At 38.3% G+C, this 52,014-nt stretch overlaps 1 protein-coding gene across 1 annotated transcript; it reads left to right on the top strand.

The window, feature by feature from the left end:
- Nucleotides 1-7,718: 7,718 nt before the first annotated feature.
- WASF3 (WAS protein family, member 3) lies at nucleotides 7,719-49,746 on the top strand. The gene is made up of 9 exons (XM_009077308.1): nucleotides 7,719-7,809; nucleotides 27,588-27,730; nucleotides 32,745-32,879; nucleotides 36,328-36,481; nucleotides 37,332-37,449; nucleotides 43,449-43,624; nucleotides 46,242-46,505; nucleotides 48,133-48,500; nucleotides 49,234-49,746. The coding sequence occupies exons 2-9, from the start codon at nucleotides 27,598-27,600 to the stop codon at nucleotides 49,389-49,391; spliced, it is 1,506 nt and encodes a 501-aa protein (XP_009075556.1). The 5' UTR covers nucleotides 7,719-7,809; nucleotides 27,588-27,597; the 3' UTR covers nucleotides 49,392-49,746.
- Nucleotides 49,747-52,014: the final 2,268 nt, after the last annotated feature.

The raw sequence follows: 52,014 nt of genomic DNA, 5'->3' as shown, positions 1-52,014 counted from the left end.
GTGTTCTACTGGTAAAACATACTGGGTTTATGTGTATAGAGAGACCTGTACCTATAGATATGAAAGGCTCTATAAATAGTGAAAACTAAACTGCAGTATTAGCTACATGCTACATACCCAAGTATGTACACAGAACTGTTTAGAAGAATAGAATATTTCAGTTGGAAGGGACCTGCAATTATCATGTAGTCCACCAGCCTCATGGCAAGTTAAAGCATGGTATTAAGGGCATTGTCCAAATGTCTCTTAAACACCGACAGGCTTGAGGCATCAACCGCCTCTCTAGGAAGCCTGTTCCAGTGTTTGCACGCACTCTCAGCAAAGAAATGCTTCCTAATGTCCACTCTGAAGCTCCCAACATGCAGCTTTGAACCATTCCCATGCATCCTGTCACTGGATCCTAGGGAGAAGAATTCAGTTTCTCCCTCTCCACATCCCCTCCTCAGCAAACGGTGGAGAGCAAGGAGGTCACCTCTGAGCCTCCTTTTCCCCAAATTTGACAAACCCAAAGTCATTTGCTGCTCCTCACAGGACTTTCGTTCCAGCCCTTTCTCCAGCTTTATTGCCCTCCTCTGGATGTATTTGAGTACTTTCACCACCTTCTTAAATTGTGGGGGCCAGAGCTGCACACAGTGCTCAAGGTGAGGCTGCGCCAACCCTGAATGCAGCAGGACAGTCTCCTCTTTTGCCCAGCTGGTCATGCTGTGTTTGACACACCCTGGGATGGGTTTTGCTCTCCTGGCTGTCTGTGCTCACTGCTGACTAGCACTGAGCTGCTGCCCACCAGCACCCCCAGCTCCCTCTCTGCAGCCACTCCTCTCCCAGTTTATACTTGTGCCTTGTTATTCTATCCAGGGTGCAGAATCTGGCATTTGGGCTTGCTAAATTTTGTCCCATTAATCACTGCTCTGTGCTCCAGTATGTGTAGGTTGCTCTGCAAGGCCTCCTGTTCTTCATGATAGCAGAAAGCACCTCTCAGTTTGCTATCACCAGCAAACTTGCTAATGGTGCATTGAACTCCTGCATCCAGATCATTGATAAGTATATTGAAGAGGACTGACCCTGAGGAGCTCTGCTGCGAGCTGGTCACCAGATGGATGTAGCCCCATTCCCTGCAGTCCTTTGAGCTCTGCTCTTCAGCACGTTCTTCACCCAGCACACTGTGAATCTGCTCATCCCATAGCTGGACAATTTGTCCAGAAGGATGGTACAAGAGACAATATCAAAAGCCTTATGAAAAATCCTGAAAAATTGTGTCCTCTGCCTTTCCTTCATCCATTAGACATGTGACCTTATCATAAAAGGTTACAAAATTAGTTAATTAACTAGGACTTTCCCTTTGTGGACCCATATTGACCATTCCTGGTGAAAGGCATTTAAAAAATAATGCTATTAATATTACCCATATAATCTTCTCCATAAGCTTTCCAGGAACTGAGGTTACATGAATAGGTCTGTAGTTTCCTGGGTGTTCCCTCCTGCCCTTGTAACCTGGAATAGAACTATCTAGCTCCCAGTCAGCAGGGACCTCTCTAGACTCTAAAGGCCTTTTGGTAAATGATTGAAAGAGGGGGTGCTGCCAAAGCATCCATTAGCTCTTTTAGAAGTCTGGAATGAATCCCATCAGGCCCCACGAACTTGTGAGCATTTAACTGATACAGCTGGTCACTTACAATTTCAGTGTCCACAAATGGAAAGTCACTGTTCCTGTGCTCATGGTCCTCCAGCTAAGGGGACTGGGAAGTCTATCAGTGTTATTAAAGACTGAGGCAACCTGACCAGCAGGTTTAGGGAGGTGATTCTCCCCTTCTACTCTGCTCTTGTGAGACCCCACCTGCAGCGCTGCATCCAACTCTGGGGGCCCCAACATAAGGATGTGGATCTGTTGGAGCATGTCCAGAGCAGGAACATGAAATTAATCTGAGGGCTGGAGCACCTCTCATATGAAGAAAGTCTGAGAGAGTTGAGGTGGTTCAGCCTGGAGATGAGAAGGCTTTCTGTGCTAGAACAAGGGGTAATGGCTTTATACTGAAAGAGGGTAGATTTAGATTGAATATAAAGAAGAAATGCTTTACTGGGAGGGTGGTGAGGCACTGGAACAGGCTGCCCAGGGAAGTTTTGGATGCCCCGTTCTTGGAAGTGTTCAAGGCTGGGCTGGATAGGGCTCTGAGCAGCCTGGTCTAGTGGAAGGTGTCCCTGCTGATGGCAGGGAGGTTGGAACTAGATCGTCATTAAAGTCTCTTTCAACCTAAGTCATTCTATGAAAAAAAAGCTCTGAGTGCCTTTGGATTTAATTCACCCCTATTAGTCACATGACCATCTTCAACTAACATTTGTCCTCTTGGTATTTATGTATTTAAAAAACCTTTTAAGGGATCATAAAGCAGTTCACAAAGGAAGCAAGCTTCATATCTCAGATGGGGTTTTGAACAAAGGATGTGGCATTTGGATGGAGGACATAATTACAGGGAAGGTGAAATTTTTTTACGTGCACCCAGCTCTATACCACAAAGCATCATTCTGCTTGCTATGGTGAAGGATGTGCCTCCTGTTCTCCAAACATTGAATCTGAATGCTCTTCCATTTTTTTAATTTCTCTTTCACCACCAAGCTACAGGGGAATTAGCCATGGAGTGATGTGAGTGGTTGCTTTCAGCTAGATCCAGATGTAAAAATATGTCTTGCCCCTGAATGGGGTGTGCTAGAGAGAGCAGCTGCTAGCTTGATCCAGCCTGTGACCATCTGCATAATTCTGATTCCATGGAATTGAAGCTGGCTGTCAGCTATGGCAGTGCTGAGTTGTTCAGTATGACCTTGTTGCTGCCTCCTTCCCTGGTGCACTTCTTTATAGATGTGGTATTTCCCCTCCGTTTTAATAATTACATCAGTTCTATTTAATTTGGTTTTTTTTTCCTTAGGCATTCTGAAGCCTCCTAAATTACATTTATCAATCTTAATAGTTAGGTGTCTCATTTCAGGGGTTTATATGTCTATATGTGATGTTTTATACTAACACTTTGCAGTGGGGTGCTGTGCTGATTCATGCTTCCCTTATTGTGCCACTTCTCTCCAATGTTATGAAACAGTAGGGAACAAACTGTGTGACCCTCTACTATTTATGGAGAGAAGTACAAGTTAATGAAAATCTAAAGTTTTGTTCTGGACATGGTGAAATCTGCTATTTGCTTTGAATGTTGACTGTCGACTATCTAACAATATTTTTATATTGCTCATGTCACTACATTCAGTGTTTTTAGTGAAGCATTTAACTTGAAAAACTTTACCTCTGTCTTTCCCATCACCTAGCCTTGGACTAATCCCTTTAACGAGCCCACACAGGTTATCTGTCTTATACACTTAGTTATACAAAGCATCTGTCTAGATGTTCATGCTTTTTTAGCAGTGTCTGCTGACCACGAGAAATGAGATTGAGTGCTCCAGAAAGCAGAATTTAAGGGACCTTTTTATTTTAAGAAACATATGCTTGAATCCAAGTAACTGAAAAGCCATGCTTGGGTGGGTAACATCTGAAATTACAGAGGCTCTGTCTGCTGAGGGTGATCCATTTTTAGTGTAGTTACAGCAAAGTGAAGACCCATTTGAGTAAAGCCATCAGGATTCCTTTATGTAAAGCATTGGGGAAACATCTCTGGCCACTGGGAGTGGAGCTAAGAGGGAGCTCTTTGCCTTTTTGTAAAGATGTATACACTGAACTTCTGGAAAATAGTGCAGGGCTATATTGGAAGAAAGAGTAGGGTGATAGTACAGAACACTAAGATTAGGAGATTAGGATTGCTGCCTGTGAAAATTTAGGGATGATAAATGCTGCCAACAAGCCTTTTCAGGAGTTTGAAAACATTTAATATTGACATCCTATCTGAAATTTGTTTCTTCTCAGAGATATTAGGCTTCCTTCTTTGTTGGTGATGGGAGAACTGTTTCTTTTTGGATCAAAGATGAGAGCTACTTCCTGTCTGTTGTGGTTGGCACTAGTAATTTGCAGTATAATCTTTACATTTGGCTTCATTTTCAGTAAAGAGTCAGTGCTGACCGTTAAGGAAGGAAGAGTAGTCCTGGGCAAGCCTCTTGCTGTTGAGGTACTAAAAGAGGTGATAGGTGTGGGGGCAGGTCAATGCTGGTATGCTTCATATCAGCCAAGAATGTCTGACAAACGAGTGCTGTTACTGGCTGGTTTATTGGCTTGATGAGGTGTCTTTTGTAGATTGCAAAATCTTGGAAGATCAAGTGTTTAACCTCAGATAAATACATAATATGTTTAGGATTTTGCAAGACTGCAGTTTAGATGGATCTTCTCTGTCCAATACTGAAGGACTACTATACTCAGTCAAGCAGTGAATATTTGTACCATAAATCAGTGAGTGAAAATGAGTAAAAGAGATACCAGGTACTCCACACAGGTTGGATAATTTTAGTTTATCTGCTTGTGCTGTAAAGAAACTTCATGAGCTTGAACTTGTTTGGAAGGAATTGGTGGCAAAGAACACACTGAATACTATGACCAAGTCTGTTCATCAGAGTAATTCTCAGAAAGATGTGGAGTAGGAAATTGTCCCTTGAGGGCTTGTCAGACAGTAGATTGCTCTCCACACTCCAGGTACAGTGTATGTCCCAACTAATTCTGTTTTTCTGGATGTCTGCAGGGACTCGGAGTTTGGGCTAGACAGCACCAAGGAATGTTAAATTAAAGACCACGTGGAAAACATGAGCTGCTGTGTCTATGCTGCTCCTGTTATGTGCCCAAATGTAAGACTGGGATCTGGATCGAGCTTAGTTTAAAGATAAGAAACTTTGAGTTGCCTTGATCAATCTCATGAAAACTGTTTAGGATGGGCCACTGAGAGGCCCCTTGGTTCTGAGTAATTGATTCTGTATCTCTTTGACAGAGAAGCTCACACCCCTGCTGTGGATCAGGTGGGACCTAACCACTAACTGATGTATGATTCTACTCCTTGAAGACTTCAGAACCTGTCTGGGTTTTCAAAATGTCTTCTGTGGAGTTACAGTAGTTTCCATGATTTAAGTTTTATGCTTCTAGGATTGAATACATACAGGAAGTTAACAGAGCAAATCAGTATTGAAGATTTAAACCAGTTTTCTTTGTGTGTGTGCATTGTAAAGCAGTTACTGTAATTCAAACCACAGTAGTAAGCTTTGAATCTCCATCTATAGAAGCATGTTTTAAACCCCCTCCCCCCATCCTAGAAAGCAGACTTTAAAATAAAATCCTTTTTTCACCATTTTGATGATGACCTGCCATTTGGATACTTTTAATCCTCAGTCTGTGGAAAAGTTGTGTCTTGCTTTAAATCCTTTGTTTTTTCCTGTGGATTTCTGAAGTAATCCTCTGTGTGTTATATAGCTTGTTCTTCAAATTCCTTGCCTCAACAGGAGTCCTGTTAAGAAAGCTTTAAAACATTGATTTTAAACATAATTCAGCTGACCAGCAAAATTTCTGTCCAGAAGTCAGTGTTATACATCCTGCATCTCTAAATTCTTACCCTGTTGGAACTGTTCAGTACTTTCTGTAATGTAGTCAGTGAATGAGTCAAATGGGGCACTTGGCAGAGGAGTCAGTGATGTACTTGGTAATGAGTAACGATCTTTTTATAATGGCCTTTGCTGTTTTTTTTTCCTCTTGAGGGTTTTATGGGAAAGAAAGAATCCATTCAAAAGGGAGTGTTTGTATATTCGCTGTTATGGCAGTAGATAGATATTGCTGAACTGTTTGTGGTATACCACAATGTATTTTCTTTATTTCATGTTGCATATGCATCTGAAACATAATGTAATGTGTAAATACACTCTCAGCCACCCTGATAGTACCAGAGGGTTTAAGTTCTGTATAAAGTTCAAGTCACCTTGTACTACAAGTGTTCTACGATGTCCATTCTGTAGTGTTTTTCAGTCTAGTGCTAATTGCTCTTAAGTGGATTTGCTGTTTCCTGAGCCACAGGTATACTTGAATGAATCACTGTTGGTTGAAGTCACTTAGAGAATCACAGAATGGTCTGGGTTGGAAGGGACCTTAAAGAACATCTAGTTCCAACGAGATGCCATGGGCAAGGACACCTTCCACTAGACCAGGCTGTTCAAAACCCCATCCAACTTGGCCTTGAACACTTTCTGTTACTTCTCTGGGCAGCCTGTTTCAATGTCTCACTACTATCACAGTCAAGAATTTCTTTCTAATATATAATCTAAACTTACCCTCTTTCAGTCTAAAGCCATTGCCCCTTGTTCTATCAGTGCATTCCCTTGTAAAAAGTTCCTCTCCAACTTTCATGTAGGCCCCCTTTAGGTACTAGTAGGTGCTGTAAGATCTCTCCAGAGCCTTCTCTTCTCCAGGCTTCTGTCTTCATAGGAGAGGTGATCCAGCCTCTCTGACAACCATCATGGCCCTCCTCTGGACTCCTCGCAGGAGGTCCACGTCCATCTTATGTTAACTTTGGTTCTTAGGATCCTGTCTGCCATAATTTTATTCGGGATCGTGAAGCTGTGTTTGGAAGGCACCTTTTCCCCATATAGTACACACATCCTGGTATTGAGGATGTGAATGAATTCTATGTGCCTGAGCATTTTATAATGTGTAACTTCAGAACGGTTCTTTCTCTAAGCACATAAACATTTAAATGAGGATCAAGACCCTTGGCCAACTGGTAGATTCTTGTAGCAGGTTAACTAGAGGGCAATATTATATCTGGAATGGGTGGTTGCTGCACCAGTGCTTACTGGAATTGAGGTGGGGGCACCATGATGTTAAATCTGTAATATTTTGATGGGGGATGAAAGAAAGTGAGCAAGGAAGGTGGTGGCAGTGAGCAAGTGGAACACTGATGTCTCACCTTTGAGAAATCTGTGTGTTAAGTGGAACACTGATGTCTCACCTTTGATGAGAAATCTGTGTGTGGTGACTTTTAACAATGTCATGCTCTTCTACATGCTTTTGCCTTCTTATAAATTTTGTTTTATGATTGTGTCTTTGAAATAGATAATTTTTTTCTTTTGTAAACTTTTATTGTCTAAAATATTGAAGCAGGTTCTTAAAGAAATGCATAGCAGCAGCCTTTTAAAACATGGTTGTAATATTAGTCTCCTGTGAGCAAGTGATTTAGTTTACAGATTATCCTTGCACAGTTCTTGCAGAAAGGGCAGTTACATTTTAACCTCAAAAAATTGATTCATAAAAATTTAGTGTATGACTAAATGTTCATTGTAAGTCAGAATATTCTCTTGATGCTAGGATCTGTAATATTTTCATGGAAGCATGTCAATTTTTGCAAGAGATTCTTGTTGCTTTTTAGTCTGTTTGCTTTAGTGGGTTTGTGTTTAGTAATATTTAAGTTTGCTGTGAAGTATCTCAGAGGGACTCAAACCTGCTGTTTTATTGTGCTTTACTATAGACCATTGTCTCTTTTTTCTATCCCCACAGTCTTCAAGTGGGTAAATGTTACCTTCTCAGCAGATAATTCTGGTTAAAAAAGGGCATTGATTATAAAATAACACAAGATATTTTCTTATCTAGAAAAAAATTAAGCTGTAACATGAAATGTTTAGCACAAAGTTAAAACTGTGTAGATTCTGCTCATGCATGTTTTACTAAGGGTTTTATAGCTGATCACTGAACCTGACACCCGTTTCTAATGTGTATCTTTATTCTATTATTGAAAGACTAAGTTGAAATTTGTCTTTGCTTGCAGAGAAAGCCACCTGGGTGTGCTAGCAAGTTCCAGAACAGCTGTCTGACCTAACAAGTAAACAGGAAAGATATTCTCTACTCCTTTTTAAATGGTGAGTTGTTCAATGGAGCTCTTACTGAGCACACCTTGTCAATTACTTTGCATTTGTGTGAATCTTTTGCAAATAGCTTTGAAGACTGTGATAAGTGCCTTTGACTGAAGACCAGTGATAAATTTTGGAAACTGTCCAAAAGGTTTTAAGTTAGCCTTGGGAAGGAGGTTTATATTTTTGTGATGTTGAAGATGTGCTGTATTAGGCCCTGAAACAAATGTCAGAAGCATTGCTAGCCCAGGAGAGTAGTTGCATTTAAATACTAATCTTATTGTGTAGAAAATAGAAATAAATTTACTTTATTCATGGTTGTTCATGAGATATTGGATTTATAAATTTGCATCTGTTAATTACTTTTACCCTGTATAATCTGTACTTTGCTGATGTATTGTCTTAGAGATTTAAACTAAATCTGCTGAGGTTAAATGTTTGTTTGCCTCAAAGTGCAACGGATAATAAAAGATTTATATTTATTGATATTAAACTAGCTTTGTGGGGAAATATCCTCCCACCCCCAATCTGTCTTGGCTGCCACGTTCAACAGCATACAGAGACTTTTAGATGAGGAATGTCTGCTGTGTTGGTGGAAGAGTATCACTTCCCCTGCTGTGTGAAATGAAATTGTGGGCCACACTGGGGAGTGTGAAGGAAGGACTGCCAAAATGCAATTTGGTTAGAATAAGTAAAGCCCATAAGAGTGTAAGTATATATATATTTAGGGGACTGCAGCTTGTTGGCTTCTGCAGTGGGAATGAAAAACCTTTTGAGCAGGGGGAGAAGCTGGAGAGCAGGTTTGTTCTTCCTTGAAGAGGGTGAGGTTTAAAGTAGTATTAGATACTTGCAGGAAAGACAGTTTTCTTCCTGCATTGCAGACCACAGCACTCCATTGGCAGAACCCACAGCCAGCCTTGCTTCAAGGTCTCTGCAAAGCAGCAACGTATGCAGAAGTGCGTTAGGATACTGTTGGCTTTGCCTATGTCCTAGAGCTCACTCTCCCTATAATCCTGGCTGTGATCCTTTGCCACACTTCGTCCCCTCAGCTGAAATTTGCTTATCTTAATTTTGAGTTCTATTTATATGCTTGATGATATTAAAGATGCTTATCAGCATATATGTTCTGAAAGACCTTGTACTTTAAGTCAGGAAGAAGAGGAATTTTGGAAAATGCATGTTTTCAGTGTCAGGTAGGAAACCTTGTTTTCAGGAATAAAGGGATCATGAAGCAATAACGTGGATGTTACATACTCCTATGGAGGCAGCAACCTTTGAAGGAGGAGGATGAAAGAAAACCCGTTCTTTCCCCCTTGACCCATTTTGTATTCCTGGTTAAATGTAAGGTAACTTGATGCTTATATATTGAAGTTGTTTGGTGAAAAGATCACTTGCTGTAAACTTCAAAGGCGAGAAAGGGTGTCAGGGAAAGTAAGTCTGCAAAAAAATCAGTGAACTGAATGGACATATCAGACTGAAAATAAGCTTCACTACTAAATTAGTAGATTAGCATATTGATTATTATTTAATGAAGCAGTGAATATTAGAGCACTTATATTTCAGTTGGATTTCATGCTGCATGGAAACATCGTTGCTTTTATTAATGGGAAATTGTAGAGATTTGTAATTACTGGAATAAGAACTTAGGTTTTGATATATTTTACCTAGGTTGTATTTATTCATAAAATTTCAAAATTATCTTGAGATATTTGCATTTCATACTCAGTGTAGTATTATCAAATATTTTCTGTTTCTTTGTGCAGGTCAAGCACAACTTTTATATAGAACTGAAGTGTGTGTAGTGTTTAATAGCCTGGAGTTTAATGTAGCTGAAGGGTATTTAAAGACAATGCTGCACATCCTTGATAATAATCAGCCTTTAATTTGTTAAAAAAAATACAAAAAGCTAATTTTAGAAAACACTAGAATTTTTGATTGAACAATGATCATTTATGTATCAGAAACATTCTAGTCAGACATACAATTTGAAAACTCTACCTGGTCCATAAAAGGAGAAAGTTGTACTTAAAATAATGGTTGATTTCTACAAAAATGTATTTTTTCTTTTTACCAGTCATAATTAAAAATTTAAATGGCTTAATTCACCTGTTCTGCATGCATAGGAAAGCATTTCAATTTTAAATCAAGTTAATAATTTTGTCGCTTGGATTTTAATTGTGCCTTGTCTTTTCTTGCTTCTCTGGATTTCCCAGTGTGATCTGCTAATATAAACACCCCCAAAAGTTGTCAAGTTGCTAAAAATACACCTATTAAATGTTTGTGAAAGTTGCTGATTGCTTAACATGCCATCCTGTGTGAGTAGCATGCCCTGGCTTTTCTAAACTTCCATTACAAACCGGCAGCACTAAAGTGTCTCCCCCAAAGACAGCGTGTAGTCAGGAAGGAATTACCAGATGCAGGGCTTGAAAACGGGCCCTGATGCTTACCAGCCACAGTTGTCAGTTCACTAGACTAGTGGAAGACTTTTTGTCATCACATCCAAGCAGTTCTAATAAATATACCTTTCTAGTTAGCTTGGGAGATAAAAATGGTGCATGTTCAGTTATATGTTTTGAAGAAAGATATTTAAATGATGTTTTTGATTGCTGAGTGGATAAGACTGTTCAGCCTTTAGAAATACTTTTTCTGGGAAAGCAACTGAAATAGTTTTAGTCAGGGCTAAACCAAATTTATTTACAAAGTCTTTTTCCGGTACCATCTAACTCTTCAGTCAGCTGTAGCCTTTGTGGCTGGTAAATTAAAGAATGATTTAGTATCTTAAATACTTGATTTGAAACAAACTATTAGGGAAAGTTTCTTATGAATTTTCCTCAGAAACTACAGTTTGCATTTTTCCTGAAGGAAAGAAGCTTTTACAATAGGGAAGGGTGTGTGTGAAAACTAGGTTGGGCAGGAGAGAGAAATAGTCTCTGGAGAGCGGTGAAAAGTTTTTGGACTACTTGGCCAATCAAAAGCTGAAGTTCACTGGTCGAATAGCAGTGGATGGGGGAGCAGTAGGACAATATTTTCCAAATAGTCTCTTGGGGAGACAAAAGGCCTTTGAGAGAGGAGAAAGTATCTCAGAATTCTTCCATTACAAACTGTAAAGCCAAAATGAGGTGGAACTGGTTTGAGAGGGACAGACTTAAAACATGATAGAGAAGTGACCAGAGATTCTGCCCTTGGGGTGCATGCATTTTCTGTCTGATTTTGATATTAGAAGAGGCTGAATATTGGGGCTTAACTCTTGCCTGTCTCGGGTTAAACTCTATTCAGTATGCACTTACATTTTGGACTTGACTGCATGGAGCTGAGGGGCTTTATATTTTTAAATTGCAGCCTGGCAAAATGGTTTTGATGTTACTAAATTTCTTCTCTTTGAGTATTAAAGCTGGTGTCTGTGCTGTGAGAGCACACTCATGTTTTCAAGACAATGATGTGAACACATACAGAAATGTTCTTCGTTATCACTGTCTGAGACTGGGAAATTCAGTGCTACTTCATTACAGCAAATAATGCAGTCATTGGCCTCTTCTCTGAACTTATTCTATGACTGGCATCATAATAACTTCCCTTTTGAATTATGCAGCTAGTGCATAAGGATCTGCTTGAAGATGAGGTTTAAATCTTGGTTGCCTGTGCAATGATTAAATCAGTTTCTAAATTTAACTGATGTAGTTAAATTGCTTCTTGAACTATGTGTAGATGAGTCTCTAATGGCTAATTTTTTCTGTACATGCAGTTTGTAGTCTATCTAGATTACACTGACTATTTTAAAGTGTAGTTAAGATACTGATAGGTTTGTTACATAATTTTCTGGGGTGTATGGAAGATCCATGTAATCATAGATAACTTCTAATGACAGTCTTTGAGAGCTGGAGTCAATGCATTTGTGCCCACCAGCACCAACTAGAAGAGCCTTTAGGATTAAACAGACTGCCCTTAAATAATCTGGTTGCAGCTACAGTGCAGCTTCAGCTGTGTATTAAACTAGTTTAAAAATAGGTATTAATGGCTCCTTATATTTAAAAAACCAAAAGCACTGAGTCTTTGTAGATAGCTGCCTGGTCTGTAGCCTGTCAGCATTTAGTTAGGTAGATACATTTTCCCCATTGTTTGGGGAGAAGCTGCATTTAGTTCTGAGGTTTGAGGAAAGAGCTGATCTGTCAGAGGAGTTTCCATATTCAAAAATCTCAAGAGCTCTGAGCTCTTTGGTGTCATAGGTTTGTGTTCCTACCAATAAGATGGACTAGGACTAGAGGACATGTGACTTGCAAGTTGCAGCTGAAGGTAACTGGGTTTAAGCTTGGAGAAGAGGATACTGAGGGGTGATCTTACTGCTGTCTACAACTGCCTTGTGAGGGAGTTGGAGAAAGGGAGGTGCTGATCTTGTTTGTATCTGGTGTCCAGTGACCAGATGCAAGGGAATGACTTTAAGCTGCATCAGGGACGTTCAGATTGGATATTAGGAAAAAGTTGTTCACTGAGAGTGGTGGTCAAGCACTGGAACAACCTCTGCAGGGAAGTGGTCGTTACCCCAAACCTGTTAGAGTTCAAGAAGTATTTGGAGAACACACTTAAGTATCTGGTTTAACTTTTGGGTTTCCCTGTGTGGAGTCAGGAGTTGGACTTCATTATCCTCATCGGTCCCTTCCAACTCAGGATATTCTCTGAATAGGCTAAATCCTTTTAATATGCCATTTCTTGTAGGAAGCAGTTACTAATCTTTCAGGTGTAGTTGTCTAGTCACTTGTGCTTAGCTTGCTCTTCACCTATGCAACTAAGCACCGTAACCGCTTGCTCTTCACCTATGCAACTAAGCACTGTAACTGGTGTTTTGAATGCCTGTGTCGTGTTTCATGATGAAATGGGAAGTTAGCTTGAATCGCTTTGTTTGTTGGGTATTTTCTTTTTTTCTTGGTGCTGAAGCAGATTGAGTGCTCTCACTATCCCTTGCGTGGTCTCAACTCTAAGGGCAGTAATTCCATAAACTGCTTTGACTTCTTTCCTCTGGATTAAGTTTCTGCTGACTTTCAATCTGATTCCAGCACAAGAAGCAGTTCAGCCAGGAGCAGCAGCTATAATAGTGCAATTGTTGAAATGGGGAATGGGGAAAGGAATCCATTTAATTAAATCAAGGACTGGTTGGCTTACAGCTGTCATCAAAAGCACAGTTTTAAGTGGAGCAGATCCTCAGGCAATGACTGGGTTTTGCTGCTGAGAAGGAAACATAACTCATCTTGTGGTTGAAGCATTTGTTGCTAAGTATTGGTGTGAACTAGGTCCAGTTTCTAGTCCTTCTACGGGCCTTGTGTTGGTCAGCATCATCGAGTGGCTTTGTGCTTCTCAATTGCGATACTGCTTCTTGAAGGAATTGTAGGATGTTGTAGGCACACAGGTGTTAGGACTGTGATAGGCTTTCTGATGCTACTTGGCAGTTACAGCCTTGCTAGGTTTAGGCAGTCTGTTCTTCTGTGGATTTTAGTTGGCTGTATTGCCAGGAATTTGATATGTGTTTGGCTGCCAGACAGTGAGGAAGATGAAATCCTTTCCTAAGTGTTGGGTGGTTGAGTGTATTATAGGGAGAGAGAGGATCAATGAAACTAAGGCTCTTGTACATAGTTTTTTATTCCATCCTTTCCCACTGAGCCTTTATTTGTAAATACTGGAGGGAGCCATAATTAAACATTACTGTGTGACAGGTTTTCAACCTGATTTTTTTAACCAATATTTGCCTCTTTTCTTCTACCTTGTCCTCATAAAATTAAAACATTGACTAGAAGAGAATTATGGACATAGATATAAATCATTATGATGCTTTCAAATATTCTTTATTAAGGTTCTGAAATTTCAGAGACTCTTAAAAAGCTAAGTTTACATTTTCAAGACATATATACATATATGTATATGTCTTTTGTGAATATATGTACATACATGTTTACAAAAGGTTCCCCAAAGAGTATTTAAATACACTGATTTAAATGCTGGAATAAAGCAGACTTAAAGAAGTTATCTAGTATTATCATTGGTAACCTCTGCATCCTCAGTAATCTTGGCTAAGATTTGATGATTTTAGCTAGGAAAAGTTGTTTAAGCCTCTTATTAGTGATTGTTTATACATAGTAAGAATGCTTTTTATTCCCTTGAAACTGGTTTCTGGAGCACTTCTACCCAGCCAGCTCCATGGAGATGTGTTGATAGAATGCCAGATTTCATGGAACACAACTCTTCAGCCTTCAGCTCTTGAAAGGGGATTTTTGCTGAAGACTAACTGCTGAATTCTGTCTGAGACTCACTATGATTTTATAGTAGCTTATTTGTCTCACAATGGGAGTTACTGTATGTCTAACGAGGAAAGCTCTTTAATGCTGCAAGTAAGGTTTTGTAAGCCAATGTTACTGTATCAAAGCATGTTACTTATACTGCTGCCTGACATTGATTTTCACTTTATTTAAATCCCCACCCCCCAACAACAACAACAGAAAGAAACAAAAAAACCCCCAACCCATAACACTACCGAAACCCCAAACCAAAACAACAGCAAAAAGAAAAATCTGAGACTAGGATTATATGTTGAATTATTAGGAAGTTAATGGTGGACAGAACTTTGACATGTGAACTTGGGATGCTAATAAAAGGCAAGATCTGTCACAAAAGAGCCAGAAACACCAGGAAAAAGTAATGTTTTGCATTTTTGGGGAGTTGTAATTTAGTTTTTAAATATGTCTTCAGCATAGATAAGGACAAAAAAAGGAGTGCCTACTTGATGTCTGCTGGTCCCTGTGTTACTTGCTTGTGATTCAGTTGTTGGGTTATAGGGAGTTCCTGGACTTCTGATAACTGAATGTTCTGCTACGCCATCTATAACTGTTACTATTTTATGAAGTGAAAAATTACGAATTTCTAGTTTCTTGTGTGTTAAACAGGAATGGTGTCTGGGATTAACTTGATGTTAACCAGCAGAGATGATTACCTGGAAAAGGGAAATAGCATCATAAATCAATTTACCATGCACAGGCAGATAACATGGAGGAAAGGTGGAAAATGTATCCCCACACTGGGAAAACCTCTGCCCAGAGCTCCGCCTTCCTTTAGGCACCAGAGCCAAATACCCACAATGCAAAAGCTGCGTTAGTGGGGGACCTCAGTAAGCCTCCTTGTGCTCTAAGGTGACTTTTTGCGTAGTGGGTTGGGGGTTTTGTGGTGTTTTGTTTTTACTACTCTTTTGGCTGTTACACTCTATCACTCATAGTATCTTGCTTGATTTATACACCAGTCGTTGATCGTGTGGCACTTTGTGATAACGCTGCAGCACTATAGCTGCTGGAAGATGGGAACAGATGGCACACTTGGCTCAGGATGAAGATAGTTGGGAATTTCTATGTTGGTTGACTTAGACTCGGTTATGGTATCCAAACACAAAATATTTAGTTCAGTTTTTCCATAAAAGCATCCAAAATAAATCTGTTTTTTTTCCTCCCACGTAGACCAGTAGCCATTTCCAGTTTTCTAATGTATAAGGAAAATGAAATGTTGGTAGTAGTGTCATAATCAGGAAAATCTGGGAAATCCTGAGTTTCCTACTGAAATTCTATTGTGTGGGTGGGTGTGTAGCTTCACCTTGAGGAAATGCAGGGATGTTGCTTCATTTTGTAATAATTTACATCTTAAGGGGCTGTCTGTGTGTTTCCTGACACATGCTCGGAAATTTGTGCTGCAGTCTCCAAGAACCTGGTTGTTCAGGTGGACATTGAAGTTGCTTGACTGCAAGGTATTTTAAGGATTGATTTAAGGATTGTGGTTCCCCAGTGGGAGAGTCTCTCCTGCCTGGTGAGAACTGGGAGTGGAGGAGGCACGTTAGGAGTTGAGGCAGAGAGAGATTAATGTTGAGTTGTCATGATACAGAGTGCTTGTTCTTCTGCTGTTTGACCTATGTTATTGCTCTCTTCCATCATCTCAGTGTCATATGTATAATAAATATGTATAAATCGTGTGTGGATGTGGATATATAAAACACATATGTACACAAACTGTACTTGTGTGTATATGCAATACGACATCTGGAGGATTTCTGTGAAGCAAAGAACTATAAGAAAACTTGACAGAGTGCTTGTTCTTCTGCTGTTTGACCTATGTTATTGCTCTCTTCCATCATCTCAGTGTCATATGTATAATAAATATGTATAAATCGTGTGTGGATGTGGATATATAAAACACATATGTACACAAACTGTACTTGTGTGTATATGCAATACGACATCTGGAGGATTTCTGTGAAGCAAAGAACTATAAGAAAACTTGACAATGCCCTCAATACGACATCTGGAGGATTTCTGTGATTGCAAAGAACTATAAGAAAACTTGCCAATGCCCTACATTTTAGATTTTGGATTAACTGAACTATGTGAAAACTTAGCACTTCCCTGTGGCATTTTACATAAACTGCTGTGGGGTAAAAGAGTTTAAGAACAGTTTAATTTGTTTTCTGAAAAATGCTATTCTGAAAGGATTTTAATGGTAAATATTAGATATGAGAAATAGGGAACACTGTATTGCCATAAAATGAATATTATTGAACATGAAGAGAATCCTTCATCCCTTTTGTACTTTCCCCTCTACTTTAGGGTTAATTGAATTTCTGAAAAACAAATTACTGAATTTGCTTCTGGTTTAGCTTGAGGTTGTTTGAGGACCTGAATGGCATGTTCTCACTGCAGGCAGGCTCCTGAGGCCTTACCGGGTGGCCTTTGTCACAGGGACTGTGACCCAGACAGTTATTTCAAGCACTTTAAATCCAGTAAGGCTCTCTTAAGTGGGATCAACGTAACTCAGCATGGCCGAGCGGCAACTTAGATTTTCTTTATATAATCAAGGCATTTGCTTCCGATAACACTTAGTGTTTGTGAAGGAGGAAGGCTGGAACAAATGCCCTGTAAATGGTCTGCCAGAGCTGTTTGTGTATTATCGTAATTTAAATGATTAAGAAAAGACTTGTTTATAGTTGCAGACTTTCAGTGTTCTGTTACAAGTTGTTCCAGCATCAAATTGCCTGAAGTGGTGTAAAAATTATACAGTAATGATTCTTAGGTTACAGCACTTTTCCATTTCTGTAATGTAGATAAAAATGACTTCCCATAACTCAAACTAGACTCTTAAAAGATCATGCATCAGATAGCCGAAATAGGTTTAGAATGAGCACTGCAAGATGCTTAACACAATCGTTCAAGAGACTATATTGAAAGATTAGCAATTAAAATAGTTTCTCAATGGTTTATAGTAAATTAGGAAATTAAAAGTCACTCTTTGCCTCTTATTTAATTGTCAGATGGATGAAGAAGGAATTTGTGTTTGTAATGATGCGTTTTGGACTGCAGTTCAACAAGATCCTGGAATACGTGTGTAGCAAACAAGAAAGAAATTTCCTTCAGGTGGGAAGTGTCCTGGTGTGGTTGGTTGTGAGTTAAGTAACAGTATTAAATAGCAGTTCTCTTGGATTTGTAATTTATTTTTTTTAATTTATTGCCCTGTGGTATTACTTCATTAGAAAAATTAAGAGGACCTGAATATGTGAGAATCACTAGTGTCAAAGTGCACAGCAAGATCATAGAATCAACTAGGTTGGAAGAGACCTCAAAGATCGAGTTCAACCCTATAGGTGCTTTGAACCATAATTTAAGGCAAGATTCATCTTAGCTATTTCATGGGAATACTTCTGGTTTTTGAGAGAGTGGCCTGTAGACATTTTCTCAGCTATCTGGCTGCTGAGTTTTGCTGTGGAGAGTGAGAACTGTGTGGCTCTGACTGCGTAACAAACTCTGCTCACATCTGATTAGGATCCAAGCCTGATGACATCTGGAAACATTTTGACCTGCTAGTGGAGGGCTGTTCCTGACCTAATTAGCTTGGCTTTGTAACTAGCTCTCTGCAGCTTCATGATTTTGTTTCTTTTGATCTCATCTAGTTTTATACTCCTCACTGAATGTTGCCATTTAGGGTCCTAAAGGTTAAAACAAAATTAGATTTTACAATCTGCTGCTTTTCCAACTGGCGTTTCAGTGCTTCTGAATTTTCATACACATAATCATTGGTTATTCAAAGTACAAAGAGCTGAATAATTCAGCAGGCGTATGGTTTGCACATGTCAAGATGATACAAAAGGGGAGGATGATCAATCTAAGCCTTTTTTTTTCCTGTGCTGTAGGACAAAGCGCTGCTTCCTCCTTTTTCTTAACTCTGTGCTGAGTTTCTTCTAGTTCTGGCAGAGTGCTGCCTTTTTAGAAATGGCTTTTTTAAAGGGTAAAATGTTACTTGAGAGGTAGACTGTATACTCTGCTAAGACATTTATATTTTCATTTCTTTAAACTCAACTTTAAAAAACAAAAGGCTGCCACTGTTTCTTTATATGTATGCACAAGGAAAATATTTTTAAGCTGCTGTGCAAAACTGGTCAATTACTATTTAAACAAGCTCTAACAAATGCATAGCATGTATCTTTTCAGTAAAGACAAATAATAAAACTAAAGGCAAACAACTGGTGACTCTGTTCAGCTCTGTTTGCTTGAACAGGAGAAGGGATGATAATAAGTTCTTGGAGTACAATACACATTTCCAGAAAGGTCATATGAAAGAAAAATGTGTTTTCAGTGCAGCATAAGTACTTCCTGATCGAACCAAGTCTGTTCGTAAGATAGCAAAAGCTAAACAAATGCTCTTACATGACTGGAAAAGACTTTTTTTCCTTTTCATGTGCACACACTCTATTTGGGGTTAGCCTACGACTATTAGGTTGGAATAGTAAAACTGATATTGGCAGTAAGGTTTGTGTTGGTTTTTTAAAATGTATGAACACAGTGGAACAGATGTTCAGAACAGCATGGAATATTCCTTCTTCCCCATCCCACCATCCCTTTCACACCGAGCCATCTGGAAGGGACTATGAGCAGGATGAGCAGCCATCACGCTAAGACAAGATTAACGTGTCGGCATCTTTTGTTGAGACTTTAAACTGGTCACTGCTTGTTCAGCGGAAAGAAGCCATGTGAGGTCTCGTCATTGTGTTTGTGCTTAGATTATTCACGTGGATATGGAAAGAAGGCAGAAGAGAAAATGTGATTTATATAGAACAATTAATAAATTTAATGGTGGTCAGTCTGGACTTAGACCCCTACAAGCAGAAATCAGCTTTTATTCCCATTCAGCATGCTTTATTGATGTGAGTAGCCACCTTTCACCCTTAAGCATAGTGTCAAGTAATACCGTTCTGTTAAACTAGATTAAAATTTACTTCTTTTTGAAAAAGCTTGTGTACATGATTTTCCAGAGTTTTTCAGCCCATGGTCTTCATATACTTTATTTTTTTACTTTCTTTATTTTTTACAGCAACAAGTACACCACATGTGGGTGTCTTTCAGTTTAATAATTTGGATTTCTTTAGCACCCGTTATCTAGCCTTGTATCTTTGGAGAGAAAGCATCATTAGTGCTTTGGCTTAATGAGTAAAATTTTGGTTAGGGAAAGCACAGCTTATGGTCTAGAAACAAGAGACTCTACTCATGTGTGAAGGTGCCCTGGATCATCTGTATTCTGATACAGAATGAATAGAAAGGGTGGGTGGATCCAATGCTGGCAGACTGATTGGATTCAGTACAGCAAGCTATTGTAATGTGCAATCTGTGAACTTCTCTTAGATTTCAGGTAAGCAAATCTGTTTTTAAATAGATATCTTAGTAATACTAAGTGTATCAAGGAAGATCAAAATGTGCTAGCGAAGGAATGTGTTTTAGTGCTTATAGTACAAGTTCAGTGGGACCGTAGTGTTTTGCTTCCATTGTTTTGTGTTTCTTTCCATGAGAAGAATTTTAAGGAGTGGAAATCTGTAGTTAGATTCAGGAAGGCTGTCTGAAAATTGGATGCTTAAGGCCTCAAATTGCTACTGCTGTAGTGCCATAAGCTATCAGAAGCAAGTGACCCAACCAAAGATCAGCTTTCAGATCTCTTTTCACAGGAAAGATAAGCATGAGAAAAAGAAGACTAGTTAAAACTAGTTGGGGAATATTCACAGATGTTCTGGGGAGAGCTTATTCTGTGAAAAAAACAGAGGGATGAAATGAACTAAATATTAGTATTTAAGAAAAGTATTCTTCAACGTGAAAAATACTGTGTATATTTTCCTATATGTTTACAAAAATTGCAAAGCATCCTTAAAAAGCATAGAGATTTAAGTAACTGGAGTCAAAAAATCCAGTGTCATTTACGGGCAAAGATTTTTACATATTGGAAAAAATGCTGTGCGTATAAATTGCAAAAATCCATTAAGTTGGATGGTGAGAACTTAGTACAGGAAATACATTCCATAGTCCATAGATTTGTTGCAGTTGGGCTTGAAAAGAGCTATAGTTGCATACCTGGAAATGAAGATAAACCAGTGTAGTAACCTCAGTTACTGGCTTCATTGTCAGAGGGTGAGAAATAACTTTATTTCTTCCTTTAACAATGGTGTAGCCATTTAATTGGATGACATGTATATGATCCCTTATTTTGGAGCAGGAGATGAAACCACCATGAGCTGTCAGTACTTCATAATTTCCTAGATTTTTATTCCTTTAGAAATTGCTGGGAAAGGTATTGTGAAAGGGAGAAGTTAGGGTTGGGATTGTAGTTTTGTAATGTTTAATTTCTATTGGGAAGAAAAAAAATTAGTGCAATAACTTTAAAGTTGTCCCTCAGTCTTGTTCATCAAGGCACAGTTACTTGGCAGTGAACTGTAGACACAGGATTTAAGCAGAGGTTGATGAGACCTTTGACACTATTATAGCATGTCAGGGGCACAAAGATCCTGAACCACTTCCAGCATGTAATGCAAAGATGGGGTTGTAGAACAAAGGCAAAAATACCCCAAAATACCCATACAGGAAGCTTTAGCGAAAATAAGGCAGATCTCTGACTTTTCATAGATGTTGAGTCTTTTAAAACCTCTTTTTTATTAGTCTACACCCTCATGGAAAGAATAGCTGCTTAATCTCAGATTAAATCATTGAGGGTCTCTTTTTTTTCTCCTACATTAGTGAATGGCATCTTGTCTATGCTTGTTTAGAGTTAATGTGAAAATCTGATGAAAAAAGTTAATTTTTAAATTCAAGATACCTGTAAATCTCCACTACCGTGAAGATCCATTTGCTTTTTTCTCTCTCATCTTTTTAATTAAAGGAAATTTCTGAATTAAGGTGTTCATCTTCTCAAGGTACTGCAAACTTTGTGTTGCAGGCCTGCTGTATTAGCAGAGGTAGCTATTATTCTGCTTCCCGTGGATTTTTTTGATACATGGAGAGTTGGCTGGGAAAATGTACATCCATAAAATTTATTTAGGCTGTAAATAAACAAAACCAAACACCATTCCCTCCTCTGTTGTCCTTTCTCTTGTCATTGCTTAATGTCTTGATTTCCTTCATAGTATCACTGGACCATAAAATCTGCCCTGAAGAGCTCAGCACAGACAAAAACTCAGCCAAATAAAGAAAACAAAACAACCATCCAAGTTGGTGAACCTTCAGAAATAGCTCATTGCAACAGACAGTAAAATAAGAGCTCTATTAAAGAAACAAAATAGCTTTAGGGATTTCTGTGCCCATTTCATCATCACTAATACTTAAGTCAGTGTGATGTGAGAGGAGGATTGGAAGTGCTGGTCTGGTGCAAAGAAGTAGAAACCTGTTTTCACTCCAGCCTTGGCTGTCATGCTTTTCATGTAGATCTGGCAATCAGGAGGAGGATCTGAGAGTTGCATTAAAAATTATGTAAAACGTGAAAAAAATCTGTGTATTAGCTAATAAAATACACTGTCCTTTAGGCTGGGATAGCTCTAATTACAAGTAAAGTACTTGGTACTTAAACTATAATTGTGGTTTAGTAAAACTTTATTTTGTTTTGGTATTTGTTACACAGTAATGTGGCTGAGAGAGGAACTCCATACTTGATAGAACTGGAATAACTAGAAGGTGCTATTAAAAGTCAGCCTACTTTAGATGCCTTTTGATAAATATCAAATAATTCTGGGGCATCTTAGCACTGTTATACCATAACTGGTGGCTAAATATTTTATGTTCTTTTGCGGTATACAAAATGTGAATACAAATTCTGATTAGAATGAAGCCAGTTTAAAAAAACCCCAGAGCTTTTAAAGATACAGATGGATGACATGAGATGAATCTTGTTTTTAACAATTTCCAGATTGTATGCTGGTTCCAGTTTTTAACTTTACATTACTGGTAAAGTAGTAAATTACATTCACAGATGACCCATAGGAAAGGCTCACAAACATCAGGTTCCCTGTCATTTAGGACAGGGACATGCATTAAAGGCATATTTATTCCTTTCCTTCTCTTGTGATAACAGGATAGCAGTGTTTGCTATCCATGTAGCCCTTTATTTGTGTCATGTGAAGAGCCTTTGGAGGACAGTGAGATCTGTGATGATGGTGACTCTGTGAGGGCAAAAGACAAAATAGGGATGGAGAGCATCTCTAAAAACAGTGCTTGGGGTCTCTCATCTTCCTGCTTTCTCTGCTATTCCTGTTTAGCACATATGTGAATTTTGAAGGTGGGTGTTAGAAAACTATCTAGAATTACAAATTTGAGTAGGAAAAGGGCAATAGGGCCAAATTGGGTGCCATTCAGAGATGGAAATTGTGTGTTGAATTGAGTGTTAGGACATTAGGTGTGGGACAATGTAACTGCAAACATTTTAAATGTTGAAATACCCTAGACATGGAGACAGTGGGATTAGGCAGTAGCGTAACATGATCATGTGGCTTGAGGTGAGGAAACCAACAGTATTTCTCTGGTTTTGATGAGATGAAATGCAGCTCTAGATTCAGACACTGAAATTTAGGTGGGTGCATAGCAAAACTTTCATAGGAAGTTTGGAGCTCACCACACCATTCTTCTGTCTGTCAAGAGATGCAGCAATTTAGTTACTCTCTGGGCTTCTGCTGAGCTCATATATATGTAGTCATACAAATTTAGGTGCTTAATTTTGAATGGAATCCCATCTGGTATATTAGTTACAACAAGCTGCATATTCAATCCATCTCTTCTTTTTCTTCTCCGCAGAAGAATTATGGTATGTTCTTCTTTTATAGAGGTCTGTGAGATTCATCAATGAAAGGGTCTAAAGCTCTCTGAAAATAATAGACTATATTCAGGGAGAATTTAGGATTGATGTCTAGAAAGCTCTTTTTCATGGTAAAATGTTCAGCTTTGTTGTATTATTCTAGAGGATATAAGAAGAAAGCTCTGAAGAGCTTAAAAAGAGGGTTGAACAATGAGAAAACGTAATAAGGAAACATTCAAGAGTAGAGGGGCTGTGTAATGAACTGGCATTCGTTTTCTGGCATTAGTGAATATATAAAGAACTTACAATAAAGAACCATGAAATTCAGCTCCATGTTTTTAGCACTACTGTAAATAACAGTGCCTTTTTTGGGGCTGTGAAAGGACAAAAGGCAGGTTTGGGGAACAGCTGGTGCTTTGAGTTTTTGCCAGTTGCTGAAATACTTGAAAAACAGAGCTTCTCTCTTATAATAGCCATGCACTGCTGCTGTTTGAAAAGATTGTAGGTTGTGTTTGTCGTTTTCATGTTTGTTACTGTGCATCTGCTTTCTACATGGTATTTTAAAAAAATCTGACTTGCCAGGGCAATGTCAGACTCCTTGCATGCAGTTTAACAGCTGTTGTCCAGAGGAAGGTGGTCTGAATTGACCTGGAACGGTACTCCCACGACTGCAGGGGAAGCATGGGAAGAAAAGAAAAAATGCTCTTATTATCTCTTTCTGTACCCCACTTGCCTCTGCAGCAATAACTGCTGGGATACATACCTTCTAATTTTAAGACAAAAGGTAGTTATGAAAGTTGTTAGGACAGGGAAAAAAAAAGAAGAAAAAGGGAGTTAAGAATACTGAGGGAGCATGCAAAATCTGAATTTTAATGTGTTGATCTAAGCTAATTTAAGCTTCTGATGTCCTGTCCTTTCAGAATGCGTGGAAATCGAGTTGCTGATGCCTGTAGGCTTTGGAGAGCAGTGTCCGTTTGTGCTCCAATCACAGAGTTCAGTCCATCCAGATGTTGCCTCTGATCCATGTCCAATGTGGCATGCATGGATTTAGTGAGATGTTAAGCGACATCTCACCCTCTTAGTTTTCTTCTTACCCCTTTGATTCCTTCCTTTTTTCTGGTCTGATGCTAATGTCTCATACATTTCTACTGCAGCCAGTTACATATATATGCAGTAGAGCATCTTTCTAGATCCTTCATCTCCTGTGCCAGCTGCAGCTGATGGTTCCAAGCCAGCTGTCAGGCATAGATGGCTCTATGCAGGAGCAGAGTTGGACCTATTTATCCCAACTGTAAGTCTCTGGTTTCATTGTGCACTTAACTGGAGTAAAATGTGTAAAAAAAATAATTATGAACTATGATTTGGATTAATCTTCTGAACTGATACAATTTTTGAAAATAATAACAACTTACTAGCCTTATATTTTCTGTTTATTTGTGGATGGATGGGAAGCTGTTTAACCTCTGTGGTGTAAAATTGAGTATGATTTGCTAAATGCCAGTGTGTTTAATATCATGACATCACAGTGAATATCTCCTCTAATAAACAGGGACTGAGTGTGATTCGAAACAGGTGGAACTGCCATTGGAAATTCTTGTTTTCTGCACCTGGTAACATACTCCCCTCAGCCTTGTTAAGCCTCATGAAGGCCCTAGAATTCAGAGGCATTCTTTTGGTCTTGATTTCTTGTTTAACCTCCTGTTACATCAGTTTTGAAATAAATCTAGTCTCAGTTCTCATGAATTATCTTTAAGAAAGATTAAGTTCGTCAGTTAATGGAGTTGTGTGTGGTGAAGAACAGCGTGGTAGTGCTTTAGTAGCAAGGACACAAGCTTTTTTGTTTACTAATGAGTTAATAGTTGAATAGGTCTGTGTTTGATTCAGTTTGAAATTAGAAGCTTATTGCAATTGCAGAGTTCTTTTTTCCCTGTCTGATCAGGAGCAAGTAATGCATTGCTTAATTTGCTGCATATATTTACTCATCAGTCTTCAGTTTACCTTTTGGAATTATACTTAATACTGAATTGAGGTGGCTACATAATAATTTAAATCATACATTCAAATATGGAAGTTGTTTTTTCCTTCTGCCCCCAGTCCTGCTGTGTACTTTAGCCTGCTCTTCAAGTAAATGGGATGACTTGGGTTGGTCTGTCACTCCTCTGTTAGCTCTTGAGCACATTGGACCATCTCATAAAGAATTGATGAGAAGATGAAAAACTCCAACTGCACTTCTGTGTTTTCTTCAAATTAGCTTTTAGAGACAAGGAAGAAGTACATGATATGGAAAAGGGACTTGAATTAGAGCTCCTGCTGTAAGGCATTTTGATTGCACTCAGTTTGGTACGTGTTTCAAGAGGTATCAGGCAATTAGCTGGGCAGTGTAGAGCCAGCTTCCAACTGGGCCCTGTGTGTTGCTTGGTTGGTGGGGAAAGGTGGGTGAACTGCAAAAGTTAAGAGGGCAGCCAGCTCTGAGAATGCTAGACAGAGAGCCATGGGGAAGCCAGGCTTTATTCTTCTGGTCTTTTCATGTGAGAATTTAAGTAAGATGGGTTAAAAAATGTAATGGAGAGTGTGAACAAGTGTAGTGAAACATATTCTCAGTAATTCTCTTAAAAAAACAAACCCCCACAAATCCCAGAATGGGTGCCTTGTTCTCCAGAGTTGTTTTACCGATGAATTGCACATAAATATTAGTGCAAAGGAAAGAATTTTTATGAGATGTCAAATAACCCGCCAGTATTTCGGGAATTCTGTTGTCATACTTGTAGTGAGTCTTTATGCCTTTAGTTTGTACGACTGTGTTCATGTTACAGAGAAAACAAAAAGCTGTAGCTTGTGTGTAGAAGTAACACGAGGATTTGGAATTGGCTGATTTAGCACTAATTTATGCTCCTATTAATTTATTCCCTACCAGTTACGAACATTTTACTGCACAGTGAAGAAATTACTCATAATGACTTTTCTGTCATAGTTACAGAACACTGACCTGTTTGCAGTGTGATGCTGCTAGATGTTGCTCTTCAATAATAGTGAATTTCTGGTTTTGACCTATTTGTGACCAAGTTTAGGAAAGCATCTGCATTGGATGTGAAGCAGTATTTTGAAATGCATCTGTTTGTAGCGAAATACAAAAACATAGAATGGAAACAAGAAGTTTTTTTGACTAATAAAAATAAAAATCATTCCACTTTTACTCTGATGTATTGTTTCGAATTTAGCAAACCCAACCGGTCTTAAATTCTGACATACTCGAACTGTCTCATATTATGAAAGATGCGAAATGCACTTCAGTAATAGTGCTTAGAAGTCAGGAGCCTGTTTCTTCCTGACCTCTTATGAAATAGTCTTACAGTTAAATAATTTGCTTTGTCTTAATTGCTTTAAGCTTTTAGAAATATTCTTGAGAAGAAAATGTTTTAAACCTCTGGGGGGGGAAAGTCATTACAAAAATTATTATGCAACATTTTAAAAGCTAAAGGATCTTTTTAATTTACTAATATGATTTTAATTAGAGAAATTGAAAGGTTACTTTAACTGCTTTAGTGCAATAAAAGAAAATTTCAGTTAAGTCTTTCTTTTCCAAATGAACTGATGTCCTTGGTAACACTTTAACTTCTCGTTCCAGAAAATTTCAGTGCCAAATGGTCTTTAAACAGAATATTATGCATAAGGAGTGCATGGACAATGAATTGTTAGTGCTAAAAAAAGTAATGAAATTGACTCCTAGTTGTGTTTAAATGTCATTTTAAAGAAGACTGGTTTAGATATTTTTGTGTTAAATGCTTCCCTTTTGGGGGAATTCTGTCCCACTTGGACACCCTTGCTCTCAATGCTGCTCTCTGCAGGATAGTGTTTTCTGTGCCATTTGTGCCCTTTTGTGGTGCTTTGAGATCTCTTTTTGTATTTGTTTTCCCCAGCCTAGTTTCTTTTATTTTTCCAAGAAAACCAGTTCTGACCACCTTTAGTTTTCTCAGATAAATGACTCTGCATCTGGCATGTTCCCAAAAGCTGTTCAGTGTGTGCCCTTACCCCATTCAGAATGTTTTCCACAGGTGGTGCTGAATGACACCGTTGTAGCTTCTTCCTTGTTCTCACCCAGCCTAATTCTGAGAGGCTCTTGCCCTTATGTGCCAGATAAATGTATTGGTTTTACTGAGACCCGTCAGAGCAGGGGCAGGGCAGTGTCTGACGTAGTGAGGGGGCTGCAGTGCCTGCTCAGTCCATTGGTGCCCAGCTTGCCAAGGCAGCAAGCCAGCTTGCTCCAGACAGCGATCTCTCCTGCCATTCCTGTGGGGACTGCCAGTTTTTTCTAAATGCAAATGTGTGCTGAAGTCCAGTGATTCTGGTACTGCAGCACTGGTCTGTGTATACGGTAAATCGTACACCAAATCTAAGGCAAAAAGCATATGTTATCTCCATGGCCTGTATCCCCTGCTGATCTGCAGTGCTCTTGTCATGTTTCTGGCTTGAGTGCACGACTCCGGTGTCTTGGTAGGAATTGTACAGTATCTTACTGCAGGAAGGCTGAAGCAAGTGCTTTAAAAGGAGAAAGGTGGTTTTTTTGTTTGTTTGCTTTGGTTTTGTTTTCTTCTTTTAGAAAAAAGCCTGTGTGCTATGCTGATTCATAGCTCTTGATTTCATTTGTGTAAATGTAATACATGCTTGTTTGTGAATTCCAGGTTGTGAGCCATGCCTCTGGTGAAAAGGAACATTGAACCACGGCATCTCTGCCGGGGAGCTCTGCCAGAGGGAATTACAAGTGAGCTGGAATGTGTAACAAATAGTACCCTTGCTGCTATCATACGCCAACTAAGCAGTTTAAGTAAGTATCTGTAACTTCCTGCAAGTGTTTGATTCCTGATGAAAAACTGGATAGATGAAAAGCTTTGTTTTAAATAGCAAAATTACAATGCAGGACATTATGACTTATGTAATGAAATAATGTGTTATTTCATTGCTTTTATGCTCTTCTATATTGTGAACTTTATTCAAGAAGATAAAATCCCAACACAACCTAATCCACAGAAGGAAAAAAAACCCCACTCCAAAAACCAAATTAACAAAAAACCAAACAAGCAAAAAACTTTACCCCAACCCAAAAGCTACAGCATAGAAAACCAGAACTTTTTCCAGGGTGGGAGAAATTGATGCCAGAAACATGACTAGCACGTGACTTATTCTTGCCTCTCAGTTCGTCAAGATGAAGCCAAGCAAACTCTTCTGCCTTTTGCTGGCATCAGCTCCACACCGAGTAGCCTACACAGTACACCTGTCAGGTGACACCACCACTAGCAATTCTAGAAGCATCACTGGAGTGTTTGCAAGATGAACAATATTTTTTAATGAATGAGAAGTGATTTTTTTTTTTCCAGAGAGTGTTTCACAATCAGCAGCTGTTGTTTGTGCTAACAACTCTCGTCCTAGAAAAGAAATGACTGCTTCATCAATTGCTTCACTTTGTAAATGGAAATGGTCTAAGAATGGAAGAGAGTCTTGTTTGGAGTTTAGACTATGGCTCCAGCTAAGTCTGGTGTTCAGTTTATGATGATGGGGAAAAAACTACACTTAGGGACAGAGTACAAGAAACACAGCATTTCCTCTTTCCACTAGTCAGTGACTGAGGGATTTTTCTAAGCTGGAGGTCCTCCTGAATCATCCTATGTAACAAGCATTTGTAAAACTATCATCTGCAGCAAATAGGGATTGCACTTTTTTCTTGCGCAGTGACCTGTGGCAGAATGTCGCACAGTAGAAGTTGGTCTGGTTTTTTCCCTTTTGATGCCTTCAATTTCTGCTGTAATGAAAAATGATTAAAGGTGATTTCATCTTGTATATTCTGAGAATAATTTGTGATTTTGTTAAGTCTTTATTGTGTTCTCCTATTGTGGTGTCTTTTCCAGGTTGGAGTGTCCTGATCTGTTAGTACTCTTTTTGGATAGAAATAATTTTGTATTTCTGTCTATTGATATTTCTGCTTTAGATATTTAGCTTAGAGTATGGGTTTTTTTAGGGTGGGGTATTGAGGACTTCAGAATCAAAACAAGCATCTTCTGTTTAATCATTATTTCCCTAAGAATTTATATAATTCTGATCACTGCTAAACACTGAGTTGTTATTTTCAGAGAAGTGTCCAAGTGATTTTCTGAGCTTTCTTGGGAAGTAGCTGCCAATTTAGTGGCTAATGTTATTTATAGTTAATTTGTGTTGTCATTGAGTTTCATTTACTGTTTTCTCAGGCAGTTTCACAATATTAACATCCTTAAGTTTCAGAGAAGTGAAAAGAATGGCTGATGTTCTAATTACATTAAAGGGTACCTGGTAAGAACTCATTTTGGTATTGTACAATGATTGCCAAAGTGTGGATAATACATTTTTCCCTTGTCTGACTTCCTAGGAATGTCTAGCTTTCATTTATCCAGATATGGTCTTGGGGCTAATCTTTTACATTGTGTATTTAGATCCTCTTATGATTATTGCTGAGGAGTTGGCTACTTACATCCATATCCTGCAATTTTCCTTTAGCAGATTTCTCGGGTCATCAGAAGTCTCTGTAGACAGCCCCTAGAGTTTTATTAGTGTCAAGTTAAAGCTCTATGCAAATAAATGATGTGTACTGTGTTTTAGCAGTTGAATACATGGTGTTTAATGACTGAAGTGTGCCACCAGGCTCATCCACAGTCTAAAATCTGTCATGTTTACAGAGGGTTTTCTTCTGCAGACAACATTTGTTTTGCCTGTGTTTCAAGCCAACTGGGAGCAAGGAGGGAGGTGATCATAGAAAAATGCTGTGCTGGAGCTGAAGTAGTATGTCCTGCTGACAGCATCAGAGCTTGTTGGTGTTCCCACAGCTTGAGGCATAGAGAGAGCAAGTATAGGTCTGTCTTGCAGCCATGCTGGTTTTTAATGTTGCACTGTGAGTTCAGTGTGGATTTTAAAAACTGGCAGGTCTGTGCTGTTTTATACAAATTTGGCTTGCTTCTGCTTCTGCTCTTTTCAGGAGACATGAACAAGTTCCTATCCAAAGGGAATGTGCTCTCAGGGGAGCTTTTTTTTTTCTATTATGTTTTCAGATTTGGGTTCGTTTCCAGCCAGCTGGCTTGGAGCACAGGCAGAGTGAGCAGCATTCTGTATGAAACTGAACTTTTACATAAGGCAAAATCTTGTCTAGGGGATTCACCTCCACTTGGGAGGAGAGAATTTGCTGGGAGGGAAGACTGGGAGCATATGCAGCCCACAGCTGTAAGTACTGTGGTGCTTTACCTAGTAAGCACTATTACGGAGCAAAGGTTTGAAGAACGTTTCCACAAATTATTCCCATGAATTTGGCAGTGAAGTTTAGTCTGATGGTTGCAGGACTCTAGCCAAAAGTTTCTCACTGCAACAGGATCTCTTGCACCATGGTTTTGTTCCTTTTACATATGTGTATATATGGGGAAGAAGTCATAAATCACATCTGATTGCTGTTGAAGAGTAAATACTAAAAATTGTATGTACTCCTTTATTGAACTTTTCTTAATTCGACTGCAGTCTGTGCATTAACAATACTCACTGTGTTTCAAGTTGCATTACCACTTGCATTACCAACCTGTCTTTCACATGCTTTAGGGCAGAAAGTATTTTAAAAAATTCAGTATTAAGAGAAGTATGTTCCTACTTTGCTTCCTGACAAGCACCTATCTCCTTGACTTCTCTAGGGGTGATGTTTTTAATCTTAGAATGTGGCAGTCTTTCCTCAGCAGGCTGATTTCAATATATTAACATAAACTAACATCCATTAAAATTTATTGAGCTCTGATACTGGTAGCTGAAGAATGTAGTAACTACTTTATTTGGCTGAAGAGTTGAAAAGCTTATTAATTCCATAGCTTGAAATAACCTCTTCATTTGCAGCAACTAAATCAAATGGGAATTATAATTGACTCTCAGCTGGCTGCTGGGAAGCACTTAGAGAACACTTTTAGTGTGAAGGTGGTTGAACACTGGCATGGGTTGCCCAGAGGAGTTGTGGAGCCTCCGTCCTTGGAAGTGTTCAAAACCCAGCTCGTCAGTCCTGGGTAGCCTGCTCTGTCTGATCATGCTTTGAGCAGGGAATTGGACGAGATGATTTTCAGCTTCAACTATTCTGTGGTTTTGTGGCTTTTATTTTGGAGGGGGAGGAGACTAGGAGCAGGTAGGCAGCACATCTTGCCTAACCACCTTCCACAACATAGGAAATGGAGCTTGGATACACCAAGATATTTAATGTCTAATGTCACCAAGATATCTAATGGGTTAGCTATTGGCTGATCTTAGGTTCAGTGAAGAAATCTATTGCTGGTAAAGTTCTCTATTCAAAGGCAATCACAATTTTTTTTAAATTATTAAATCTATTGCTGGTAAAGTTCTCTATTCAAAGGCAATCACAATTTTTTTAAATTATTTTTTTTTACATTGAATTGTGTTCTCCAGATATTCACAGGATGGGATTGTAACTGGAATTTTCATTATGTTTGTACTTTTCTTTGTGAAGTAGTGGTTATAGGAACCAACTTAAAATGTCAGTAGTAGCTGTGTTGTTTCACTGTCATTTAGGTGTTTAATAGATATTCCATGTTGGTCCAACTATTGGACTGTTTCCCTTTCCCCCTCCCTTCTGTGTGCGCTCTTCAGACTTGTCTTGATACAGGTCATAAGTTGAGCTGAATTCAGAAGTGTAGGGGGTTAAAATTTATTTTTGTTTAAAAAGCATTGTTAAATGCAGGAGGTAGGATTTTCCTTTCTTCAAGGAGAACTGATGGAGTGGGGATGACTTGAGGGGTGTTGGCTGCAGAAATTGTAGAGGAGGAGATCTTAATTGAAGTAGCAGTGTCTGGGTAGGAGGGACTATTAGTTCAGTGAATGGGAGCAATAAGTTTAGGTGGAATCTGAAATTTGTAGGGGAGGTTCAATGGCAGGAGAAGTATTAAATTTGGAATGTGGAATCAGCGATCTGGAGTGTGTGGGGGCTTTGAACTAGGACACAAAGAGTCAAACTGGATGATGATGCCTAGTACTTCGGGAGATGGGAGGTCTAGGAAAGGAATAGGCATCTTGCACAAGCAGCTGTGGACCAAGGAGGGATTGGGTTTATCATGACACGTCCTGTCTACTGTAGGGTAGGGCCCAAAGCTACAGATCTGGACTGGACTGTCCACTCTCATAGTGATTGAGAACATACAGTAGCTGAAAGGGAAACTGAAAAGGTTGTAGACTCCACTTTTGTGGTGCATCAAGTCCAGCATGGCCATGAGTAAATGTGGGCAGTGCCATCTTACTCTCTCCAGTGCCTCCAGGGGCAGCACCACATATGCAATGGACATTTACAGAGGTAAGTGGCTGAATTGCATGAGGATCCTGGTTTTTATCTGTTTAATTCTGTCTTCATTTTGATGTTGGCTTGTGCTTATGCTTCTAATTAAATCTTAATGACTATGGATTGCAAGATACTAATTTCAAAATTTATTTCAGAAGCTTTTATGGGCAGCAGTAACTTTTCATCACAGAGGAAGGTTTTAATGATTAGTTGTCTGTCAGTTGGCAGTAGTTCAGCTGCGTAAGGATCAAAATTTGTAAGTCTCCCTGTTTTTTAAGTAGGAGGGTAACCAGGATGCCCAGAAGAATATACTTCAGGCAGCACTTATGGTGTATTTTGAAATTTTTCTATAAATCTTTTGCCCGAAATTTTGCGGAATGACAAATTGCACTGTTATAATCATACAGCTACTGTGTTTTATCATAACTTTGTGATATTGAAGCCATTTGTCCTCTGTTTTGTAAGCCACTAGCAAAGGGATTTACCTGTCTATTTTCTTATGCAGGCAAACATGCTGAAGACATATTTGGTGAATTGTTTAATGAGGCCAACAGCTTCTACATCAGAGCAAATTCCCTTCAAGACAGAATTGATCGCCTTGCTGTCAAAGTTACCCAGCTGGATTCAACGGTGGAAGAAGGTAGGTAATTGCATGAAAGCATTGAGCCAGAAGTGATGTTGACAAGACCACAATATTTAATTACACAACAATCTCTGTCTTTTCAAAGTAATCCTGTACCAATATTTCATCTTGTTTCAATAATGCAAGCTCAGAAAAATCATGTTAGCAGAGTGAGAAAAAGTATTCTGAAGTCCTATAACTGCATTCATTTTTGCCTTAGCGTTGCTTCAAGAAGCCTCTGTAGTAATGGAGCCATTAAGCTGCCTTTTCACAGGGAAAACTTTTGAGTTTGTGACTGTAGTAAATCAGAAGTGAATAAAGTTAGACTTTACTGGAAGTAAGTCAGAATATTGGAAAAAGCTCGAGACAGTAGGTCTGTTTATTAATTTCAGGGAAGGGTAGTCACAAACTGTATTAGTCGTGTCTGTTCTGTGGTCATCTGAGATCTTACAATACTCTTTACCTAAATGATGTTTGCATCAACTAGGTGAAATTCTCCAGAGGGTTCTAGTCACTACAAACAGTATTTCCTTTAAAAATTTTAATATCCTCACTTACGTGTTTGGTCATTCACTTCATAAATACACAGTAAAAATTAAGGATTGAGGTAACATCCTTATATTGTTCGGAAGCATTTACTTGGGTACATAAAACATGTTTCTCTGTCTAGCTGTAGAAGCTATAACATGCTCTTTTGCTTCCATGCCATGTGTTTGAGCCAGCCACTGCACATACTCCTTCTTTAGATGATTCCTGACATTTAGTAAAATGTAAAAGCTTATTGCCTCAGGACAATAGTGTAAATATTTACTTAGTGGTAGTTAGTAATACTTGGGATATATTTAATAGTACTATTTATATGGTTTATATATTATATTTGTGTGGTTTATATATCCAGTACTACTATTAGTGCCAATATGAAATGATACTGTTAATATTTAATAGTGTAGTATTTAGCCTTCCATTTTTAGCTGGTTGCTCTCAGAAAATTCTTATATGTCTGATTGGTTTTTTTTTCTGGTTTTGGAAACTAGAAAACTGTTGGTTTGGAAACCATTAACTGTTAGAGTATCCCAACTGCCTGGGGAAGTTGCGGATGCCCTGTTCCTGGAAGTCGTCAAGGCCAGGCTGGTTGGGGCTCTGAGAATTCTGGTCTAGTGAATGTTGTCCCTGCCCTGTCTCTCCAGGGTGGTTGGAACCAGAGGATCTTTAAGGCCTCTTCCAACCCAAACCACTAGGTTTCTATGATACCAGCACCTTTATTTTGCTGTATTAGAGGTCAGGAGCCATATGGGAAGATTAAGCTATTATGGGATCACTTAGTTTTAAAGGCATGTTGTAATGGTGATATGAACAAACTAGATGACTTTTTTCCCGCTGAGGTGGAGAGTGTCAGTCTTCATGACTTCTAAATCCAGCATTTTTCAGAAACTCAGTCTTCATCAGAGGCTGTTTTTGCTGTTATTTCTCTTTATTTTATATTTTTTAATGTCTCATTTGTGTTATGCAGTACCTCCTGGGCTAGTTCCCAGAGTTTGGAGAGTAATTGAAAGCAACCTATTGGAAGGGAAACTAGTGTATGGACTGAGAATTTAATCAGTGTTTATTTTAAATTGACAGCAGTTATTACTGTTGTATTGCTAATCATGTTTCATATTAACAAGCTATATATACAAACGGCTGTCACTTTAGTGTCAGTAGTAAATTTTGTTAGCTGTTTTACTGTAGAAGTTGAAGTCTATAATAATTCATTGTATTGTCACTAATACTCAATACGTTTCTGAATAGCTTAGGCATGTAAGTAAAATGTCAATTGCTAGGTTGATTTTAAAAGCCCTTTAGATTTAGTTGCATCAGTGATTTCTTACATTCTTTGCTATAACTAATATAGTGTACATATTAAAATACTATATATAATACTACAGTTAAAAAATAAAATAATCGAGGTGAAATTTTCAAAAGCATAAAAATAACTTGCACTAAAAAGCCCCAGAAAAATGGGATTTTTACTGTTTTGAATGTTGTCCTCCAAATAAGAATGTAACAATTCAGATATATATATGAAAAAATGGCCTGAAATACCTTATAGGCAGGTTTTACTAGAAAGTACTTTCAAAAACAGTGTTTTGATACTTAAGATGATGTGGATTGGGGACAACAGCAACTGTTTGAAATGAAATATTCTGGTTTTAATTTTTTGCTATTGTAAAAGTTACAGAAGAATCTAAGTGGTCTTGAAGTGAGAGTCATGACTTCAGCACAGATAACAAAAATTGTTGGGTTGAGAAGTCTGAGCTGGGATTTGGTTTCCATCATGACAGAGGATAACCGTGTCAAACTTCATGCCTTTTTGGGTTTGCAGGTCATCAGTATACTAAATATTTGGCCGTTACTGTTCAGTAAACGTTGAAATTTCTCAGTTTGTTCTTGAGACTTGATAAATTAGATGAATGGGCAAGAAATATTAGATTAAATGTCAATGAGCATAAAAAGAAAACAAGCCAGTGCATTTTGTTTGCACTACTCCTACAGGTTACACTCTTACAAAACAGTTGGATCCATTCAAGGAGTGGTCAGTGTCACTGTAGACAGTCCAGTGAAGACTTCAGTGCTCTGTTCAACTGCAGTCAAAAACCTGTATTTCAGGTTGATTAAGAGTGGAAGATGAAGTGCAGAGCTTCCTGCCACTTTTAAATTGTGATTGACATTAACTGGATATTTTTAGCAGTGGTTGCTCCATCTCATGGAAACTTGTATTAAGAGTGAAAGAAAGTCTTGCTAAAAATGACAGGAACAATTAAAAGCAGCGTAAATCTTTGATTTGAAAGGAAAGAAGGAAAAGACTGGTATGGTTTCCCCCAGAGCTGTGTACATGGAAAGATAAAATTGGAGGTATGTTACTGGACTGTACAAAGAGTGTAAGGATTTCTGTAGAGACATGAAGAAAACTGAAGATGAAGGGCTGTTCCATCATATGGAAAGACTTTGGAGTTGGAAGATGGTAAAAGATGTGTAACTCTCTCTTACAGGAGGTTAAGGCCATAATTTAATTAAACTGAGAATGGAGTTGAATCTGCATGGATACTATGTGTAGTTGTAATACCAGAGGTTGTGTTTCAGTTTTGAAGCCAGTCTTTCTGCCATAGTCAGTCCAGGATAAACCTTATAAAAAGGGAAGATCACTTTGCATGTGGCAGTATTCTTGCATCATCTTCCAAGACATAGTCTTGGACCATTCCCATTATTTTAAGAGGGTTTCTGGACCAGGTGGGACTGAAATCTGATTTGTTAAGGTAATTCTTACATGGCTTTGTGCTTAAATATCATGATTATCCACTAAAACGAAATCTTTATTGTCCTTCTATATCTTGCTGAAAATATTTTAAATAGCTAGGGAAGGATAGATGTTGTTTATCCATTTTTGTTAATTTCAGACCCGTGATAAGTGTATTTTTGTTTCTAACAGTATCCCTACAGGATATCAACATGAAAAAAGCATTCAAGAGCTCAACAATTCAAGATCAGCAGGTAGTTTCAAAGAACAGCATTCCAAACCCGGTGGCTGATATTTATAATCAGAGTGACAAACCACCACCTCTGAACATTCTTTCACCTTATAGGTAAGGAAATATCAACTGTTTATGTTCTTGTACTTTGCCCTTTATCTCCTAACTGTGTGCAGAGAATAATTGCAGCAGAAGTGAAAACGTATATTCGTTATTGAGATCTGGTTTTTCAGGGGCTTTGTTGTTCATGGAAGCAAAAATTGTACCAGACAAAAATCATCATTTTTCAACACGAGTCTTGCATGACAGAACAGGATCAGAGAGCAAAGACCATTGATTATGTAACAAGTGTAAAGAAAATAAATAATGTATTAAACTGCTTTCTTTGGTGTATCTGTCCAGAAAGCTGGATTTGTCACTTTTGCCTTCCCAGTATTCTGCCTCTCGTCCCCAACATATACACACGTTGTGCACACACAGTTGGTGTCTTTTCTTTGCCTGGTTACTTACTGGTGGATAGAAAAGCAGCAAGCAAGGTTATGTTTTCTGTTTTCTTTGCCATATTATTGTTCATGAAATAAGTACAATTTGTCTGCCTGAAGGGTTGTGGGTAATGGGGTTTTACTCTGTTCTTCAGCTTTTGAGAGGTACTAGGTTATGAGGTGTCTGGATAAAACAGGCACTCAATCTGCAGTAAATAATTGAAATTTTTGAAGAATAATATATCAGAGGGTTTGCAGTGTATTTCATTTTTAAGAACTTTTAATTTGAAGGTAAATTTGTTGGATTTATACTTGAAGGAGGTGGATTTTTGAGCTGCCACAGACAATCGTGGCAATTGTTAAAAGATATCCAGTTAGTAAGGGTTGTTATCGATCAACTTGATGATTGTCAGTGGTAAGTTTTATGGCTTTGAAACATATTCATTCATGCATTCTTTGCTTTTCTTCTGATGTGTTTCCAGGGATGATAAGAAGGATGGATTGAAATTTTATACTGATCCTTCCTATTTTTTTGATCTTTGGAAAGAAAAAATGTTACAAGATACTGAAGATAAGCGAAAAGAAAAGAGGAGACAAAAGGTAAAAGCAGAAACATAACAACACATGTTTGCATTACAATTTTGTGTACAGTTGTCCAGGCATAAAAATTGCTAGGTCACACTTAGTTTGTGTGCATGGAAAGACTGTTCCTCCTTATGCCTGGCTGCAGATGCAGTTGGCTCCATTTTTATGGCTTATATTATTTATCTTAAGATGGTAGCAAATTGGATTTTAGGTGTACTGTGGTTATCTTCCAAGATACTTTCTCGAATTCTTTGCCAGTACCTGCTTGTTGGTGCTCAGCAAAATGACCCCGTTGTGCTTTAGAAAAAGCCACTGTAATGGGAGAGGGAAGGAATTTCAATTACAGTTTCCTTTATTTTCATAATTCTTTATCCAGCAGCATCAACTCCTGTAGCAAAACAAGAACTTATCCAGAAATAAATATTTTTGTTGCTAGATGATAATAGGCAGCGAAATTATTCTCAGCAGCAAGAGAAGATTAATTTTACGAGTAATGTACTTTGTTTCCTCTCAGTTGAAAACGCATTAAAAAGGGCTTTTTCATAAAAAAAGATTCTGATGCAATTAAGATTTTCCTGATGGATTTTAGTTTCGAATGAAGAAGTTGGTTGCTATTCCTGCAGCTTCCTTGGGGTCAGTAGTTTTATCCAATCTGAGGGTGTTAAGAGTTTTGAAGATAATTCTGAAAGAAAAGGTGGACGAGTAAAGTTAGAAGCAATGACTGCCCATCTTACCTGGCAGAAAGTGCCCCTGTAGGTTGGCTCAGTGAGAGATGAGGGATTTAAAAGGAATCCAAACGAGATGCACAGACTGCTCAGAGGAAATAGAAGGAAGCTACTTAGTTTTCAGTACACATATGCACATATCCACAAACATGTGTGCATATGGACCACTCGTATTACCATACCTAAGCATCTGTGTGTTGCTACAAAGGTATCATCATATGTCAGCATATATATATATGCATAATACACATGTATATACAGACTATCTAGTAGATGAATACACATAATAATGTGTATTTGTGTATAAACACATCATGTGTACAAACAAATGTGTGTATATATATGCCAATATATATGGTACCTGCTTAGAAATAAAATTGTAGAGCATGACTGGGAAGCCTTACTATTCTGTGTGGTGAAATTCTGTTCATTCCTTGTTCCTGTTACTGGGCAAAACTTTCTTACTACAGCATTTTTAAACAAAACGTGAAGACTTGATTTAACCAAAACATTTAGTGAATTCATGGTTTTAAAAGTTCTGGAAGAAATAAAATCAGGTCTTCCTGTTAGAAGTACAAGTCAAAAGTTTTTTTTTTGGTTTTGACAGGTGTCTCAGTATAGAAATATTGAACAGAGTTTAAAAAGCTGTGTAGGCATTTTCAATAGTTATTGTCTATAGCAAAGTATAGGAAAATATTCACTTGGTTATTTGTATAAATTGTTTAGAAATGCAGTTTCTGTGCAATACAAGATTATAATACCACTGTATTCTCAGTATAATAAGTAATAGACCTGATTAAAAGACTGGAAATAATTAAGGCAGCTTTCATTCTCTAGTTTAGTTGGGCTTTTTAAAGATTTTATTAAGTATTTCTTTATGAAAAATATATAGGGATAGTAGCAGCCATAGGGTTTTTTTCCTTATACCTTTTTCCCTTCAAAGTTAGATATTTTCACTAGGGGGAGGAAGAAAAAAACCTTATCAGCTGCTAGTTTCTTCATTGTGATTTAATATTAAGGAGGATAAAGTACAAATACTTTTATAAAAAAGAAAATTTTTTTACTCCTTTAGAGAAGTTTCTCCGAAACTACTTTATGTATCTAAATTTGATTTTAGACTGTATTTTAGGCAATACATCCTCCTTGTTTCTATCCATGGTGTATTTTTTATGGATTTTACATGTTTTATTCCAGTCTACAAACCAAATGTAAATATGCTGAATTGCAGTCACGTGGGATTACAGCCATACATCACAGAAATACCCCTTGATAATGCTACCTCAAGTGCTATTTGTTTTGACTAAATATATAACAAGTCCAACTAAGAAGAAAGAAGCAGATGTGAGTTTGCATGGGTAGCGTTCACTTTGTGACAGGAAGAAATCTTGGTTTTGGGTCTCCAGAAGCTGGTGTGCAAATGAGCATAGAATCATAGAATCATCAAGGTTGGAGGAGCCCTCTAAGATCATTGAGCCCACCCATTAGCCTGCCACTCTGCTGTAACCCCTAAACCATATCCTCCAGCATCAGATCCAGATGCCTCTTAAACCCTTCCAGGGATGGTGACTCCACCACCTCCCCGGGCATCCTATTCCAGTGCCTGACCACCCTAACAGTGAAAATTTTTTTCCTAACACCTAGTCCAAATCTCCCCTATTTGACTGTTCCCTTGTGTCTGTTCCCTCTAGTCCTCAAAACATTACATCATCTGGACCCTTTAGAGAGCTGGAGGTTTTGGGTGACATGGCTTGCAGACACACTTTGTTCCACAGGTTGCTGAACCAACTGTCCTTTTCCTTTTGTTCCTTTCTTGGTCCTTACGATAGTAGTGGCCAGGAATAAATCCAGAGTGTTTATTAACAATCTGGTGGTTGAAGCTATGTTTTGAATCCATTAAGTGAGAATGCCTAACTCAGTTTGTGCTCTAGGGAAGCACAAAACTTGAGAGTTGTTGAGAAACTGTGCAGGTGAAATGAACATGTATTGTTTAGCAAATTACAAGCTAGACATCCAAACACCATCCTACTCAGCTGACCAAGTAGCAGTGAAGTCTGAGAATAGTCCTTGCACCAGAGAATCAGTTTTCCAATGTTATTTTGGTAATTTGCCTCAAGTGCTTGAGCTGTTGCAGCAGGAGGTTTGTGTTAAGTTTAATTGATGAAATCTAACAGTTTTGGGCTCCAAGACTGTTGATTTGGCTCCACCAGGTGAACTTTTTCTCTGAAGAAAACTATAATTTTAGTTTTTTAGGTTTAGTCTGTGTAGTCTAATTTTCTCAGTAGATCAGTGTCTAAGAGTTCAATGTAGGTTTGACTTTTGTATATATTAGTAATGTTCTGAATTGAATGACTGTATTTAGGCCAGTTGTTAACCAAAGGAAAGTTGTTCTAATTGTTCTCCATTTTTTTCTGAGAATAATTACCTATTTAAACAAGTAAAAATCTTTAAATTTGGGAGGCTTGTGTTTCAGAAATTGGTCTCGGTGACTTGTGTTTTGATAGGATCTTGTAAATTTGTGGTCAGAAAAATACTCTAGCCTCATGGTTCCATTATTTTTTTTTTTTGAAGTATTGCAAGTACTTGCTGAAGCTGCTTTCTGTTACTAGCTCTAATTCTCTGTTAAGATGCTTGAAATATCATTTGCTAACTCTTGATGCAAATATCAAAATTAACTCAACCTGTTTGAGGGCTCTAATATGTTTGTTGTGTCTGCTGAAATAATTTCCTGCCAACAGCTGAATGATGTGCCTCTTCACAGCTTAACCTGCAGCACTCGCTTGTCTGCCACGGCTTCTATTACACTTGGTTAAAGGAAGTAACTCTCCTTAATGTTACTTGACTTTCCTAAGATATATTTCTGGCTGTAGCTACTCTGAAAGGCTTCAGCTCCCCTAGAACTCTGTTGTCTGGGTACAAGCTCTGGTACTGAAGCTTGTCACCATTGTTTGTCAAGGTAATGAAACAACTGAAGACTGCTGTTACTGGTATATGTAGTTTTGTCAGCTGCTAGCAATAGGCCTGCCCCACTGCTCTGGAAGAAATTTAATGTTTTAGAGATGTATTTATATAATACTTAACCCAAAAATTAATACCCATAGGGTTTAATACTGCTTGAGTAAAAAGGATTCCAGTGTATTTATTCATTAGCACCCTTACAGCTGCTGGTCTGCAATAACCTATCCAACTGAAATGTGATCCAATGAAAACAAACTAAGCTTGGTGTTTATTTTATGTTGTTTATTTAAACCTGCATATGTATTTACCCTTTCCATAAAAACCACAGTGATCTCTTTAAAACCAAACCAAATCTCTTAAAAACCATAGATGATTACACATAAGCACTCCTGATGGTACAGGAATTGTGTCGAAATGATTGTCTTTGAGTAGCAGCATACAGTGGTCAAAAGGTGCACATTTACTTTACCTAGAAACTTGCAAGAAATGGGTAGCTGTGACCCTTAGATGGTGGAGTTACTGTTCTGTCAGGAGAGAAAACTAAGGAGTATTTTCAGTGAACCAAGTCTTGTACTTTCCTCTTAAATCTAGCATGGTTTAACAAAATCTTAATAAATGACCCAGGATAAAAATCATGAGTTAAATTTAAATTTTGCAGCACATAATTGAAAAAGATAGATGTCAAGCCTTTAACTAGCATATATTCAACCATGGCAATTACAAAAACTTTATTTATTTAAAATAAAGCATGACTGAACTTGTTTCCCTTCTGTTCCAAGTCCTGTATTGGGAGAATTTGATGGGAGAAGTGGTATTAAACATAACCTGCATGAAAAGGTGTGTGTTTCTAAACAGTTTGTGAAGGAAAAAGATTTTAGGGGAATTAAGAACCAAGATGATGATCTTTACTTAACATGAATCAGACCAAAAATCTGCTTACTGCAGGAATGAGCAAGAGTTGTTGCAACATTTGGATGTTGAAAGAGTTTCTCTGTCATTCTTAATGTTAGCAGGATCAGCAGGTCCCTCATGCAGACTTGCATAAATGAGCAAGAGATGCAAAACAAGGGCAAGTAAGCCATTTGACAGGGTTTTTTTGTTAGTTATATAGTGCTAAATACATTATTTCAGAATTATTTACGCAGTGCTGTTCGACAGTTGGAGTAAAAAAACCACTGTTCATCGGTGGTATGCCTTTCCTTTCTGTTGAGACAAGCTTGCCAGCTATTACTCCTTAGCTTGAAGGTGTAGATTCTGAAATAAAATGTGTGCATATCAATATTTTACCAAACTCTTCTCTCAGTACAATTGATTATCATTCTGTTCTCAGAATATCAATTTTTTCCTGAGAAACTATTTTTATAGCAGCCAAAACCTAATACCAACTTACTGATAGGTAAAACATGTTGAATCTTTTTATGAGTTAGTATTCTAAGATGTGGGATCTATAGCTGAGCATAAAAAAAAAATAATCAAATGCCCTCATAAATATTGCGTAAAGGAGTAGTACATAAATACCTTTCTCAGTTTGGATTGAGCAAACTTGTTTATTTTTCATACTGAAGCACCAATATGGTTTTTTATATCCATACTGAGTAGTCAGAAGAAGGTGAGGATAACATTTTGAAGATGTGAAAACATTGAATCCCACTATTAAGACATCTTACTATCAGTAAGATAAACAACAACATTGTTTGAACCTGTTATTATACAGAAAGATTAAAAAAAACTAAGCAGACTGATTTGTCATGAAGCTATCAAACTGTAAAATATTGCTGCCCTGACACATTGCAGAGAGAATAAGTGTAATTTTTGCATAAAATAATGGGAAACGATGAGGAAAAACGAGGAGGAATTTTGGTAGTTAATCAGATCTAAGAAGGGAGAGGAAGTTAAACAAAAATCATTTCATACAGACTATGAAATAGGAAAGTGTTACCAATTTTTCTGCACTTTCCTAGGCCCTAGTGATTGCAGGAGATGAAAATTACTAGTGCTTCGGGGTGGTCTAAATAAATAACATAGGATGTCAGAAGAAGTTCAGCTTTCTGGCTTTTAAAATCAGTCACATTTCTGTACTGGGAAAACCAGTAGGTTGGCATGGCAGTAGGATGTGCATCCTACAGAAGAAGAGCAGATCAGGGGTCCTGCTACTAATGTGGTTCATAGTGTAAGGAGATGTTCTCATTTTCAGTGCAGAGAAATTTTGTGAAGACTTGGCTTCATCTGTAAATCTGGTCTTAATTTCATGCACTCTAACTGCATTTTAACCAGCTTTTTTCCTTTCCTTTTTTTCTCTCTTTGCATGCTTTATTTCTTTTGTTTGAACATTAGGAGCAAAAGCGTATAGATGGCACCACCCGTGAGGTGAAAAAGGTTAGAAAAGCCAGGAACAGACGCCAGGAGTGGAATATGATGGCATATGACAAAGAGCTTAGACCTGACAACAGGTTGTCTCAAAGTGTGTACCATGGAGCATCTTCCGAGGGATCACTGTCCCCAGATACTAGGTCTGTTTACAGCAAAGCTGTTTGTTATACCACAGTTGCGTGTTCAGAAATACTGAGTAGAATTAGGTGTTTTTACAGGATGGGAATAGTTAGACAAAAACATACAATGCATGTTTTAAAGTTCTTCTCAAAATTATATTAAAGCATAAACAACGTAACAGATTCTAACAATTCTTTTCTCCCTCAGCTTCACATGAGCGTTTTGTCATCATAACGTTATGCACTGCAGTGAAAGAAGTGTTTGCTGCATGCTTTATATTTCATCTTGAGTAGCTGTAGTTATAAAAACATTTAAGTCTGCTTCTACTAGATAATGTCAGTACCTCTTCCTCGGTGTCTAGTTTGTCTTTTGGTGCACTGCTGATAGCTTAATAAATATTTTTCTGTGATCTACTCAGTTGAGCATACTTTTGCCTCTCTCTGAATGCTTAAGTGGGAGAAGACTTTAGCTTTATTGATGTTACATTAGCCTGAAAAGGAAGCCACAAAACCAGATGCAGTGTTATTGCTTGAAATAACAGAAATCTCTTCTTAGAGACACACAGCAGAATTCGTCTTCATTGACTGAGATTCCCTTTGAGCTCAGTGGGAGTTACCTTCTCCTGATATGCATGGAAGCCTGAGTTTTTTTCACTAAGCTCATCTTGCCAGAGGATTTTCCCACTTATTTTACTTCCCATGTTTGCCTTGATTAACTGTGAATTGTAAAGTTAGGAATTAATAGAATCTACTGGAAAAAAGCATATGATAGTTTAGGATTTAAATTGTTGATTGGCTAGGTTGAGGAAGCAGCTACCTTCACAAAAGTGGAGACTGATACCTTTAGCCCACTGTCCAGTGGAGAGTAATCAAAAACCAAAACGGAACATCTGCTTAGAACTTCGTAGAATTGTGAAGAGTTATCAGCTTGCAATTGAAACATAGAATTTGAAAGAATATTGCTATTGCTGTTTCAATAATGTCTTCAGAATTCCTGTCTAAAATATTTTTTTTTAGTCTCTTATGCAAAACCTTTTATTCCGTTAGTGTTAATGTTAGTTTATTCTGTTAGTGTTAATTGCAGACTGTCAATGCTTTCCATAGGTTGATCTAGTAAAAGACGTGGATTTTTTCATCAGGAGTTCTGTTTCACACATTTTGAGTCTTTTTCTAACCTTCACACCTTGCTTCCAGGATTTCTGAGTTTAAATGGTCACATTCAAGTGGTTTGTTTTTATCTCCCAGTGATGTCAACGTGTTTTTGGCTGTGTGCAGATATCTGTTCTATTTGCAACCCATAGGATTTTTTTAAAGCAGAAATTGTGGGATGCATCTTTATGTTGCATTTAGATGTTGTGATATGACAGATATCTTGTACTTACATAAGCCTTTCAGATTTTATAATGTATGGAGTGCTTTACGTTTCAGTGAATCAAGTATCAGAGATTGAATCCTGAAATCTGTTTTTACAGGCGGGAAGGTTTGAGTCTGTGAGTAGTAGTGAGGTGGAGAGAAGGCTTTCTGTTTTTTTCATCTTGGTGTAGTCTTGAGCTATAAAACCCCCCCATACATATAGACATAAGTACTGGTTTCAGAGACATTTTCATTCTGACAGCTGCTGCAGGAGCAGTGTTTCGTAAGTAAGGTCCCAAAGAACTGTATTTGGTTATATTTTGCTTCTTTTTCTCATGCTAAATGGAAATTAAAAAAGCTTCTATTTCTTGTTTACTAATTGTAACACACTAAAGGTGTTTGGACTGTGGCAATTTACAATGTATTTGTTATACTTATTGTACTTTAGAGAGAGAAACACAAGCTGAATCCAAACAGAAACCAGCAAATTAATGTGAGAAAAGTAAGAACAAGAAAAGAAGAGTGGGAGAGAAGGAAAATGGGCATTGAGTTCATGAGTGACGCAAAGAAAATGGAACAGGCAGGAAGCATGAAAGAGGACAAAATGCCCAAAGGGTTTGTTACTTTGTTTTACTCAAAGCCCTGGCTTTTTGTTGCTTACCTTGCTTCCAGTCTTACAGATAAGTGCATCAGTGTACTGTGTTCACTAAAAGCCAGGCTGCACCATTGTTCATTACTAAAACTACTGTTTGCAGTAATGGGATGAAGAGATCCTTTTGCTCCCTCTCTTGGGCTGATTTGACAGAGCATCCTAGACTTTGTATCTTTATGAACTCTCTGCTCAACTAATATTTATATTTCCCAGTTTCTCTAAGCCTTTCCAACAAGATTAATTGTGCAAACAAAAGAAAAAGCATTTTCTGTCTTTTGAAATTGGTTTTCTCTGCAATGGTAAAATACATTCTTCTGCGTAATTGCAAGTGCTTGTAGTATTGCTTTCCTTTTTCTGCTGCCATTGTTAACTTGAGGCAGGCCTGGTAAGTATTATCATTTCAAACAATGGAGTGTCAGAATCATTGACAAAAACAATGTGCTTCATTATGGCTACTAAAATTCTTGTGCTTTCTGTGGACTTACAAGGGAGTGGTGCTTGATAATTGGGGAATCCTATTGCAAGAAAAATAATGCTGATTGCATCCTTTTTATCTTTTTTGTCAGTTATGTAGATAATGCCCTGTTACACTCACATAATCTGTTCTTCTGCGTCCATTTACTTTAATTTTAGGTCACATGCATCTGATGTTACAGATTACTCTTATCCTGCTACTCCGAATCATTCCCTCCATCAGCAGATAGCAATGCCTTCATATGGAGCAGGAGATGGTCCACAGTACATGGCAGCATCCCAAAGCCATGAGCATGAATACAGACCACCTTCCACCACTGTACGACATGCTACCTTAAACAGACCTCAGCAACCACCTCCACCTCCACCCCAGCCTGCAGATGGCCAACATAGCTCAGTACCTGTGGTACCAGCAGAATATGGGTAAATCTCCTGATTTCTTCTGGTGGATTCTTGACAAAACTGGAGGCATGCATGTTTTTCATAACATAACACATACTGCATCACAGAAAAAGACCCTCCAATACATTAGTTACCTCCCTGGAGAAGGCAGAAAAAAATGGTATAATTTCTATGTATGAACTGAATTTAAATGAAGAAATAGTGGAAGAAGAAATAATCAACGATGTTTTGCATGTGGTGAAATCAATATGCTTGCAAAATATTAAGGGTTCCTAATACAATATTTAAAAGGGGATAATTTTACTTTAAGGTGAAAAATAAAATTTGAATAATATTTTAAATTTCAGGAAATGTGCAGAAAAAAGTGTTACTGATTTGTGATTCATGTGTCAGTCTGTGCTGCATCCCTGAAATTACTTTTTAAAGGAGCTTGTGATAGACTTGAAAGGGCTCTCCTCAGACACAGAGTCAAATTCCCTATGTCCACAGGAGGAATGCCACTGCCGTAGTTCGATACGAGTTTATCAAACTCCTCTGCAGATATTTTGCCTGAATGCACTCTGAAGACTTACTCCAGAGTACTGGCTCTCCAATAGCAAGGAAACGTTTGTTTTCTAACCAGTCTGTGTCTGTTCTTTTGTGTAAATAGCTTAACCTTTCAAGCTGTAACCCCAGAAAACTTGTAGTTGTTCTTGCCTGTGTTGTTTTAAACCAAGGTTTAAAGCCAAGGTTTGTCAGCCTCGCTTAATGCATCCTGGGATAGTATTTGCCTGACTCATGACTGTATCATGCTGTAGATGACTCAGTTCTGTTGTGAGTGATGGCTGCAGCCTGCCCTTTCTCTATTATTTCCAGTATATAACATATACTTATGCTTAGCCCCCAGGTCTATGCCCATTGTCAGGGTATCACAGTTGTCATACATTGTCATGTATTGCTGAATGTCATCAGTCATTTTCCTTCAACTCCTGTCTCTTATATCCAGTTTGTTACCTACTTCATAACTCTTACATCACTTCTCATTTTTTTTCTGCTTAAGATTTCTTTTAATGATATTTTAGCAAAGAAATTAGCTCTTCTCTGTGCCTCCTATTTAAATTATCAATTGAATCTATTGATTTAATACAATAGTATTTAAATTAATAAACTTGGCTGAAGAAGCACATGAGATATGACATACCTTTGGGTCAATCTTCCCATTCATACTTTCCATTGTTCTCCATGCCTGTGTCCTCTATTATCTCTTAATACTTTTCAAACTCTTGGTGTTCTATGGAATTGATGTGTAGTCTGTGGTTTTATTGGTCCCTTCTTCATCACAGACCTTATACTCAATAGTCTCATAGAGTAGATGTTTAGTAGCAAATATAGCTTTATACTTAACTAGGCAAGAGTATTCAGCTAAAAATCTCACATTGTGGAGTGCTGAAATGACACTGCCTTTAATGTTGATATCTGTCTTAAATCTCAGTGTATTACCAATATTTGACAATTCATGTTTATCATCACTAGCATATTTAATTCACCAGTTTAAATTCCTTTTGATTTTTTGTTTTAGCTGAGGTTGGATCAGAGCAGTTTAAGGGGCGGTGATTCCTGTAAGTCTTAACTTTCAATGCATTAAATGTTTTTGTTCTGTTTTATATAGGATGCATCCAGCTCAGATGGTGGATTATTACAATCCTACAGGTCCTCCCCCTCCTCCTCCTCCCCCTATGATTCCTTCAGCACAAACTGCATTTGTTAGTCCCCTTCAGCTTCCTGTGCCACCTTCCCATTCTGGACTGGTGACTGGCTCTACGTATACAGCTACTCATCCTCCTCCTTCTAGTGGGCTTGTTGTCACTGCTCCCGCTCCTCCTGGCCCCCCTCCTCCCCCTCCAGGCCCCCCTGCTGCAGGTGCATCCCTCTCTTCCTCGCCAATGCACGCTCCGTCGGCAGAGGCAAAGCGACATGAATCTGCACAGGCGCCAATAAGTGATGCGCGGAGTGATCTTCTTGCTGCCATTAGAATGGGTAAGTGGATGCTGAGTTTTAGGTGGGTTTTTTTTCTAATGAAAGCACTGTGTATTCCAGTGATCCGAGTCTATGGCTTATGTTCCCAGCTGGGCAGAATGTCATTGAGAGACTAGACTGGTTAACCACAGGCACCACACACCTGTCCTGACATTTGTCAGCCATGACTTCGGGTCTGTGTCTAATGCCTAAAGATGTATAGCTTTGCCAAGCATGTTCTAGTGTGTGTGTGCATGTGATAAAATGAAAATGGCACTGGTGTTCCTAATGTAAAGTGCCAGTAGACATACATGGATTTTTGCTGCTGTTCAGAAGAACGGAGCTGCCCAATACCAGGCTTCAGCCACTGATTCTTAACCAGTGGCTAATGGCTGTTCCTGGCTTTGCTTACAATATGGAGCAGCAGGTCTAATGGTATTTCCAAAGGCGATGATGGAAACTTTCATCTTCAGCTCAAAAGGATCCATACAGTCTTGAATATTTAATTTTAACATCTTGTTGACAGTTTTAGAAGTTCAGAAGTGTCTGAGAATTCTGAGGATTCCTATCTGCCTTTTTTGTCTTTTTCTCTTCCTTGCTCAGGGAGGCTCTCTTAACTCAGTGGTTTCTTTCTTTTTTCCCCTCCTCCTTCCTGAGTATATTATTTAGAACATAACAAACTCGACAATATAACAATGTGAAATTTAAAATCTCTTGCATGGAAAACTTTTTCTGAGAGTAATTGTCTCTACAGGAATTCAGCTGAAAAAGGTGCAGGAGCAACGTGAGCAAGAAGCAAAGCGAGAGCCTGTTGGCAATGATGTGGCAACCATCCTCTCGAGGCGCATTGCCGTGGAGTACAGCGATTCCGATGACGATTCAGAGTTTGATGAGAACGACTGGTCAGATTGAACGTGGTCCAAGCCCAGTGGCAACTTCATTAAATACTTGGCTTCAGTGATTGCTTTCTTAGCAAGATGTAAAACAGGACGTTGACATGTATTAAGGCTAGTGATGGAAGTGCTAAAATTGAATTGGTATTATTCAGAATGCTGTAGCTTAGCAACTCTGGTAATAATAATGTGATTATGCTTATGCAGATCAGAAACTTGTCTTACTTTCAGTATTTACTGCATAATACTTAAGTGCCACTAAATGTAGCAACTCATGTGCTGCGTGCAAAATATGCTGCAGTTGTTGCACTGTTACAGAACCAGCATTTTATTTTACTTTCCTGATCTTGAAGGGAGAAAATATATTTTTTTGACTTTACATCTTATTCTTTTAATTATGTAAGCAGCTTAGGTACTTGTGAATTGGTCTGGTTGTTAGTCTTTGAGGGCAGTTAGCTATATGACTGAGTGAAGTGTTCAGTTCCATAAATGTGACTTTTAGCTTTTTTATTAGGTACTTACTATGCCCACCTTAGTCTATTTTTAACCACTTCAGGGCTGAAGTTTTTTGCATACAGAATTGATTTTATATAATCTTTTATCTTAAAAATGTAGCAGATGATGAAATGTACACTTTAAAGAATGAACCCACATGATCCAAAATGAACATTTGGTGAGCAGGCTGGATAAAGTCTGTAACAGTACCAGCTCTAGGTTGCTGGCTGCTTGTTGGGAACAGTGTTAGGGGACGTCTCAGCTGGGCAGCAGATGCACATCCATCTTACAAATGAAAGTTAAAATACCTGTAGAGCTTTTGGTTTTATGATGGAGGTCAACTAAACGTAGGATAGACCTGATTGGAACCGTGCGTTTATTGCAGTGCAGAAATGCGGCCGTTACCACTAAAGGCTGGAACGGTCTGGATCTAGCAATCAGATGCATTTCACAAGTATTCAACTTGGTCTTTATGCCTGTAGGTATAAACGTGTGTAAGTAAGTTCTGTTGTTGATTTGTATATGTGAGGTCATGTAGCACGTTTACTCAGAACTCTTACTTTGAATGTATTTCTTTCCCAGTACATCCCACAGATGAAACACTGGCAGTTAAAGCAGTTTTAATGGCTGTTGAGGTACTATGCCATGTATACACACTTTCTTGCTCCTTCCCTAGGAGCACTCCTGCCATGAAGTCTGCTTTGGCTGTCTCTGTTTTCTTTAAAAAGAGTTTATTTTTTTTTCCTCCAGCAGCACGGTATTAAAATGGTTTTTTGTTTGTTGGGGTTTTTTTTCTTCTCTGGACTGAGTGTCAGGCTGCTTTACCTAATGAGGCTTTAAAAAAACTATTCATAGCAGGGGAAGAGTTCTTTCCTTACCCAGTTACAGTTTTAACCTTTGTAATGGAAGTCTGTGTAATTCCAGGTCTAACGTTTGGTAAAGCTCCTTTGTTCTGTGAGGCCCTGTCTGTTCCTAAAAAAAGTATGTAAAATAAAAAGAGAAATGGAAGGTGATTAACAGTTTTAGTCCTGAGAATGTAACAGTGTTAACACAATGTTTGCATGCAAACTGTTGGCTACTGCATTGCTGTTTAATCTGCGTGGGATTTTTCGGTCTGTGGTGGCTGCCTTTGCAGTAGGGCATAATATGCTGCCTCAATGTTGGTGTTAAGATTTATCACACAGAGTTATGACCAATCTCTGCATAATGGTGAGCAACCACAGCTCTTGGTGATCAGGGGCAGGTGAAGCTACGCAGTCATCTCTGTCCCAGCTGGAGCTGGTTTTGTCTTTGCCTTAAAATGCAGAGCTGAAATCTGCTTTATCTCGTGTCCTGGAGTCTGAGGTCTGCATGTCCACCAGAGAAGGCAGAATTCAGGCCAGAGCCTGATGGTGGTTTCCATCCCTGTGTGAGAGATGGCTTGTCCTTATCGTTGCAGTGTGCTTGCACAATGGCTTGCAAAATGATTCTATGGATGAGACCTCGGTGTTACAGCACTGTGTAGGTGGTGAGAGTACTCTCAATGTTCTTTTGATACATGCTGAAATGGAGTATCTCAGCAGAAAATTCTTTCCAATCTACTGAAATTTGATACAACAGAAAATATATTTTATGAGCACAGAAGTTGGGTGTGTCTGAAATTTTGTAATTTGTGCTTATTTTAAATAATAAGCATTCAACAAGCAATCGGTTGTGACCAGTTAAGATAGTGTAGATTTTTCAGTCATAGTAGCCAACCTGTTTTTCTGAACCTGCAATGTTGTCATTTTCCTTTTGGTATTTTATGAACAAAATGTGAATTGAATTTAGTGATGTAAAGTTAACATTATTCTAGCCTGTTATTATCAGTTTTATCATACTTCAGGTTGTGAATAAGTAACAAATATGAATAAAATCTCACTTTTGAGCCTGTCTCCTTTTCCTTAGATGAGTAAGATTTTGCTATTAATCTCTATTTTACCTTATTGATAAATAACAGAAATGAAAATGTAAGCCTTCCCAATGCTATCTGTGATCCCAGGGATCCAAGATTTCCTGGGATGAAGATTGGAGTCTACAAAACCAGATTCCTTTAAGGTGCTGCTGCTCCTCTTAAGATGCATGTTCTTTCAAAACCTTGATTCAAGGTCCAGCTTCAAGTTCTTGAT

The sequence above is a fragment of the Acanthisitta chloris genome, unplaced genomic scaffold (genome assembly GCF_000695815.1).
Source record: "Acanthisitta chloris isolate BGI_N310 unplaced genomic scaffold, ASM69581v1 scaffold1126, whole genome shotgun sequence".
NCBI lineage: Eukaryota > Metazoa > Chordata > Aves > Passeriformes > Acanthisittidae > Acanthisitta > Acanthisitta chloris.
This window is presented reverse-complemented; position numbering and strand designations above follow the sequence as displayed.

What these genes read in the sequence shown, in the direction of transcription:
- WASF3 (XM_009077308.1), top strand. Translation starts at nt 27,598, where the DNA reads ATGCCTCTGGTGAAAAGGAACATTGAACCACGGCATCTCTGCCGGGGA. An exon ending in AAGAAAAGAGGAGACAAAAG is followed by an intron (nt 37,450 to 43,448) that starts GTAAAAGCAGAA and finishes TTTGAACATTAG; the next exon opens with GAGCAAAAGCGTATAGATGG. An exon ending in GTGGTACCAGCAGAATATGG is followed by an intron (nt 46,506 to 48,132) that starts GTAAATCTCCTG and finishes TGTTTTATATAG; the next exon opens with GATGCATCCAGCTCAGATGG.